This window comes from Cupressus sempervirens, chromosome 1 (assembly GCF_028749045.1).
Source record: "Cupressus sempervirens isolate cs-2001-9-10 chromosome 1, ASM2874904v1, whole genome shotgun sequence".
NCBI lineage: Eukaryota > Viridiplantae > Streptophyta > Pinopsida > Cupressales > Cupressaceae > Cupressus > Cupressus sempervirens.
In genome coordinates, this window is record NC_143118.1 from 358,447,602 (window position 1) to 358,519,690 (window position 72,089).

Below are 72,089 nucleotides of genomic sequence, written 5' to 3' on the forward strand. Positions count from 1 at the left end.
TATACAATCTTCCATTTTGCCGATTGCTAGGTCTGATCATTACCCAGTTAGATTTAAATTTTTGAAGCCACATAAACCTAATAGGAATCCATTTAAATTTGAAAAAATGTGGTTTCTAGACCCCATTTTTATAAATGATATCAAAGAATGGTGGGCGCAAGGTAATTTTGAAGGTTCTAAGATGTTTATTTTTGTTTCTAAAGTGAAGATGCTTAAGGAGCGGATTCTCAAATGGAATAAAGATCACTTCAATAACATTTTTAAAGAAAAAATAGATATAGAAGAGAGACTAAAGGATTTAAATTTAGAAGTAATTAAGAAAGGTATGAATAATGACAACTATTTGTTAGAAAAAAGTATTACTCACTAAACAGGAGGATATATTATCCAAAGAGGAAATTTTTTGGAGACAAAAATTGAGAGAGAGAGATGATTAGATGAGGGGGATCAAAATATGAAATTCTTCTACAATTCCACCTTATATAATAGAACTAAGAGTAAAATATCCAGTATTAAAAACCACTCGAGCATCTTAACTAACAGACCAAGTGAAATTGCAGAAACCTCTATGGATCATTTCTAGAAAATTTTAAACAATTATGAGGGGCTAAATAGAGAAGCTCAAGCTAAATTACTCAAATTAATCCCTAAAATTGTTACAACTAAATATAATAAGGTTTTAAATAAACCTATTACTTTGGAAGAGGTCAGATCGATAGTCTTTAATATGAACCCTGATAAATCCCCAAGTCTAGATGGTTTCTAGGCCTTCTTTTTCCAGAAATGTTGGGATATTATTGGTCTAGACCTTTGGAAAGCTATTGAAGCTCTATTATCATAAATCAACTATTCCTTTCTTACTTTGATTCCTAAAAAGGTGGAGCCTAAGACTCTAGGAGACTTCAGACCTATTGCTCTATGTAACACAGTTTACAATTTTTTTTCTAAGATTCTAGCAAACAGATTAAAGAGTATCCTTCCAAAAATAATATCTAAGGAACATACAGGATTTTTTCTGAGTAGATCCATTCTCGATGGCATTCTTACCATCCAAGAAACAATTCATTCTTCCTGCAAGTACAAAGAGGCGTGCATGTTCATGAAACTAGACATTCAAAAAGCCTATGACATGGTTGATTAGTGATTCCTTTGTGAGATTCTTGAAGCTTTTAGTTTCTCTCATCAATGGATTAACCTTATTTTTAAATTCATATCTTCTTCCAAAGTTTCAGTACTTATTAATGGGATGCCAGAAGGTTTTTTTGAAACGTCTAGAAGTATTAGACAAGGAGATCCACTATTTCCTTCCCTTTATATTATTATGGTTGAGGCCTTTGGGAGAGTTGTTACTGATGCTTATAACAATTAGAAGATTTTAGACATTACTATCACAAGGAACATGTCCAACATCACACATTAGCAATACGTAGATGATACTATTCTACCTGGAAAAAGAGTAGTAAAAGAGGTGCTTGGCCTAAAATCCATCATAGAATCATATATGAAAGCAACCAAACAACAATTAAATGATCCTAAATTTGAGATTTATTTTATCAATACAAAACCTGAAGGGAAAAATCAAATATGTAATATCATGGGATACAAAAAAGTTATGTTTCCCTATAAATATTTGGGCATTGCTTTAGAGAAAGGTGTGAAGTCCATTACAGTTCGGAACGACATCTTGGAGAAATTAAACGCTAGGTTAGGTAGTTGGAAAGATAAATGGCTTACAAAAGTTGGAAAGAGTATCAAGATTAGATTTATTTTGTCTTCCATTCCAACCTACCCTCTTACCTTTCTTCCTCTATACAAGTGTCTTCTCCTCAAATTTGAGGTCAAACTCAAGAATTTTCTTTTGAATGATTGCGAGGAAGATAAAAAAATTGGTTCTCATAAAATGGGAGAACATTTGTAAACCTAAGGATATGGAGGGGTTAGGAATTAAGAATTTACAATGACAAAATGAAGCTTTAAGTGCTAAATTAATATGGCGTCTCTTTAAGGAAAGAGAACATAAATGGGCTAAGATTTTGTATAATAAGTATCTTAATGTGGATGATCCTCTATCAATTTTTAGAATGAAGACCCTTCCTAGAGGGTTAGATAGTTGGAATTTTATGATTAACTATCATCACCTCATTAGTAAGTATCTAACCTGGGATGTTGGTAAGGCTGATGAGGCCCTATTCTAGGAGGATTCTTGGGATGGGCACCCTCCAATAGCTTCTAGTCTCATCCCTATGGATCTCAAAAAAAAATTAGTCAATCTTTGGGGAAGTAAAGTCAGTAACTACAAGATAAAGATTACTTTGGAAGGTATATCTAGATGGATTTGGAAACCTCTGGAGGGTATAGAAGTGGATCCAACTACTATAAAGTCCTATGAAGAGATAATGCTAGATAGGAAAGCTAAGCAACTCGAGATAAATGATGAACTTATCTAGGCAGCATCAAATGATGGGAAGTATAGCATGAAAAATGGTTTCAAAGCTTTGATACATTCAAAAAAATGGGATAAAGTGGAAATTCCACTTAAAATCTATAGGGACTCTATCTATCTACCAAATTAGGAATTTTTTATGGCTGGCATTCCAAAATAGGATCTTGATGGAAGACAAATTTCATAAACTAGGCTTTGAAGGTCCTTCTAGGTGTGTGTTATGTAAAAAGAATAGTGAGGATTCAGATCGTCTATTATATAGATATCCATTTTCCCAGGTATGTTGGGAATGAATTAGATATATGTTAGGGTGGTTTACACCTTTGCCAAAATCATTTATTGACCTCCTCAAAGGATGGCCCACCAACCTAGTTAAGGGCATTTATAATAAACTCTGGAACATATGTCCTTCCATCTTGGTGTGGCAAATTTGGAAAGAAAGGAATAGATGTATTTTTTGTGACTCAGAATTGAAGCCAGAAGAGTTAATATTAAAAATTAAAGCTAGCATAGTTGAAATAGCCAATTCTCATCTCAGAAACTCCAGGAAAGAAGAAGGCTCCTTCTCTATTTGGGATGGTCAAATGAAAAATAATTGGATAAACTTGATTAATCCTCCACTTGTCTATTTCAAGGAAAGCAAGGAGGCTAGGGAAAGATGTAAATGGTCTCCCCCTTTGAAAGGATGGGCTAAACTTAATTTTGACGGCGCAGCTAGAGGCAACCCAAGAATGATAGGTATTGGTTGTATCATTAATGATGACACATGAAAATGGATCACCAAAAAAGCCATGACTATTTAGCCAACTTCAAACAACCTAGCAAAGTTAGAAGCACTAGATAAAGGTCTTCCAATTTTCATAAGTTAGCTTTATCAAGAATCATCATTGAGGGTGATTTGTAGATTATTTTAAATGTGATTAGGAAATGTGCAACCACCAATTGGGTCCTTAAGCTAGAAGAAGTTCTTGGACTTCTAGATCAATTTGCAAAAACTCAGATATGTCACATTTTTTAAGAAGGTAACCCAAAGGAAGATTATTTAGAAAACAAGGGAGTTGATGGTGTTAACTCCTTGGTTATCAAAGATGTATTATAAATACTTCTACCATAGTTATTATTTAAATTCTTAGCTAATCCTTGTAGGTCTAACCCTTTTAAATATAATTTAGTTGTTATGAATAGTTTGGGGTAAATCTCTACCTAAAAAATAAAAAGAATGTATGCTTAGTATATTGTATATAATAAGTCCCTTATTGATGGTATATAAGCTAGACTAGTGGATATAGGTATAGATTATTTTCTTCAGAACATATCCTTTGGATATATTAATTATATTTTGGCATCTTTATGCATTTTATGCTAGGTTTTAATATGACCTGTCACATCATTAATAGGTGTTGTTTGGATGCCTCATTATGCCTACTCATAGGATTTTTCGAGGATAGTCTACAACATTATAGTCTATTAAGTGATGTTAAGCCCTAAGAAAGTGGAGGAAGGTTTATGGAGTTTCTAGAATCTTCATGAGTATTTGTTTCATCCCTTTTTGTAGAAGCATTGCCATGATTTTTCTCCTTACTTGAAATCTCTAAAATGGATACTTTCATCTATGTCTTTCACACCTCAAAGACTCGCACTATGGCCTTCCGAGGCAATATCAAACCTAAAAGGTGGAACAGGGTGTTGAGGTCAATTGCACAATGATGTGCATCACTATTAGCAGGGAAATAGGAGAAGGTGTCTTCAAATATGACTTTACCTAAAGGACAAATAGAAACATTATAGGTATTTTCATTGGTTTTATGGGAAGAGCCAAGATAAGTAAATGGGACATGATAAGATTGTGTTTGAATATCTTTGATTCCACCTAGTGTCAAGGCTTGGTTGAAGTGGTCATGAGCTTGGATGAGAACCTTAGAGTGTCCCTTCTAGAGATATATATGGAGCACCCTCCAAGGAGTCTAGCTGTTACAAACATTCTGAGGTGGCCTGTATTGGTGATAAGAGACCAAGTACATTTCAATAAGGTATCGTTGAAGATGGAATCATGCTTCCAATTTCTTCTTAGATGGTGTAAAATTAAGGAGGATTATGGAACTAGTTGGCTCTGCAATTATCTAGGTTTGTTCAATGCATATATTCATTCGAGGGTTGGATTTGGTAATCTGGAGGCACTTGACTTCTGCACTCCTAATTTTGAGAAGTCAAGTAGGGAGAAGTTTTCCTTTGAATTCCCCCCCACCTTTCAAGTTTGAAAACCCTAATGACATTGCAAAAGTAATCATGGTATTTTGGAAAAAATAAAGTGGTCTCGGTTAAAGTTCGACAGCTCTTTTTTTGCATTAGACTGTTGTATATTTTGGTTTATGGTGTCAGTTGTATTTGGGTCTTACAACACCATTTTTGGTAGGAAATCTCATTGGTATGTCACCTTTATTAGCTATTTTGGTCTCATACTTCTAGTATTATGTGGATAGTAGCCCTATACGTTAGACTAGACAAATCATGGCTTCTTGAGGGATTAGACGCAACAGGTTGGTCTATATTAGGCTCTTTGCAAAATGAGGATTTGAGTAATGGTCTTTTTCTATAAAGCAATTTTTTTTTATGTATTTACCCCAATTATGAATATATAAATGACAGTTATAGTTATTATGGCTATCTTGAGTTAACTATTATGTTGCATGGTCCTCTTTATGATGGTCTTAATTCGTCTTTGGTTTTAGTATTATTTTTAATTATTTCTGAACAATATTGCTATTACATCTTAAGAGCAACACTCAGTATCTTAGCAAAATAGTTTATTATGTTAAATTTATCTACATTCATGGCTAATCCCTCTCAGTTTACATAATCGATTTCAGCTAGGTAATTTGTTCTATTCCTGATTGACATGTGGTTCCCTTTGTTGAGATTATGCAAGTCAATTGATTCATATATGTAGAGTATAAAGGATGGTAATCATCATAGTGTGAATGTGGCAATTCTCAAATTAATCTTAGAGTTTGTAGACCTTTAAGATTATGTTTGAAAGTTCTACTCTGTTTCCCTGCTACTAAATCTTGTCATGGTATGCTCAGGCTAGTAGTTTGGTTCAGTTGTTTGCTAATTCATCTGAAGGTTTTATTGCCATCCTTTTGGTAGCTTGGATGATTTTGAGAATTTGATATTTTTTAATAATATAGTTAGGTTCAATTCTATCCTTGGCTGGCTATAGAGATCATTGCAACTTGAGGATTAATTAGTTGCTTTTGTGAGTCTAAAAGTTTAGAATAGTCTCATTATTGTATCTAAGTTATGCAAAGATATTATAGCAATTTTGAGTATCATTGGTGGTATCTAGGATTTAGTTTATTCTTTTTTTCTCTTTAGGAATTGTAATCTGCATTTAGTATTCATTATTGCCTATTATATTGGGTTAGAATCAGGACATCGCTTTCCCAATTGCAATTATAAATTTAATTCTCTGATAGGGATTAAATTCTAATAGTGATAGTAATAAGTCTTTTAATTATTAAAGAAGGGATTATAATTATATTGATGAATCATTAAGTGTAATGTTTATACAAAGGTATGAGTAACATGTTATTTGGTTTAAGGTAGCTTTTATGGTTTAAAGATTATTCGGTAGTATTATTAACCATTCAGATTGTCAAGATAGCTAGGTAGGGATGAGCATATCTTTCAGCAATGGAAGGATGCCAAGAGAAGTGGATGGAATGGTTTTCTATAGGTTTCAGCTATTTTTTTGAATTATTTGATCATATGTACTCATTTGAAATAAGATCCAGCTATTGTAACAATAACAATAATGATAATCTGACTAAGGTATGCCCCTTTTATGATGAAATAATAAAGGACTATGGTCACGGGCTAGACTGGAGGTTTTCTTCCCCGTTCTTTCCTACCAATGCCTATTTGAACGGTGATACACTATAGTAATTAAATTTTCTTAGTAATAAAATTAGAAAGGCCCTGGCCGGTTACCGATCAAGAAAAAAGAAGTTAATGATTGTTTTTTAATGATATAAAATGTTGAGAAACTATTTATTTAATTATTGATATAAAAGTAATATTAAATTTAGTATATAAAGTTTTTCAAATATTATTATAATTTGAGTTTTTAAATGTGAAGACATTATGAGAATTTAGTTTTTTTTTTTTCTATTTTATTCATTCAAGGATATTAGCTTATAATTATAATGAGATTTTTCTTGCAATTATAATATTTTACAATTTTGGATTAATACATATGTTTTTTATCCAAAAAAACATAAGTTCTAAGTTTTATATCTTGATATTATTTTATTTTGAGGATATCATTAAATTTTATTTTCTTTAAATGTTATCATTGCATTTATAAAATTTTATTTTATTCATTTAATAATATTATTATTTTTAGTTAATAAAATAGAAAATTTGTAATAATTATTTTATTTAATTAAAAAATAGTTTTTTTTTTGTGCTTATATCACTAAAAGAATAATTAAACTAAAAAACAAATAACCTCGCTAAACCATAATTTATCAAAAAAATATACATGTTTTTTACCTGAAAATATAATTTCTAGGTTTTATATAATTAATTTTATCAATTTTAGTATTGTTTTATACAATGTTATTATTTATTTTAATTTTCATATTGATTAAAATAAAAGATAATTAGTAATAATTATTTTACTCGTTAAAAATAGATAAGAAGAGTTCTTCCAAATAAAATAATATATATATATAATGGTCGATGACACTGTTTTTTTTATATGAACAAATTATGTGACCATCATAATATGGTTTTATGAGTTTCTAAAGATTGTTTTGTGGCTTTTAAAGAAGTTTTAAAGTGTGAGACATTTTACAAGAAAACATTACAAGGGCATTCCCACATTAAAAGCTCGTCAACTAATTAAATGATTATAATATAACAATAATAAATCTTTAATATTTTAATTATTTTTTAATCCAATTTCTTAACTTAGACTTCAAAATTACATCTTTTAAACTGAAGCACATGTATTTTATTTTTTTTGATTAATTAAGTATCATAATATTTGTATTTCTCTTTAACCAATTTTCCAAATTAAGTCTTTTAAATTAAAGCACATATTTAATTAGTTTTCAATTAATTAAATACTATCATATTTTAATAATTTTTCTTAATCAAATAATATTTAATAATTCTCAATTTTATATGATGAACCCAAATATTATAATTAAATTATTTACCAAATAAATCACATAGTCAAATCCACATAAAAGTAACATTAGCAAAACTAACCAAAACTTAAAATTAAACAACACATGCCAAGATAAACACATGGGTTTAAAAATGGTGGAAAATCATATACATGTCCTCCTTCTCAAGACAATTAATTAGGCTATGGATGAGATTGGACTTGAACATTATCTCCTCATTCTTTCTATTGAGTTATTGCGATATGACACACTCATCCTAGCAATTCAAGGAAGTTGATGCCTGATACTTCTAAATCTGTATAAAAGATGGACATGTAAATGTGCATATATATTTAAGTTAAACATACAATAACGAGCAATTAAAGCATCATCACTACAAGTAGGAAATTGTTACAACCTAACATAATCAATTACTCCACATATCAAAGTATTGCATTTCAAATATCAAATAAGGGCTAACACATCTATAGAAGAGTCATATAGAACTTTAAAGACTAAGTCCATAATGATAGCAAATGAGGGGTATTACACCAAGGACATATCCTACGATAGGGATTTGGAAGCAATATCCTAGTAGAGGTGGTTTGGAACAACACCCTCAAAGAAAAAAAGATGCTCACTATTTATTAAAGTGGTCAACTATTCTTTTGTCATATTATTTCCCTTTTATAAAATGTAAAAAATATTTGATAAATACGTGATTATGAAATGTGAAATAATTGGAGTGTAATTTTCTCTTTATTGGATAGTAAAAGAAAGTGGTAGTTGTTTTTACATGAATTAACTATTCAACATTGATGAAGTGCCTTAAATTTGTATTTTATTGTGTATTGTTATTTTACCTCTTTATTTTTTATTTGATTGCTTCAGCTTGTTTAAACCCCAATATTAAGAAAGTGGTAGTTGTTTTTACATGAATTAACTATTCAACATTGATGAAGTGCCTTAAATTTGTATTTTATTGTGTATTGTTATTTTACCTCTTTATTTTTTATTTGATTGCTTCAGCTTGTTTAAACCCCAATATTAAGTGTGATAAAATAAGGTTCAAAGAATTGAGCACAAGAGAGTAGAAAAGGTAGTAGAAACTTTTAACAAAACATAATTGGGAAGTGACAAAATGAATTCCATTATAGTTTGTTACTGTTGGAAGATTTAAAACCTTTAGATAAGATTGATAAAGAAATTTTTTGGGAGGCCATCTTGTAAATTGGAGAATAAAAAGGAAGGATGAACCAAGTGAGAGAAGAAAGGTTGATTTTTATATAAATAATTCAAAAATATATACTACATCCCTTCCTTCTTATATCACACTTGTCAATCTTCTATGAATTCACATTCTCTATTAAGCCTTTATAAACAACAAATCATTAATATTGATATATATATTTTTAATTCCCTTCTTTCTCAAGCTAGCTAAACCATTGGTTTGCATTTCTTGACCAATAATGTAGTTAAAATTAACTCTCTTCTCTTCATTTCAAAGAAATTTACTAATTGCACTTATTTCATCTTTTTGTTCCCTTTCTCTTAGCTAAACACTTGTTTAAAATCTATCTATTATCTCTAGTGACATTACTCGACATCTTGTTAGGTGTGTCAAATTTGCAATCAACACTATTTTGGAGAATAGGTTTGGATTTCTCTTTTTCTTGTATTCCATCATTTGGGGGCACATTCAACTTGTTTCTATTTATTTTCTCAGTAATGATTTTTTCTCATCAATTTTTGGTCTCCTCCTTTTCCTCATCTTTTTTCCTCTTTTCATCTCGCTATAACCTCGATATTTTTGTTTCTCATTCTTTTTAAATTAGATCAAGCCTTCTCTTCTTCTATTTCCGATAAATTGAAAAGTGAATATATATAATATAACTTGCTCACAGTCTTATTTTGTTTATAATTATGTATAATCATATAGAATCATGAGTCTTAAGTTGAAACGTCTATAGCTAAGACCTAAAGATTAAAGAATTTTATCTCAACTTCTTAAATAAATAGATAAAAATTAAATTAAGAAGTGTACTCATTGTACATTTATTAGAAACTATAGACTTTATAATTTATGATAATAAAATCTTCCACCAAATAAAATTTGATTATTACTAAATTCATCCAAATACTAGTACACCAAAAATCCAATCACAAAATTTTAACTATAATCATTTCAGTCCAATTATACATTATACTGATATAGAGAAATATAAAATGGTAGGATCCTTATAATTCTATTAAAGCTATGTCATAATTAAATAACATAAAGGAGAATGTTTAAATAATTCTTTAAAATTATGTTGACATTCAAACATTCTCATTTGACAAAGTTATTTTATGGGTGAGAATCTGAGATTGGGTTAAAATATTGGCAACTGATTCTTACACATAAATATGGTTATGACGTCAGTCAAATCCAAGCATTTCCCAACATTCTCTCTTGATATCAGTACAACTTGAATAAAGATATAAAAACAAACCAACAACAGGGTATTCAACTCTTTAAACCCACGTTTCTTACTGAAGTTTTTCCTATTTATCTCATGTTTCCAATTAACGATGACTTTTTCTTATGCTTAATTGCACTCCCTTGTTGTTTATGGTGCGTTCTTAATATAGGATCGATCTTAGTCCAAATGTACATTTGGATTTCTTTTCATTTCTTTTTTAAAGCGTTCAATAATATTTCTAAGTTCTTTATGTTCTAAATATCAGATTCTCATTAAATTAGAACATAGCCAGAGTATTTGTTAGAGGACATAGCTTACAATTTAAAAAAAAAAAAAATTCAAATTTATATGCATCCTCTTCTATTTCATTCATATATCGATTCATCTATCTTTAGTATATGATATTCATTTTTAAAGGTTTTACAGAGTGGTTATGACTATTTTATCACTTCTAATTTAATAAAATATTTGAATGAATTGAGTCTTTGTCTTAAGGTCATTTGAATTTTCTCCATTATATTTAATTGAGGTAATCATATGAATGATCTTTTTAAGAAGTGTAGAAAGGTATTTTCGTTGGAAATATTTTTATGTTATTTTCAAAGGGGTGTCATTATAAATGGCTTTAGTAGTAGAGCTCTTTTGATCACTTCATACAATGTTGGGGGGTCAAAAGTTCTAACAAGACTTTTGTGGCTACAAGTGTCCTTTAATGAAAAGAAATATTATTCTATTTTCATGCAATTTTATAGGAACAAATAATAGTCATCGTAGTAGCAAATAAAATGGTTGTAACAATACTGATGGAAACAATGAAATATATCTAATGATTGGCCTACAATAACTTGGCAATATGCTATATGCAACACAAAGGAAATCAATAGCAATGGAGTTACATTTTTATGTTTTAGGTAAAACTGCCTTTTGAAATCCTAGGGTTCCATCTCGAGTCTTGAACCAGAGGTTTTTCATTCAGCTCACTTTAAATCTAACTATTTGTCTAGCACTCTAAACAACACATTTTTTTATCAATAAAGATTTAGATTTTTAGTAATAGATTCATTTTTTCATACAACTTTGAGGAAACACCTTTTTTTTAATCAAAAAGGTTACCACCTAAATCAATGACTATGATATGTGATGGATAAGAGATTGTAGGTACGCAACTACTATGGAAAAGAAAAATGACACCACATTCCATTGCTCATATCATAATTAGGCATTAATCAACCAAATAGAATATGAGTAATATTTACGTAAGTGACAAAGTTCACATTTAATGAAGTGCCAAATGTAAAAATGTATTGATGGAATCTTAGATTTGTGCAAAAGGGCCCTAGGTGAGCAGAGTTGAGAAAAAACTAATAGGTTGGTATTTGGAAGTTATGGGTGTTGTATGATAGGACACCATCGGTAGGCTATGAGGATGTTAGAGTGATAGGGACATGCATGTCTATCATGAAAAGCCCAAATACTTGACAAAAGGATTTAGGCATATGAGATCAGACAAAATATTGACTACTTAAGAAGGTGCATATGAAGAGGGGGGAATCAAATAGTTTTTCCTTACACAAAAGAGAAAGGAGCAAGTCTTTGGTTTCACATAAACTCATCTAAGAAGGGGATATCTGATGTTTCCATGAGCTAGTAATATAGACCATGGGGTGGATTGGTTGTACTCCAGTCAACTTCCCTTTAAGAGAGGTAAGTTGATCTCTTGTGACTTGTGTTGACTTGTTGGGTTTGTCAAATTCTTGATCAACACCATGTTTGGTGGAATAACTAAGGTGTCCTCTCTTCAAGTTATATTCTATCACTTAGGGGCACAAGTTGTTTACCTTTCCTATAGAAATGGTCTTTCTCTCATCAAGTCTTCTCTTTCTCTTTCTTTTTTCCCCCTTTCCATCCCACCAAAAGTCTTGACCTTTTCCTATCTCCTTCCTCAAATTGATTGACTCTACTTTCCTTTTATTTCTAGTCAGATGAAAGAAAGATATATACAACTCACCCACACTCTTGTTTTATTTATTATTATCCATGATCTAAGCATGAGTCTTAGGTTGAAACCTCTTTAGATGCAAGTCAAGGGCTATATGGTATTCATTTAAAGAGAAAATAGTCAAGGAGCTATTCATTTTGTAGAAGTATTTGGGAGCAGAACCTTAGCCTCATCACTTATGGTGACATGATCTTACAATTGAAAATACTTTATTCTTAGTAAACTCATCCAAAACTATTATACAAATATTTCATTAATTCATTGACAAATGCTTAACTTTAACTCTTATCTAAAATTATTCTACTAAAAAAAATAATTCCAATTATACATTGTACTACCAAAAATAATACAAAACCACATGATCCTTATACTCCTAGCAAAAATGTTAGACATACAGAAGAATTCTAAGGAAACATGCAACAAAGAATATAACTATTTCCACATAACCCATAATAGATCTAAAATAAATATGGAATTAAAATCCAAATGTAAGAGAATAGACAACACCCACAAAAATGTGACACAAGATATGTACCCTAGGAAACCCTCATTGAAGGGAAAAACCTAGCCTCCAAAAGCATCCATCACCATGTATTATTCAGCAAAAATACCATTGCAATACAACCATGGAAGCCTTCAAAGCCATAGCCACCACCGAGCAATCTATGTGAACAAACATGAATCCACACATCCCATGCCATGCTTCCAACCTTCACAAATGCTCTCTTGGCTGGCCTATCAAGCTTTGTCCTACTCAACTCTTTCCTTTTGCCTTTTGTCTTCTCACACCAACAACTACCCTTATGGCTGCTTATACAGTAGCAAGTCCCACAAAACCACCAAGTGACCTATTACATAAACCATGTGCTAAAACCATGTGCTACCTAAATCCTTGACCCCACATTTAATATTGGAAATTTAATTCTTTTCCCCAATATTATATAGTTACATGAAATATTATCGCAATGAACTACAATACAACTCATCAAGCATATCCCATGGGAACCTTTACATGTTGCATGTCCATCTAGGTGGTCTTGGGTACAAAACTACATAATAAAATAAAATAAAATAATACAATATAACAATATTATACAATGTGTGCAACACCCATTATCTCAACAATCTTCCACTTGTTGTATACATTGCATAGGGTCAATCCGTAGCCACATAAATGAACAAGGGAACAATCCCTCCTAGCATATTGAGCATCATGGATCAAATTACACAAAGTGCTCCATCCTGGTACAAGTGGCAAAATCAAAGTATCCAGCTTCTCAAACATGAATGATCTCACCTCCTATTATGCCACTACCACCGAACATACATAGAAGTAATCCAAAGAGAAAGCCACCCAACCTGTCACATTAAAAGATCATAAAATCCTATACCAACTAAAATGTCAAGCACAAAAAATCTAATCCAAAAGTAATCACATGTATCCTTAGTTGTCAAAATATCCATAGCTAAAATAGCACCCATAGCAAGTGTCAAACCCATCCAACTACTATACCTCCAAATTTATACCAAGTGAATCTGACAACATCAACATATCCAATCTATAACCTACACTCACAAGCCTCAAGAGCAACACCTGCCATATATATACCAAGAAGCTCCCACTAAAAAATATAATGTCAAATCTATAACCAATCCACTCACAACATCTCAAAGAAGTGAATCCATGTAGTCTCAAGGAAATCCAAAATACATAAATCGATAACCTACAAGAACAATTATCTCATAATAAGTCTCTAATGCTCTACCAAGTTCTCCACAACCAATAGAGGAAAAAGATAAATAAATAACCATGTCACTCTCACATGATATATGTGAGGACAAACGAGTGATCACAATCTATAACCAATCTCAAATCCAATGTAATTGAAAACTAGACATCCAAGAAGATAACCAAGACTAGAGAGAAATCATGCAAATCATAACCTATATCATGTCCTTCTACACACACCTCTAGATGTAAACTATGCAAGTATGATCTCGTTCGTAAAACCCCAACCAAGAACCCTCAACAACACCCAAACCATACCATATAACTAATCATGGATGTAAGCCTCTCACAAGAAGATCAAACTCATAAACCATTCCTAAATCAAGGAATAACCATTCCTAATTGAAGGAATATGCCCAATATAAAACCATCTCCTGAACTCAACCAACATAACAACATATGCAAATGGAGATAATCAATGCTAAACCATCTCTCAAGTGAACCCTCCATAACTAACTCATGTACCGTAGCTCAAGATCCATATCCATGAAAGAAAAGCATAAACATAATGCACCTAAGAGAAACAATGGGTTATACCTCTCAAGTAGCAAACTGTCGAGTAGACCAAGAGTTAGGAATGAGAATGCTCATCAAATTATCCAAGTGTCCACCAAGACTCATCTAAGAATAATCTCTTCTCAATTCCATATCAAGTGAATGCCCCTTAGACTTCCTACTATAACCATCAACTGTCCCAACAAATATTTATATAATCCAAGAGAAATCAGCATTACCATTGTCTCTAAGTATCCATGAGCAAATGTAACCAATCAATCCATGCCAACTCCAAATGCAACATAGCAATATCTTTAAGAATCCAGCTTATGATCAATGTAGTCAATACCAAGAAACTAAACCAAGCTCATTGTCAAAGTTCCAACCATGGCCTTAGGAACATAAACATGACAACATGATCTTACCATCTCAACCAAAGAGACAACATGCTCCATATGAACATACTATAACATGTTAAAATTCTAAACGCATATCAAGAGCATATCATGACATAATAATAAAATAATCCTCACACCAAGGATAACATGTCAAATAAAAGCATTAACCACACCTTTACCAAGAACCCTATAAGTCCTCAAGATTCAACCATATCCACACACCATGAAGAAAACCATCTCCACATGCCATGAAGAACAATCTTCACACACCATGAAGATAAAAAAGAACTCTATGAGTCCTCAAGATCTAACCATCTTCACACACCTTGAATATAACCAAGTGCACCATGCAAATGTCAAAGACACTTTTGCAACAACATGATCTAAGACAAATGTCCAACATGTACACACACTCAATAAATATATCAATACCAAAAGCTCCCACTCAATTGTGGTACCAAGTCACCTATGGCATCATAAAATTCATCTCCTACATGAAGATCCTCTAGGTCTACACTCACACAACCAAAGTGTCAGTACCAAGTAAAACCAAGGTCTCCAAACCTGCAAGAAGATACAAACCAAACTAGGAACTAATCCTACATTGTCACCTCATCACTATCACAAGCTCCCACTAAACTATGTATCCAAGCTATCTATGACATCATGATGAAAAACTATCCTCTAACAATTAGACTCAACCAAGAAATCAAACCATCAAAGAACTCAAAATTCAAATCATGAGCTCCTCAAAAGAAACTAAATAAACATGATCCTCAACCAAGAAGATATATCAACATAATCAAATCAAAAATCCAAACTAATGAACATCAAATATGTACCTATATATCCAATCATGTCATGCCAAAATACATGGCACCATGATCACATCCATGAATTGAGCATCAAACTCTCTATGTGTCCAACTTGTCAACATAGAATAGTCAACCATAGTCCTCCACCATGGGTATACCTGGTAACATTATCTCATCGCTTCTACATGAAGGAAAAATTATCAAATCATGTGAATTAGGGAATAGACAACCCAAATCCAAGCCACCAATATGAATATGCATTAATAATAAAAGATCAATGGGCAAAGACAACCCATAACCAAGCCATAAATGCAACCTATAAGTATAGACCACTTACAACACTGCACGACTTGTAGACCCAACAAGTCATCATACATATCCAAACCAAACACTGATAACCATATCATCATAAGACCAATCTGAAATATGAACTGAGTATACAATGACACTAAATCTTAAATCTCCAAACATACAATGTCATAAACTCACAATGTTACCATAGTCAATATATGCCATAAACTATTCAGATTAATATATCACCAAATAAACCATGTCAAACTTGCACCAAATCTGAACCAATGTGTACAGGTCTCCAAGAGTTTTTCGTTGACTATTCAAAATCTAAAATTTGACTCTGTATGCCCAAGTTATGCCCTAATCTGTGCTCAAAATAAATAACTTCTAACTTTTAGGCTCTTAAAATCTAACAAAATTTCAAAATCATAGAACCAAACCTACACCATGTTGTAGTACTTTGAATTAGCTTTCTAACTCCTATAAGAAGTCTGAAATCTGATATCCTAAGAGAAAGTTATGGTCATTTCACTAAGACATTATTTTTACCATTTTCAATACATTTTTTTTTGTGACAAAAATTTTGATAGGATTAAATTTGATAGCCATCATAGGCTGAAACTAAAAAACCTTTGTATTTCCTCTAAAAATAGCCAAACTAGGGCAAATTATATATCAAAATTTATGAAAACATCAACCCAAATCCAATGGGAAGGTCTATTTTTATCCAAGAGATCATTACCACAAGCCACCCCCTAAAAACCTCATTTAAATGTAGCATCTGAACAACTCTTTTGTCCATAATTTCGCATGTCCAAAAATTACCAATATCTCATCATAACAACAAATCCAAAAACCCTCAGATCTGCAATAAATAACTCATATATCTTGCCCTTTCTTTTATCCTCTCATGCATTCCCATGGATTCAATCTAGGGTTATAATAATAAAACCATAGCTCTGATACCACTTGTAATGAAACTTGCGATAAAGAATATATCTGTTTCTACATAACCTATAATAGATATGAAATTAAAATCCACATGCAAGAGAATAGACAACATACCCACAAAAATGTGACACAAGATATACCCTAGGAAACCCTTATTGAAGGAAAAAACCTAGCCTCCAAAAGCATCCATCACCATGTATTATTCAGCAAAAAAAAATATTGAAATACAATCATGGAAGCCTTCAAAGTCATAGCCACCACCGAGCAATCTATGTGAACAATCATGAATCCACACATCCCATGCCATGCTTCCAACCTTCACAAATGCTCCCTTGGCTAACCTGTCAAGCCTTGTCCTGGTTAACTCTTTCTTTTTACCTTTTGTCTTCTCACACCAACAACTACCCTTGTGGCTGCTTGTATAGTAGCAAGTCTCACAAAACTAAATCATATTACATAAATCATGTGCTAAAACCATGTGCTACCTCAACCATTGACCCCACATTTAATATTGAAATTATTTTTTCCCAATATTAAATAATTACATGAAATATTATCACAATGAAGTACAATACAACTCATCAAATATATCCCATGGGAAGCTTTACATGTTACATGTCCATCTAGGTGATCATAGGTACAACATTACATAATTAAATAATATAATACAATATAACAATATTATGCAATGTGTGTAACACCCATTATCTCAACAAGAATGTTTAAATGATACATGAAAATTCTAAAATAGTAATAAAAGTAATATAAAATCACATTTGACATGCATCAGAATGTGTAAATGATATTTAGCCGATAGGCTTTACTTTTGGAGTTCACTTCTACTAGATTTTGTCTCACGCCATTCGGAATTTGTCACAAACTAACCAAAATTTGTTAGATTTTGAATCATGCCCACAGATTAAAAAAAATTGAGGCTTTATATTTGATTTTGGAAGCATATCTTTCAACATTTATAAAAGGCATATCTTTCAACAATCATAAAAGGGGGAGAAAATCTTTGAGAAATCTTATCTATAGATATGGGGGTATGATAAGATTGTCACCATTGACAGCCTATGCAACACACCATTTAACTCAACTCATGCATTATATCTTTCCTTGAATTCCATATTCAGTCATTGACAACCAATTTCAATCAATCGAATGGGCTAGTGTAGGTTGAGTGGAGAAAGTGTGTTCTCACATCATTTGAAGAAACATTTGAACGTGAGAGGTTGCAAGACAAAAGCTTGCTCATGCGCGTGATGCTATGGTGGATGTTGTGCCAAGATTTGTTTCTTGTGACTTGGTGATCGTCGAGAGATGTGGTGATCGAAACTCATAGAACTCAAAGCTTGATCCAAAAGTCAAGCTCTTACAATAGTCTGAGGTAGAAAATATTCACCTTGGCAATAACATGCCATTTTTCTTCCTCCTCCCATCAATATTTGTTTGCAGTAGTAGCATCCTCACCCTCCTCTTTCTCCATAACATTCTCCTTTTTCTCCTCCTCCTTTTCCCTCTCCTCCTTCTCCCTTAGCTCTTTCTTTGCACCATTTTTCCTTCACCACCCTATTCTAGCCAAGGCCCTGCAGCTACACCCTATCAATACGATTGTAGCCATTGCCAGATGTCGCTTAAAAGTCTTTTCTTCAATGGATTTTGCCTCAATCTCTGCTACATTCTACTCTTTGCTCAAGCTTTTCATACAAGATTTCTATGCACCTATCAAGGTTTGGTTCAAGTTCATTAGTGTTGCATTAGCTCCTATGGCGAACTCTCAAGAGACCTTTCATGGAGCCGTAGCTATCTATGCCCCACTCCTAGTCTACTTTTTTAAGAGCATAGGACAACATATTAAAACAAGTCGAGACAAGGGTGGAGAGGGAAGGAATATTTATCACGCCAGGAATTCCTCTACAGCTTGGGGCTCGTATTATATAAGATGTTGTATTACGAGGCACCCAGGGAGCACGCACATGGCTGGCCTCCATTGATGGGGTTTTGCAAGGGAAACAATCAATATTATATTTCTTTTATCATAAATTAGCAAAATATTTAATAGAATGTTATCTAACAACTTACAAAATTAATCACAATCAAACTAGAGTAGATTAAATTAGAAAAAAGACAATTAACACCACATGCCACTAGCTTAAAAAGCCCTCTTGCTGTAGGGAATATGAGCATTGTTATCATATATATAAGAAAGCCATGTTTCAGGCTTGCTCACACAACAATCTTGTTGAATTCTCAGTTGTTTAGGAATGGCAACTACTACATCAAGTACATTTCTAATGCTTATAATGTTGAAATTGTTAAAAGAGATGTTCTAATACCTGCTCTGCATTTAGAAGAATGCCTTCTTCCTTTATCTAATTTAGATCTCACAATTCCACCTCTATTTGTCCATGTATTTTTCTATTATAAAAAGCTCTCTGATTGGACTTTTGAGTCTATGATTTCTCTTTTGAGAAATTCCCTATCAAGTGCATTGGTTTATTATTATGTCTTTGCTAGAGAATTGATCACCAATAGTGTTGGGGAGCTAGAGCATTTTTGCAATAACAAAGGAGTTGAATTCACATAGGTTTATTTTGCAACTAATCTTGCTCAAGTGGGGTTCTATGATCCAGATAAAATAGTTGAAGGGAAGCTTGTTCCTTTAATTCCAAACTCCTTGCAAGGCAAAGGCAATCCAATATTTAGTGTTTAGGTATTAAAGTTGTACAAGTTAATACATTTCATTCCATCTGTGTTGTAGAATTCGAATGAAATGATTGTTCCTAGTATCCTACTTTCTTGGTAATATCATTCATATTGATGGGTGATCCCACAATAATGGGTTCCACTTTAGTGGGATGAACAAATTCAAAAAAGTTGCAAATTTTTTGCCATTTCAAACTTCATACATTCGCGCGAACCCTTTTGACGTGTTCGCGCGAACATGTACCCGACATGGGTTCGCGCGAATGTATGTTCACGCGAACCCATGGTGGATAGATTTCTGGTGCATAAAAACAATTTCTCATTTTTTTCAACTCACTTTTACGGTGACTACTATTCATTCAGAGCATTTGGGCAAACCTGTCAATTGTGCTACTTCCGTCACCATCATCCTGTCACTTTAATTTTGATTCTCATCATCGGGTATGTCAAAATGTTTTTTATTTATTATTTTTTAACGTTTTTAAAGTATTTTTAAATGTTATTAAAGTAGATTTTAATGTTTTTAAAGCATATTTGAATGTTATTTACATTTTTAATAGTTTTGAAAACATATATAAAGGTATGTGCAAGATCATGGTGTACCAAACTATGGCCTTAAGTGGCAGTGAAAAATCAGCAAATCGGGGTTATGTCAACTTGACACATAATTTTGAAGTGGCTATGGACTTTATATCAAAAATTTGTAAGAAAATAATTTGTAGAAAATTGAATGTAGCTTCTAAACTACTAGGCCTTATCAGGAGAAAAAAATAATTGATTGGTCAAAAGTTTGAATTTTAATGCAGTACTAAGAAAATTTCAGGGCGCAAATAAAAAGTAGGTGTATGTCTGACCACCTTAATCAAAATCAAATCATAATATTTTTTTAATATAATTATAGATATGAAAACTAGACTCATGCCCGGATGTGACGCATATTTTTTGATATTTTTATTCCAAACAAATAATTAAATATGAATTTTCTACCAAAAAATTTTTGGATTAAAAAAAGTCCCGTGTCTGACCATCCTAACTAATAGAAAATTTGATCAAATTTTTCTTTTTTTCTTTTTTTCTTATACTAGGTGAAGTATAGAATGTGACGCAACTTTTAGATTTAAAAAATGTTATACCGTTTGAAAGTTATAGCTATTTTTCCTTCAGTATGTCAATCAGCACTTTACAATAATCTTCATTGATAACTAACTAATAAATACTTATCAAACTCATAATTTGACAAAAATTATATTGATGGAATCTAGAGAGCGATATTAAAAAACCCATTTCGTTTCATTCAATTTCGATCAAAATAACATTGTCAGACGGCTACCCAAAGTCTGAGTATCACTAAAACTCTCTATAAACACGTCTTTGGGGTTGACCGGGCAGGCTTGGTAAATACCAAGCCTGATTGGATATTCGATTCAAAATCGGATATCCGATTTGGCTCTGTAGTCAAATTCCAAAAATCTTCAAATTTTGGAGGGAAATTCGATTTAAACGTTCTAGTTTTTTATTTTTAAATTATTTCACTTATATTAATATGTAAAGGCATATTTTAATATATTATATATATATATAATAACGTAATGTAAACATACAAGATATAATCTAGTAATATATAATAATATCTTATGTTAATCTTATTACAATCTATAAATATAATATATATTATAAATATTATTATATTAATATGTATGTTATTAATATATTAATATAATAACGTAATATTTTCATTAAATATAATAATGTAATATGTATATGTATATATATATATACATATATTATTATATTGATATGTATATTATTAATATATATGTATATTATTAATATGTATATTATTAATATATAAGAGTCAAAGGGGGTCATAGGGTGACCTATAACCCTCTTTGACCCATTAAATGACGATATATGTCTCTAGGAGTCCTAGGACCCCTAGGGACATATGTTGTCCTTTAATGGGTCAAAGGGGGTCCCTTTGACCCATTAAATGACGACATATGTCCCTAGGACCCCCAGGGACATAGCTGAATCGTTCATATCGGTCAAAGGGGGTCATAGGGTGACCTATGACCCCCTTTGACCCATTAAATGATGACATATTTCTCTAGGGGTCCTAGGACCCCTAGGGACATATTCGAATGGGTATTATAGGTCAAAGGGGCTCATAGGGTGACCTATGACCCTCTTTGACCCATTAAACGATGACATATGTCACTAGGGGTCCTAGGACCCCTAGGGACATAATTGAATCGTTCATATGGGTCAAAGGGGGTCATAGGGTGACCTATGACCCCCTTTGACCCATTAAATGACGACATATGTCCCTAAGGGTCCTAGGACCCCCAGGGACATAGTCGAATCCTTCATATGGGTCAAAGGGGGTCATAGGGTGACCTATGACCCCCTTTGACCCATTAAACGATGACATATGTCCCTAGGGGTCCTAGGACCTCTAGGAACATATTCGAATGGGTAATATGGGTCAAAGGGGGTCATAGGGTGACCTATGACCCTCTTTGACCCATTAAACGATGACATATGTTCCTAAGGGTCCTAGGACCCCTAGGTACATATTCCAATCGTTCATATGGGTCAAAGGGGGTCATAGGGTGACCTATGACCCTCTTTGACCCATTAAACGACGATATATGTCTCTAGGGGTCCTAGGACCCCTAGGGATATATTCGAATGGGTAATATGGGTCAAAGGGGGTCATAGGGTGACCTATGACCCTCTCTGACTCATTAAACGATGACATATTTCTCTAGGGGTCCTAGGACCCCTAGGGACATATTCGAATTGTTCATATGCGTCAAAGGGGGTCATAGGGTGACCTATGACCCCCTTTGACCCATTAAATGACGACATATGTCCCTAGGGGTCCTAAGACCCCTAGGGACATATTCGAATGGGTAATATGGGTCAAATGGGGTCATAGGGTAACCTATGACCCTCTTTGACCCATTAAACGATGACATATGTCCCTAGGGGTCCTCAGACCCCTAGGGACATATTTGAATTCTTTCATATGGGTGAATGAGGGTCATAGGGTGACCTATGACCCTCTTTGACCCATTAAATGACGACATATGTCCCTAGGGGTCCTCAGACCCCTAAGGACATATTCGAATCGTTCATATGGGTCAAAAAGGGTCATAGGGTGACCTATGACCCTCTTTGACCCATTAAACAACGACATATGTCCTTAGGGGTCCTCGGACCCCTAGGGACATATTTGAATCGTTCATATGGGTCAAAGGGGGTCATAGGGTGACCTACGACCCTCTTTGACCCATTAAACGACGACATATGTCCCTAGGGGTCCGAGGATTCCTAGGGACATATTCGAATGGGTAATATGGGTCAAAGGGGGTCATAGGGTGACCTATGACCCTCTTTGACCCATTAAACGATGACATATGTCCCTAGGGGTCCTTGGACCCCAAGAGAAATATTTGAATGGGTAATATGAGTCAAAAGGGGTCCTAGGGTGACCTATGACCCTCTTTGACCCATTAAACGACGACATATGTCCCTAGGGGTCCTAGGACCCTAAGGACATATTCGAATTGTTCATAGGGGTCAAAGGGGGTCATAGGGTGACCTATGACCCCCTTTGACCCATTAAACGACGACATATGTCCCTAAGGGTCCTAGGACCCCTAGAGACATATTTGAATGGGTAATATGGGTCAAATGGGGTCATAGGGTAACCTATGACCCTATTTGACCCATTAAATGACGACATATGTCTCTAGGCGTCCTAGGACCCCTAGGGACATATTCAAATCGTTCATATGGGTCAAAGGGGGTCATAGGATGACCTATGACCCTCTTGACCCATTAAACGATGATATATGTCTCTAGGGGTCCTAGGACACCTAGGGACATATTCGAATGGGTAATATGGGTCAAAAGGGGTCATAGGTCACCCTATGACCCTCTTTGACCCATTAAACGATGACATATGTCCCTAGGGGTCCTCGGACCCCAAGAGACATATTCGAATGGGTAATATGGGTCAAAGGGGCTCATAGGGTGACCTATGACCCTCTTTGACCCATTAAATGACGACATATGTCCCTAGGGGTCCCAGGACCCTAGGGACATATTCGAATCGTTCATATAGGTCAAAGGGGGTCATAGGGTGACCTATGACCCCCTTTGACTCATTAAACGATGACATATGTCCCTAGGAGTCCTAGGACCCCTAGGGACGTATTTGAATCGTTCATATAAGTCAAAGGGGGTCGTAGGGTGACCTATGACCCCCTTTGACCCATTAAACAACGACATATGTCCCTAGGGGTCCTAGGACCCCTAGGGACATATTCGAATGGGTAATATGGGTCAAATTTGACCCATTAAATGACGACATATGTCTTTAGGGGTCCTAGGACCCCTAGGGACATATTTGAATCGTTCATATGGGTCAAAGGGGGTCATAGGGTGACCTATGACCCTTTTGACCCATTAAACGATGATATATGTCTCTAGGGGTCCTAGGACCCCTAAGGACATATTCGAATGGGTAATATGGGTCAAAGGGAGTCATAGGGTGACCTATGACCCTCTTTGACCCATTAAACGACGACATATGTCCCTAGGGGTCCTAGGACCCCTAGGGACATATTCGAATGGGTAATATGGGTCAAAGGGGGTCATAGGGTGACCTATGACTCTCTTTGACCCATTAAACGAAGACATATGTCCCTAGGTGTCCTAGGACCCTAGGGACATATTCGAATGGTTCATATGGGTCAAAGGGGGTCATAGGGTGACCTATGACCCCCTTTGACCCATTAAACGACGACATATGTCCCTAAGGGTCCTAGGACCCCTAGGGACATATTTGAATCGTTCATATGAGTCAAAGTGGGTCATAGGTGACCCCCTTTGACCCATTAAACGACGACATATGTCCCTAGGGGTCCTAGGACCCCTAGGGACATATTTGAATGGGTAATATGGGTGAAATGGGGTCATAGGGTAACCTATGACCCTCTTTGACCCATTGAACGACGACATATGTCTCTAGGGGTCCTAAGACCCCTAGGGACATACTCGAATCGTTCATATGGGTCAAAGGGCGTCATAGGGTAACCTATGACCCCCTTTGACTCATTAAACGACGACATATGTCCCTAGGGGTCCTAGGACTCCTAGGAACATATTTGAATCATTCATATGGGTCAAAGGGGGTCGTAGGGTGACCTATGACCCCCTTTGACTCATTAAACAATGACATATGTCCTTAGGGGTCCTAGGACCCCTAGGGACATATTCGAATCGTTCATATGAGTCAAATGGGGTCGTAGGGTGACCTATGACCCCCTTTGACCCATTAAACGACGACATATGTCCCTAGGGGTCCTAGGACCCCTAAGGACATATTCGAATGGGTAATATGGGTCAAATGGGGTCATAGGGTAACCTATGACCCTCTTTGACCCATTAAATGACGACATATGTCTCTAGGGGTCCTAGGACCCCTAGGGACATATTCGAATCGTTCATATGGGTCAAAGGGGGTCATAGGGTAACCTATGACCCCCTTTGACTAATTAAACGACGACATATGTCCCTAGGGGTCCTAGGACCCCTAGGGACATATTCGAATCGTTCATATGGGTCAAAGGGGGTCGTAGGGTGACCTATGACCCCCTTTGACGCATTAAATGACGATATATGTCCCTAGGGGTCCTAGGACCCCTAGGGACATATTCGAATTGTTCATATGAGTCAAATGGGTTCGTAGGGTGACCTATGACCACCTTTGACCCATTAAACGACGACATATGTCCCTAGGGGTCCTAGGACCCCTAGGGACATATTCGAATGGGTTATATGGGTCAAATGGGAGACCCATTAAATGACGACATATGTCTCTAGGGGTCCTAGGACCCCTAGGGACATATTCGAATCGTTCATATGGGTCAAAGGGGGTCATAGGTCAACCTATGACCTTCTTGACCCATTAAACGATGATATATGTCTCTAGGGGTCCTCAGACCCCTAGGGACATATTCGAATGGGTAATATGGGTCAAAAGGGGTCATAGGGTGACCTATGACCCTCTTTGACCCATTAAACGATGACATATGTCCCTAGGGGTCCTCAGACCCCAATGGACATATTCGAATGGGTAATATGGGTCAAAGGGGGTCATAGGGTGACCTATGACCCTCTTTGACCCATTAAACGATGACATATGTCCCTAGGGGTCCTAAGACCCTAGGGACATATTTGAATCGTTCATATGGGTCAAAGGGGGTCATAGGGTGACCTATGACCCCCTTTGACTCATTAAACGATGACATATGTGCCTAGGGGTCTTAGGAGCCCTAGGGACATATTTGAATCATTCATATGAGTCAAAGGGGGTCGTAGGGTGACCTATGACCCCCTTTGACCCATTAAACGACGACATATGTCCCTAGGGGTCCTAAGACCCCTAGGGACATATTCGAATGGGTAATATGGGTCAAATGGGGTCATAGGTTACCCTATGACCCTAACCTATGACCCTCTTTGACCCATTAAATGACGACATATGTCTCTAGGGGTCCTAGGACCCCTAGGGACATATTCGAATCGTTCATATGGGTCAAAGGGGGTCATAGGGTGACCTATGACCCTCTTGACCCATTAAACGATGATATATGTCTCTAGGGGTCCTAGGACCCCTAGGGACATATTCGAATGGGTAATATGGGTCAAAGGGGGTCATAGAGTGACCTATGACCCCCTTTGACCCATTAAATGATGACATATATCCCTAGGGGTCCTAGGACCCCTAGGGACATATTTGAATGGGTAATATGGGTCAAAGGGGGTCATAGTGTGACCTATGACCCTCTTTGACCCATTAAACGAAGACATATGTCCCTAGGGGTCCTAGGACCCAAGAGACATATTCGAATGGGTAATATGGGTCAAAGGGGGTCATAGGTCCCCTTTGACCCATTAAATGATGACATATGTCCCTAGGGGTCCTAGGACCTTAGGGACATATTCGAATCGTTCATATGGGTCAAAGGGGGTCATAGGGTGACCTATGACCCCCTTTGACCCATTAAACAACGATATATTAACAAAAATATATGGTACAATATCAAATAGAAAAAAAAAATGCGAACACAACATAATGTACTATAGATGTTTCAAGACCAAATGAAATGGCCGAGGGTGTAGCATCATCTATCTGTCTGAGCTCCTCCTCGGTCATCAACTAAACATGAATGAAGATCACATACATGTAAAAGTCAGTATGGCTTAAAAATTAAAATTACTCTATTATAAAAATTAACTTTAAATCACATATGTCATAACAAAAAAATGTATACACGTACCGACACCGAAGGAGTCCATGCCTCTACATTCCCCTCCTCTCTCGCATCAGGGTCTGTAGCCTCTGCACGTGCGTCTGGTGTATCCTCGTCTAATAAAAAATGATACTCAGGAAGATCACCTATGGGACCCAGGCAAATATTCTTGCATGTAATGCAAGTGTGAGGCACACAAACGTGTGATGAGCTAGCCGATGATGAACTGGCACCAACATCATCAACACGAGGAGGCAAGACTGACCTAGCCTGAGATATCATTAGGCTACTCAGCCTATGAATGGCTCTGATGGTCTGAGAGCTAGCCTCTGCCATAATATCTGGATGCTGCACTCGAGGAGGGGGGGAGATATCAGGGGGGGGGACAAAAGTGCCAAGTTTCTTCCGCTGGGAAGAGGGTCTATCCTGAGGAGCTCCTAGTCCTAAGCCCATGTTGGGCTTCATGCTCCAATAGTTCACTTTAAGTTTCAACACAAATTCTGCATATAATTTTTTAAGGAAATAAAATGGTATGTCTAAATTGCCATGTGGAGGGATATCAAAGACCATCCACCAACGGTCCCAAAAATTTGCACGTATGGCATCATTTGTGCACCATTTAATCGATAGTTTGGTTTTTTTTGAGTTAACTGGTATACCCGTTTTTGGGTTAGCAAAAAGGCTTGCCAAATCATCTTTGGTTATGTTGAGGGCCGCGACCTCATCATAATCCAAACCATCATCAAACATCTGGTGCATTTCATCACGCCAACGAAGAGCGACATTTTGGTTGTTTGTAAGAGTTTCAATGTTATCCACTATGGTGTTTAACGTGGATAACATAGGAGCCAGTGCAAGTACATTATTGTATGTTCTATGCAAACCTCTCAACTCAGTGAGATTTTCATTTATCAAATCCTCGATTCGAGGAGGGTTTTGAGGAGGTAGAGGATCATTTGGTGGACGGTTTTGTGGGGATATTGGATCGTTTTGTGGTGGGTTGCGAGGAATATTATTCTCTGCCTCAGTGTCATCATTTTGATCAGCCATTCCTATTGAATTGCAAAACGTAATATATATTTAAAAAAAATCTTTTAACCATTTTTGTCAAAAAAACCCTAGATTCAACTAAAACAAACAAAATCTTGTTAAAATCTATTAAATTTAGGTTAAAAATGAGTCGAGGGGGGGGGAACATACCTGATATCTGATATCCGATTTGCTATCTGATATCCGATCTGACTGGCCCAAATTTGCGTGAAAATAAGGGCCGCGGGTCTGTGATTTTGTATTTAATCCATGCACAGGTATCGGATATCCGATATTATAATATATATAATATAACATATATATTACATTTTATATATTTTTATATTATATTTTAGATTTATTATATTAATTTACTATATATTATAATATAAAATATTATTATTATACTATATTATTATAATTTATAATATATTATACTTTTTTATTATATATTATATTATAAGATATTACTTTTTATTATTATATTATATTATATATATATATTATATTACATTACTATACATTATAATATAATATGTTATTATAATATTATTATTATAGTATAATATTATACAATTATAATATAATAATAATAATATTATTATATTATAGTATAATAATTATTATAATAATAATATTAAATAATATTATTATTATTATAATATAATAGTATGATATATTATTTAATATTATTATTATTTTATATCAATAATAATAATATTAAATAATATATCATACTATTATATGATTTTAATTATTAGTCGGATATTGGATTTAAAATCGGATATTCGATATGATATCGGATATCCGATATCATATCGGCTTAACCTTCCAGGTTTGGTTCCTGGATAGGTAAAAAAAAGTCAGAGCGGATTTTGAAGCGCTTTTAGGCATCTTCAAACTCTTTTTTTTTCACATCGCCACTTTTTGGCACACCATGATCTTGCACATACCCATAAATGTTAATTTAATATTTTTATTGTTTATTTATATTAAATTAGAAAACAGAAAAATATTATATAAAAAACATTAGAAAACATTAGAAAAATAATATAAAATTTAAGAAAAACATTAGAAAAAAAATTTAGAAAAAACATTAGAAAAACATTAGAGAATTTATTATTTAATATAAAATTTAGAAAACAAACTTAGAAAACAAATTTAGAGAAAAAAAAAAAAACATTAGAAAATTTAGAAAAAACATAACAAAAATATTAGAAAATTTAGAAAAAAACATTTTAAAAAATTAGAAAATTTATAATTTAATATAAAATTTAGAAAACAATTTATAAAAAAATATTTTAAAAAATTAGAAAATTTAGAAAAAAAAAAATTTTAAATTAGAAAATTTAGAAAAAAATATTACAAAAACGTTAGAAAATTTACAAAACAAATTTAGAAAAAAACATTACAAAAATATTAGAGAATTTATAATTTAATATAAAATTTTAAAAAAATATTTTTTAAAAATAAAAAAATATATTTAGAAAAATATTAGAAAAAATATTAGAAAATTTATAATTTAATATAAAATTTAGAAAACAATTTTTAAAAAAAGCATTGCAAAAACATTAGAAAATTTAGAATTTGATATAAAATTTAGAAAAAAATTACAAAAATATTAGAAAAATGTTAGAAATTTTATAATAATATAAATTTTAGGATTTTTTTTTTTTAAATAGAAAAATATTATAAAATTTATAATAATATAAAATTTAGAAAAACATTAGAAAAAATATTTTAAAAAATTAGAAAAACATTACAAAATTTATAATAAGATAAATTTTAGAAAAAAAATTTTAAAAAACATATATATATATATATATATATATATATATATATATGTACATGTACATGTATAATGTAGACATGTATGTTTTCGATATCAATGTTTATATATATATGTCAAATTCACTTTAATGTTTTAATTTTAGAAGTTTAATTAAATGACATGTCTTAAGGGTCTAGATCCTAAATTGTACATGCAAAAATATAGATTAAAACATGTATAATTTTTTATTTTGAACATAGATGTACATGTATATTTGTTCATGGTTAAAAGTACATGTATGTACATGTTTTTAATAAATTCACATTTTTATATGTATAATTTGTGTATATGTTAACTATTGATCTTAATTTCTCTTATAACTAAGTGTAATTAACTATATTTAATAACACATGTCTTAAGGAGAGATCTTAAATTATACATAAGAATGTCTAGATTAAAATGTATATTTTATTTCATAAATGTACATGTAAATATGTTCATGTGTTAGATATAGATGTGCATACATATGTTTTCAATATTCATGTTTAAATGTACACATGTTATTATTTTTAATGTCTTAATAATTAGAAGTATATAATTAACTATATAATTCAATGACATGTCTTAAGGGGAGATCCTAAATTATACATATATAAGAATGTAGATTAATTTGCATATCTAGGTATGAATATAACATACATGTACATCCAAACCCTAACCCTAGCCTAACCAAACCCTAACCCTAACCCTAACCTTGATCTTAAAATTTAATTTCTAAACTCAAGATTATAAATGATAATAAATACCTTAAATCATAATCTTGAACCAAATCATTAACTTCATATGCTAAGTTCCCTTATCCTAAATTCTTAACCATGGACCTTAATATTAACCCCTAAATTTAATGCTAGAAATTATGTAAGTTCATGTAAACCCTGACAATGTCATAAGGTCTTAAATCTTACCCTAAAATTGAGCCTAATTACACTAAAACCCTATTTCAAAATCTAATTGAAACCTAACTTACATAAAATTAAAACAAGTTGACCCTAATCCTAAATTGTTAAAAATTACATTTGAGATACATGCACATACATTCAAACACATGTACATACATGAAGTATGACCCTTGTTTTAAATGATCTATATGTGACCCAACTTGAAACCTAAACCTCAAAACATTATCATTTAAGAGTAATATAAATAATTTATTACCTTTTAATTGAATTCTCTAATAATAACCCCCAAAGTATAATAAAATCTTAAAACAACAAATTAACTCTAACCATAACCAAACTCTCAACTTTAAAGTTATCTTATACTTATATGCAAATTAATCTAGGTCTGGATGTGTTACAGATTATCTAGGTTCATGATGTGTGATGTATGTTTAATTACATGTGTATAATTTTTAATATTAAAAATAAAAAATTGTGTACAGCAGGTAGTTTAGCTCTTCATACATTTCTACAAATATGGCTTCACACGATATGCTTGATGCGCTTCTGGTGCGACACCTGATGTAGTTCCTGCTACGACTCCTACTGTGGCACAAGTTGATGCGGTACCTGTTACAGCACCTAATGCAATTCCTGATATGGCTCTTCGTGCAGCTTCTGGTGGGGCTCATTGTGCACCTTGACATAGGGCTCATCGTGTAGCTCATGTTCTAGCTCCTGGTGGTGTAGGTCCTATTGTGGCTCTTGATGCAGATCATGTTCCAAGTCAGGCTGCACCTACAGCTCCTGCTAGAGGTCCTACTACACCACCTCCACGCATCAATATCGATGCTTTATTTGCATTTTCAGAGTAGGAGGTCACTAGACTGCAACACTCTATATTGACCTCTGATGATGGTATTTATAGAGACATATGTACTACGATATGTAGGAGTTTACAAGATTTGATAGCTAGGTTTAGAGCTCACCATTCATTTACTCCTGCCATATTAGCTTCCATATCTAGGGAGCTTAGGGCTAAGGTTTCAGGAGATGCATCATTCAATGATGTCAAGAGGGTAGCCCCCAAAGACGTCATCCAAAGAGAGCTCTTTCTAGCTTATGAGGGGACACAGGGTAGGGTGAGAGTCACACGATGCAGAGACCCTATTATTGCTAGCATGATATACCCACAATTTTTAGCTGCATATGGTCGTTATCCTAATAACAACCAGATACCCCTTTATTTTGCACAACAGTTCTACGCTGAGTTCCATATAGGGCTCAACGTCAACTACTTAGATATTCCTGATTATTGCAGATAGGGGCATGGTCGGATCACACATCATGACCAGTACTGCAGTGTAGATCGTCTGCCACCTATAGATCTTAGATAGTTTGTTGGACCAAGGATGCCTCCTATGATTCCTACACATGCACCTATTGCAGATAGAGTCGTCATTGCTTCCTAGAGGGAAGCAATTGACACTATTGGGCACATTGCATCTGTGGCAGCTAGTATCACATCAGATTCTATTGGTCGTTATCTTCATAGTCGACGTCCTTGTCCACTTGGTCGACCATCTTCATAGGAATCTAGTAGCACTTCAGGTGCCTCCTCTGATGATGCATATAGAGCTGCTAGGCTACCATTGCCAGGTGATATTTGTGGTCTTTTAGGACAGCAAACACATATGGATATGTCACTGTATTTTTTGGAGGATATGTTGCACTTTATTAGCTATATTTCTGATACACAGAGGATTCCAGTACATGCAGTGATGGATGTTGTTAGATAGCATCAGAGCCCCGACACAGTTCCACAGACATAGGCTGCCACACCAGTGACAGATGATACACCTGTCCATAGCTCATAGCATTTGGCACCAGACTTACGACACTCTATAGAGGACTCGATCATACGAGTTGGAGATGTCCACATCATAGCTAAGGGCCTTGATGATTTTGGTGAGAAGCTACGAGGCTTGTTTGAGATTGATACTAGTTCAAGGCCTAGGTATTTCATCATACATGGACCTGTTGTTTAGACCTGACAGCACTGATTCTACACCAAATGTACCCAGCCAATTACACAATCCACTTCACTCAGATTTACTAGCAGTTGGACATGGAGTTTTAGGCTCAGGTGCATCAGTAGATGATACAATGGAGTCTGCTAATCATCCTCCACCTCCGAAGACCTAGGTACATATATAATTTATTTTTTATTTTTTATATATATGAAATTAAAAAATATGTTCATTTATTGAAAAATTTAGTTCAGATATATATGTAGATATTTAATTTAATCTTTAACTCGTAATAAATCATGTAGGCATAGGTCGCTGAGCACATGGTTACACATACTGTTAGTTCAGAGCATCATGTACATGAGAGAGATGATTCTATTGAGGCACCTAGTAGTGCTCAGGTACTTGAGTTTTAAATAATTTGTTTAAAGTTATTTAAATATTTTGAAAACTATATATATATATATATGTGCAAATTTGTATTTAATTTGAATGTACATGTACATGATGCACGTATGTATATTTATGTTTTAAAGATAGAACTCTAACACATGTATGTATATATGTATATATATTTGCAGGACTTAGTTGATGCACTTCGGCGAGAGGATGTACAGGAGACTCAATCAGAGGGTTGTTCTGTTCGTATGCATCTTGAGGGGTCCCTCTAGTAGTAGATCAGATTTATATATTTTTTGATGCATATATATTGGAGGTCTAGTTTACATGTACACATGTGTATTTCAGTTCCTTGATGACATGCATGTACTTTCACTATTTATTTGATTATTGAGTATTTCAGTAGTTAGATACCATCACATGTACATATATATGACTTTTTATATTTTTTTATGTACGTATATTTATTCGAGATTTACAGTTTGCATTTCAGATACATAGAGATATATTAGATCTATAAATGTTTATTCTTGTGACGTGTATATGTGTACATATTTGTATTTTTTTGTGTTATAGCTATAGAACATGATCTTAAGACACCTATGTACATGTATATCAATTATCAATTAGTAGGAAGTTAGAAAGATACATATTTCTTAAATTATCAATTACTAACCCGCTAAAGATAAATATTAGTTTTATGTGGATAAAAATATGTTAATTAGGTAAGCCAATACATTATTTTAGAGAAATTTTACAAAATATAATATTAAAAAAATATATTAACTTAAAATTTAAGAGTACATGACCGTAGATGTAATAAAGTAACATTAAAATATATAATTTTTTAATAAACTAACCTAATTGATAATTATGAACTTATAATCTTACAATTTTAAAAACACATACTTTAATTTTCACTTATGAAATTCAATCTAGTTTGAAAATAAGTTGATAAATGAATTTAAATTATTAAATTCATCCATAGTACAATTAATTTAAATTATTAAATTATATATTTTTTAATAAACTAAATTTGATAATTAAGAACTTATGATTGCACAATTAAAAACACATTTAATTCAAGATGAAATTCAATAGTTTGAAAAAAAAGTTGATATTTAAGAATTCTAACATTGATAATGAAATTGTGTAAGTTTGAAATTGTAATATAGATAATGAAAGTGTTGAAGTATGAAAAATACATAGAGGGTATGCAAGACAAGCAAGCAATGTTTGAAGTATGTGATGTAGTCCCTAATTTGTGTCCCAGGGAACTAATTAGTTTTGGAATTCCTGGGAAACCTATTGGCCAGCGTTCAAAGAAAATCAATGCGTTCATGCAAGGGCCACCTTTTTTCTACTATGAGAATGATGCTTTTGCATCGAAAGATATTTGGAAGACAATATCCGAACAATTTAATAGTGTTGAACTAGAGTTGGTGGACTCATGTTCTTTTCAGCTTTCAGAAGAGCAAGAGGGTATGTGCATAACCTTCCAATAGAAGAGAAATTTCAAGCATAACCTCTCCCCCATGACTATTCAGGAAGCACTTCTGCAAATAAAAAAGTATTGGCCTTCATGGGATTAGACGACAAAATTGAATTCCATAGACTCAAGACGATGTGGCACTGTCCCTATTGATCAACTAAGAGTTATGATTTAGAATTCACGAGGGCAACTGCAAGATAGTGCACAGAAATATATACTTCAAAAGTGTGAAGAGTGAAATTTGGTACAGGGTGGGGCCAGGTGACCTTGTCCCTCTAGAGCTCCATGAGATAGAGCCTATATTAGGATTTGATATAGATCACACTCATGGAGCTTCTTGTCCGAATGATTTCTTGTGTTGTTTGGGTAATTCATTCCAAACATATACAATTCCATATCATTTATCAGTCTTGAAAACATTATATCCTGATGGCGTCAGAGTAATTTCTCTATTTTCTGGTATTGGTGGAGCAGAATTTACTCTTCATCAATTTGGGATACATTTAAGTTGTGTTGTATCTGTTTTAAATTATGAGTTTCCTTGCATTGTGATGGAAGTGAGAGAAATAATGCACTCAAAAGCTTCAGCTAATAATTTTTCCTGATCAATGTGTAGGCTCATTTTTTTTGTAAATAACTCAATGTTAATAGACTACTTGAAAAATGAAAAATGATTTTAACTAGAACAAAATGTTCTCTACTTATTTTAAATTGTCAAATTAAAGGATTACATACCCTAACTAAGAATAGTAATTTTTTTCATTTTCAAATTAATTTTATAAAGGTCTACAATCAGAAAACACTTTTTATTTTATTTTAATGAGAGTTCAATTTTTAGTCGTCCAACGAATTTCTTTGAACTGAATTCAAGATGGAATTCAATAGTTTGAAAAGAAGTTGATATTTAAGAATTGTAACATAGATAATGAAATTGTGTAAGTTTGAACTAACTTCTAGCTTATTTATATCAAGTTGTTAAATTATTAAATTCATCCATAGTACAATTAATATTATAGTTTTTAAATAAACTAATGATAACTGAAACTCATATATTCAGATTAAAAACACAATTTCACCAAAGTTGATATTCAGATTATTACAAAATAAATCTCAAATGTCTAATCAACCATGATGTACACTTATAACATGCAATATTTTTTCATTATCTTCACTGTCTAGTCTCCACTTGTGATGTACATGCTTAAGTTTGACTGGATGCAGACAAAGCCCCTATAGCAATGACCAGGTGGTTGTATTGTAAAACTTTGTTGTCAGGTTGATAATCAACAAAGTGTATTCCATGTTGGACTATTTTTTCTTGCTTCAAATATGTTCCCTCTATCACAATAGAACTTGTACCACAAATTTAAGTGTTTTAAAATTTGACAGATATGAAGTTACCTAGATATATATATTTATTTAAATATATATGTGCATGTACATATATATGTATAATTTACCTATGGGGAACAACATTCCATCTCTTTCTTCAGGGTCATATAACTTTGTCCTCTCTGTAGTACATCGCAATAAATAATAACTGACACCTTCATGATTTCCAGGCTTAGCAATTACTACAAAGACATCTCCTGCATAACAAGTATACATGAATGCATGTGTACAATATATATAAGACAGTTGAAATTGATAATTAAATAAAAAGTTGAGATTAATTTTTATGATACTCACCCACTTTTACCAATCCAGAGATATGATTATAATCATCATAAATCAATGGAATATCATCAAAATTTTCGTCTTCTTTATCAAATGTATCGATAACATCAAGTGGTACCGAAATCCATGCACCTGTATATCCATGTGTCTGATTGATGCATTCTTCATAGTTTTCATCAATGCAACTGTCACAAAAACATGAGTATTCTATTGTCTTCAATGTCTAATTGCAATTATCTGTATTCATGACTGAATGTAAGGAACGTGTCTTTTATATCTCTTGCAACCATGCATGTTTTTTCTATTGACACCTAAAAGTTTGTTAAATTGAAAATATAGAAAAATTAAATTTAAACTTCAACGAATTCAAAAATAAAACTTAACAATAATATTTTATAATTTAATTGCATAAAACTTAAATAGACATACACATTGATACCTGTTATCTCCCAGAAGACTCTATATGGTGTCTGTCGACTCATTGTTGATGATGTCCTGACCTCATCTAATGCAAAATGAGTTTTACACCATTCAACAACATCATGTGCATCATTTACACAAACTCCTTGATAATTCATTTGATAGTTTCGCAAAGCGTGTTTGATGCAAGCTCCAGCACCATCATGTTCACCTTTTCCATGGCCACTCTCAAAGAAATTCCATATGTGTTTTATATTCTCATTGCGATGATATCTACACAATGCATAAAATGGTCTAGATGATTTAAACTATGCAGCACATCCATTAGACCAAACATAATGTTTATCAACATTTATGTTTCTTTCTTTCAAATAAGAAAAGAACGTATTGAAGCAATGTTCTACATAGTGAATGTCATGTTCTTTATCATCACTTATATAAAAATGATATTCCTTTATAATTACTTGTGCTTGAATTATACTCTGAACACCATCCAAATCTAACTGTGCATGTCTATAAAAAAATATGTACCATAATAGTGACCTGCTTATTAAAGTAATAATCTGATTGAATTGCTTTCTGATGAACAAATGAATAGTTCTTTGCAAAATCAACAACTGATACAATTGTTCCAAGTGGAAAATTATCTCTCAGAGTTTGAAATTGTTGTGCTTGCCACTTTGCAAAAAATGCATGATAAATATAAGGTTGAATCAATTTCTTAAATCTATCCATAAATGTTAGAACAGGCAACTCCTCTTCAACATATTCCAACCTCTTTGTTTCATTCTTGACATACTTGTAACTTTTCCAATTCAATATTTTTGTTACATCAATATTTTTAGTTTTCAAAGGAAATAGAGCCAATTCACCACATGTTTCACATAATCCTTTGATGCAATTTATTTTACCAGTTGGATCATCTATGTTGTCACACAAAATGGATGATATAAACTCACTTCTCCTACTAGGAGGAGCAGCATGAAAACCATATGTGTCTTCTATAAACTTTCAAAATACCTGATAGTGGAGATCAAACTCAATATGATGATGATAACAACAAGTTTCAAACACTTTGTTTGACCTCACAAAGTATGGCTTCAATTTTTCAAACAATGTTTGCCCAACTTTTACATTAGGATGTTCATTACAAAATGACACATATAACTCATGATGTGTTGTGTCCAACCAATGTTTTGTATGATGTTCATATTGATTGGGTGCAATCTTATGCCTAATAACATCTCTACTATTTGATGAAGGATGAGTGTTATCAATCCAAAATGATATGACTAAATTTTTTAATAACTCTTCAATTCTATTAGAATGAGGTGCTCTACACATGATTGCCCAGTTGCCCTCCATAGTACTGTCATCCACAATTAATCTTCTCTTAACATATTGTCTCATTATTTTCCTACTAAAACCCATTTCAGACGAAATTGAAGATATTTGTCTATTTTGAAACATATTTTTACTTACAACAGACATCAACATCACTTTTCTTGCCACAGACTTATCTTTAGTTTTAGAGTGTTTTCCTATGTTTTTCAAACCTTGTTTAACATTTTCAATCAAATTAGTTTGCATGCTAGAAAATCTTCTCTTCTTTGATGTTGTGTTTACACCTAACAATTTCAATGCCTCTTGCAACTTTTTTTGTGTAAGCAAAAGTGAAAGCAACTGAGCTTGTTCAAGTGTTTCAATGTTATCAAATTGAGTCATAATTTCTCTTATCTTCTTCTTCATTGGCCTTCTCTTAGAAAAACTTAATGATTGAACACTAGCTGCAAGTTTTCTCAATTTATCTACATCCATTTTAAGTAAATGATCTAAATTCTTATGAGAAATACCATGTTTTACAAATTGGACAATATTTAAGAGTTCATCCATACTAGTTCCTGCACCTGATCTCAAGCCTTCTCTGATTTTTTTTATTGAAATTTCTACAAGGACCGATCTTGAGCCTTCTCCAACATCCATTATTTGAGATTCAACAGGAAAATATTCTGACCCTTCTCTGACTTCTGTTATTTGAACCTCTGTAGGGATTGATCTTGAACCTTCTTCAACATTCATTGTTTGAGAATCTGTAGGAAGTGTTCCTAACCTCTCTCCCATATGCACTACTTTTACTTCTGTTGAGCCTTCTTCAACATTTCCTTCACCTTGTTTAATTCGATGATAACGTGTCGCAGTCTTCTGAATATTTCTTTGTTCTGCTTCACCAGATCTTTTCCTTGCATATTTGTTTTGCCTTCCTTTCTTGTTTCCCATTATAAAACAATAATAATAATAATAATTTATCCCTTGCCTCAAGATAAATTTCGTGCAATAACCAGATAAAAAAATCATTGTACAGATTTGTCTGTCGTTGTTGGTACTTTTAAATTGTTTGATAGAAATCAATAGAATGCAGTCATCTGCAAAAAAGCATAAATATTTTTCATTATATGACTAAAATCTGTGAGTCACATTCTTTACAAGTGGCAAAGCACCAAATCCTTATTAAGCCATCATTGAATCACAAACAAATAACATGGTATCAATACTAGAATGTTTCTCCTAAAAAATAAATTGCTTTTCATTTTATGAAAAAATATCAGTCTGTTTTTTCAAGAATAAATTGTTGCATAAAAGTCAATGACATCGACTATCAAAAGAAGCAAACATAATGTTAGAAATCCTCTCTTTCATTTATAGCTCGTATATCCTTCTTTCTTCTCCAAATGATGTAGCTCCAAATGATATGAGTCCTAAAATCAAGTCTTAACATCCTTTTGGGATATTTAGGAATTGGTGGTATCTCGTCAAATAAGGGATTAACAATGATGTGTTCAAATGTACCTTGGAGGATTTTGATGGTTGATTCTTGATGAGATCTTATAGGTGCCATTATTGCATTTGACAACTCCAAAGGTTGTGTCCTAATGAGTGCTGGCATGATACCTCAAAATGCAGATGCAGTGGAGAGAAACTTAAATGAACTTTATGCCTTCCAAGTGCGCACCTAGACTACCAACTACGCACTTGAAGTGTGCAGTTGGTAAAAAAGGGTTGCAGTTGGTAAAATAGAGTTGCAGGGTGCCTAAAATGTAAATTTTGAGTTTTTTGAGTGATTTAGTATTTTCTAAGGTCTTGAGATGCAATGCAAGGTGTGGAAGTACAGATTAGGGTTCTGGAACCTAGAATGAAACACCTAATTACCAAGTGCACCCTGAAACTACCAATTGCACCCATGAAGTGTGCAATTGGTAAAACAGAGTTGCAATTGGTAAAAAAGGTCAAAACTTTATAATTAAGATGTGGGTATGCAAGATATGAGTGTTTTTAAGATTTTTAAGTGTTTAGGGATGTTATGCAATGTGAGGAAATGCTAAATGATATAGGGTTTTGATATGCAAAGTGCAAATGTCCTAGGGATCTTATGCAAGTGCAAATGCAAGATGTCATTTTGAAGGTATGCAAGATGAAGATTATAATATGAAAAATGAAAGTTAGGGTTATGTTTTGGACTTGGTAAGGATGCTAAAGGTAGGTGTATGCAAAGTGGACTATGCAAGGGATGGTTTGCTAGGGTTTGATAATGATATTTAGGCTATGCAAAATGAGGATAGGTGGTCAAGAAGACAAGTTGGTTAATGGAAAATTTGATAGGGTTTGATAGTGAAAATGATGCTAGGGTTTGAACAATTTGATATGAGGGGGATATACTACTAAGATAAGTCAAAAATGAAATTTAAGAATATGATTATGCTAATGATAGAGGTATACGTGAGGTTTTTTGAACTTAGGTGAAATCTTGACAAGATTTTGACAAGGTTTTGCAAGTTTCCAAAGTGTAAATTTGAATGTTGGCTTTTATCTTGATTATTTTTTACACACATGCAAGACACATTAAGACAAGAATAGCTATTGTTAAAAGTGAACAATCACACCACAACCTAGGCTTTAGGACTGTATCCACTGAATTCCTACTTGAACCAAAGTTCAAACACGCTTATCCAAAGTGGACAACTTAGGACCTTGGCACCACAAGCTCCCCCTTACAGCGCACTCACTTCTCGGGGCTACCAAGATATGTATCTCAAGGGGCATGACTTCCCAAGGGACTATTGTCTCTACTAAGGACCGCGAGAATGTAGGATGTCTTCACGGGCATGGGTGACCCCTTGAGGCAGTGGATAGAAAGGATTTTGGCCACTAAAACATGGTTTTTAGTAAGGGCATTCCATTCAACAAGTGAGTGATAAACTTCCTCAGAAGGTCTCCTAGCCCTGAGAACCGGGGTTTGACGCACCATAAGGGTACTAGAGGAGAGCTATCACTCAGCAATACCACCGACATGACTTTCATCATAATCAAGTTTTATATAGCGGCTAGAACGTTGACTTGGCTTTTGGCTTGTTACCGCTCTGAGGTCATCCCTTGGCATACTCAATATTGAGTATCTTGGTCCAAGGCAGGCCTCCTATAGAAGTTACATGGATTTCTCTTACGCCCAAGATCCACGAATGATGAGGGGAGAGGATATGTCCAATGCAACTCTTAAGGATTTAAACACTATAGACAAACTAGACAGAAAATAAAAAATTCATTTTAAGCACCAAGCAAAGTGTTATTTAATCTAATAAATACACACATGATTTTGACAAACACACAATGGTCTTCGACAATGTCCTGCAAAGCAAGCATTAGTAGTTTGTTATGATCATGTCTTCATCCCACGATTGCCATATGCTGCAAGGAGACCATTAGTAACACAATAAAAATATACATTTCTTAACACCATTAATGCGTTACTAATTTTTAATTTAACTTCAATGCATTCATTAAACAACTTCACTAATTAGAGAAATAAATAAATAATTTAGATGTAAATTTTTTTACCAAATTGACGCCTTCGATTTTGTGAATGAAATTCATGAGAAAGATGGATAATGCACTACTCAACGTTAGGTTGATGGCAAATAGTGTTACAAATGACAAATAACTTTACAAATGGCAACATTTTTGGATTTTTTAACATGTTCGCACAAACACGTTAACATTGCACATGTTCGAGCGAAGATGTGCCTATTTTTTTTCCAATGGCTAGAATATTTGGAGGCATGTTCGCCCGAACACACGTTCGCGCAAACATGGCAAGCATGTTTGCGTGAATGTCATGTTTGGGCGAACATGCAAAATTCAATTTTTTTTTCCTTTCTTTTTCTTTTTTTTTTTCCGTCTTTTGACTTCCATAATTGCAGGAGAATGATCTCCTACTATAAAATAAAAAATGTCAAAATGTGCTGCTCGGAGCAAGCTTTCCAATGAATATAGTTTTAATACATATTTTAATCGTTAAGACTTTCAAATATGAGTTTAACTCATTATAGGTTCATTATCGATTCATTACTGATTGAACATCAACCGACTTTGACACCTCAGGAAAATTAGTAAATTAGGTCAAAATATTTTTGAAAAATATGGAGGAACTGGCTTATTGAGATACCTTTATATTCAAAAGAAAAAAAAATTGGTTTATGATAAATTGACTTCAAATTATCTGTGTCAAACGGAACGTATGTCTCAATTATGGTTCATGTCACTTCAAAACTTCATAAACTATACAATATTCAACCAAAATAAATCAAACCAAATGCATCCTCTGGATATTGATGTTACAAATCTAACGTCGAAAGAATTACTTCATTATCATTTTTAGAAAAAAAGTTGTGTGTCAAACGGACTGTCACTTTTTGAAATATTGATTTTTATTATGTACCACTATTTGGAGGAGATTAAAAAATTGACATAAATAAATTTTTTTTTAAGATTAAAAAATATAGTTACAAAGTAGGAATAAAGTACTCAAAATCACTAGTTTATGTCATCTTGAAATTATTTATAGTTTTGGAGATATAGTCACTCGAACGTGACATTTGTTGCAAAAATATTGATTTCAGTGTCAAAATTGGTCAAAAAGTGGAACCCATTATTGTGGGATCACCCTGATACAACTCTCTCTCTTAAATTTTAGCTTGCTTGAATAAAATTTGAAACTTAGCCAATCTTCAACTCTTTGATAATTTAGGTGATGATTTTGAAATTCAATATGTACATCAACCAGGATGTATATTTAAATTGTAAAAAAAATTCAATAATTTTCAAGCATTTATTTTGAAAAAGAAACAAAACTCAAATGATTTTGTTAATTGAAGAAAAATCTAAGATATTGTGTACAATGGCATGCATATTTAAATCTACTCCAATAGCCAATGATGCCCATACAAGTAATGATCACTCCATGTATAGACTGGAAACCCTATCCTACATTATTTTAAATTCAGATGTTTTTTTATGTGTAGGTGATAGAGTTTAGCTATGGAGGTATAGTAGTTGGTTGTACATTTGATCACAAGATAGAAGATGCATTTTCTAGCAACATGTTCTTCACTTGTTGGTCTAAGCTTTCTAAATATGAGTCCACTGATTCTGTGATTCCAAGTTTTATGAAATCTATACTACACCCTCATGATTCCCCTATTTTCAATGACAAATTCTATGTGCACCAAACTCTAGGAGGGAAGAGCCCACAAAATGAATATCCAAGTTTAACAAGTAGTGTTTTTCCCTAATAGACTTAAGATAGGCATCGAATCTTTTGAATTGGGATTTTGATTTCCATTCCCCTTCCTAATTGTCACATAAATCTTTTAAGAATAATAGATCTCTGGTTTAGAGACAAATGTAAACTAATATTTATTTCTTGTGCATGTTGCTAGGATCACTGTGCAATTTTTATGTAACCTAAAAAAATGTGGGCGGGGGGGGGGGGGGGCGCTGGCTATTCTCTTAATGCAGATTCTATTGACTAGCATTCGTGTTGAACCCCATAAGAAAAATCCAATGTAGTTATACTGCTAGAAGCCTATTCAAATTCATTACTGAAGAAATGTGGAATTTATTGTGCTCAACATTTTAGCCACAATTTAACAATTAATATAATTGTATTTTTTTTTAGCATCACCATTTATGATCACACTCTATGATTCAATTTTATTTTTCTTTACTATACTTCACTTTCATTCTGATGATGGATAATGGAATGTGATCTGAAACATTGATGCTAAAAAAATACACACAATCAAATCCAAATAAAAAATAATATTAGAAATAGATTGTAGAAATGTAGAGAATTCTTCTCTAAAGATCAGAACAATGGTTTATGCAGATGGGTCTCACATGAGAGGGGCTAAATTTGAAGAGTGAACAACTAATGCACTAAAGAAATAGTAGCACATTGAAAAGAAAAAGAGGAAGAAAAATAGGGGGTCTAAATTCTCTAGAAGTGGATCTTGAAGTGGTGATATGACTCCAAGCCATGGATCATCCCCAATACACATGCTCCACAAATATAGATCAATGGGAGACATTGAAAGCAGAGATGTTTCTCATTAATTTTACCATTCAAATTAGCATCAAAATATGAGATTGAAGAGCCTTCTCCTCATCATCCTTTTTCTTCCCATCATGCTCAACCAAACCTAGCTTCTGAGAAAGAGAAGACAACAAGACAAGACTCTGCTACAAAAACAACCAATGATATCACTGATTTCTCCTTTGCAGTGGATTCTACTGAAATAATTGCATCATAATACCATTTGCTAATATTATTCATCGAAGATAAAGACAAATAAATTCCAAGAATGGTAAAACCATCTCCCACCCCATGGAAAATCATGTTACCAGTCACAATTATTGCAGTTACATTCTACTATTTGTTGTTCATTCCAACCATCCAATTACAAACTCTTTCTTCTCCTTGCGAGTTCTACATACCAAATTTCTAAATGATTAATATGTATGTGTTGTAACCCAGGCATTTTTTGGGCACACTGACAATTTCAAACTCACTACAATTACCATCACTGATGCAATTATTGGAGGCCTTGCAATGGGAATCATCGTACAGTTGTCATTAACTGGGTCAATAGTCAAGTTGAAAAAATGTTGAAGCCAAGAAGATTTGGGCAGCCATTGTTGAAGTTGTTGCATCTATTGTTTCTTATGTGTTTTCCTTTCCCCTTGTAGATGGAAATGAGTAATGCATTGGAGACATTATGCAGGTAGGCTTTTGGCATAGGGGATATTCATATGTTGAGTCTGTATATGCAAAGATCTTGGATTATTTTCATAACCACAACAATTGCACTTAGTACTCTTTACATATTTGTTGGGCCAATACTCAAGTCATTTGGACAATCTAGAAAGATTTCTCAAGTTACCCAAAAAATTTGCATTTGGATGCTTCCACAACTCCTTGCATTTGCAATTTATTTCCTAGTCCAGAAGTCTCTTTAGGCCCAGAGCAAAGTGATGACCATGGCATGGATCTTTCTAATTGGCTTGATCTTCCACATTTTTCTCTGTTGGAGATGCATAGTAAAATTGAGATGGGCATTAGCACAAGCAACAATGGGACTAAACATATCATGATGGATAATAACATTAGAGTAGTTGATATATGTAGCATGTGGCCCATGCTCAGATTCTTAGAGACAATTGTCCATTTCAACTTTCAGAGATTTGCAGGCTTTTGTTAAACTTTCCATGGTTTCTACACTCATGCTATGGTATACAATAGATAGAATGTAGAAAATTTTAAAAACATATTGTGAGATCAAAGTCTCATCTTTCATACATAGTCTACTATCAATAAGGTTAGAAATACACCAAAAATTTTGACAAGCTTTTCTCCACCATTGAAGCAAACCATTTTTCATAGAGAATAAACTTGTGGTTGTAGAGAAAAATATTGTAAGAAAGATAAAATATTATGATATCATAGTGTACTTACACATAGATGACTTACTAAATAGTACACAAGTCTTTTCAATCATACTAAACTCATGCTTCTCCTTCCCACTCCCTACATTTCTAGTGGTTTGAGCTTCCATGATTAACTAATAAAAAGATAGAAATAAAAACCTAAAATCATTGATTGAATGTAATTTAATCACTAGGAGGTAATACTTGCATTATTGCAATAAAGAAAGAATGCAATAGTATTGTCATTAATTTTTAAAATGATAAGGAAAATATATGATACAACTTGGGTGAGGAGATTTCTCCATGATGTGGCAAATAACCTCAATGAAATGCCCTTGTACAATATTGAAATAAAATTGGAAACAAGTGCCACGTAATGACTTACTACTTCCCTTGATGAATTTAAATATAATTTTATATTGATAAAATAACATATAATTCTATAATATTGTGTGAAAATGTTAATATTTATCAATGCATAACTAATATATAATATAAATAAAATAAAATATATAATATCTAATAATATATTTATAATTTTTTATCTGTATTATAATATTCTTTTAAATATATATTACAAATAAAAATGAGTTCATGTATTACTTTTTAAAATATAATTAATATAAAAAATTTAATCAGACATAAAAATGTTTTTTTTTTTAATTTCCAAAAGATTCAAATATTGACATATTAATGATGTATACTCCATTCTAAAATCTCTAGAAGCACAAAAACTATACAATATTAATCAATTATTTATTTATTAATGATTATTTGTATAATATCAATTTTATATATATATATATATATATATATATATATATATATATATATATATATATATATATATATATATATATATATATATATATATATATATATATATATATATATATATATATATATATATATATCAAAACTCTATCGGCTACCCTTGCACCTCCTTTTTGATACAAGTGCTAGTTTAAAATTAATATAAACCCATGATCCTTATGCTTCGAGTAAAACTGAGCGATAATTTGACATGCATGCAGAAGAATGTTTAAGCTATATTTTATAGCTCTAAAAGCCTTAAAAAAACATGTAGTGCCGTGTAAAACGTTCCCATTCGAACAAAGCTTTCCAATGTGTGAAAATCTGAGATTGGGATAAAAACTTTATGTAGTTGGAACCTGCCAGCTACGTTCGATGAGGCTTCCTTTGAGAGGCTCACTCTTATTCATAAATATACTCATGACGTCCCCTCAAATCTAAGTCATAACATTTCTCGACTCTTCAAACCCACATTGTTTGGTGCAATTTATTCTATTCAACTCGTGTTTCCAAATCCCTATGGCATTTTCTGATGACAAGAAGAAGAGGGTATGTTTCAAAAAACATTCTTGCAGTATTACTCAGATAGATTGATCAACATGTTTTTATCTCTACCACTGTGTAGATAATGAAATTGTTTAAACAGCATTTTGTTGGTGTTTGATGTTTGTGCAGCATTCATGGCCGATGTTGGTAGTCAGAAAATGGTTGAATATAAAGTCAAAACCAGAGGAATTTCACGCTGATGAAACTATTGAAGGTAATCTGATATCCAGTATGAAGAACATGCAGCTGAATTGCTATAATTGTGGTTCCCTCTGTATTTGGCGGTCCTCCATTGAATGGAGAGCTGTTTATCTGTTCCTACATTTTTTGCAATTTCCACGGTAGACAATTAAAATTTTCTTTAGGGAGATATCAATGCAATTGCTCTTAATGAATATTAGTTTTTTTCTGTGTTGAGGACTTTATAGCATTTATGCTAAAAGTGGGCGTTTTGAAAGAAACTTAAAGTTAGGGCTGAAATGTTATGAATCATTCAAAATGTTTACAAATTACATGCCATTTCTGTCGGTCTTTGTGTAGCTGCCTCGTATTACCAACTTCTCATTGCTTTTGTCAAACATGGCAGAAAATATGCTGGCCAAAACTTCATGTAGCACACTGGGAAGACAGCGGCCAGATTTATCCTACAATACGAAGATGCAAGATCTCAGGTATGCAATTGAACTCATTTTGAATTCAGCTGAAATTAATAAGCCATATTTCCTATGTCAAAGCTCAAAAACCTATAGAAACCATATTTCTGAAACTCGCAGATCTTTGTAGGAACATGAAATGTAGGAGGTTACCATTATCTTTTTGCTACATGATAAAACAGAGGTAATTTTTTTGAGTTGTTTTGGGTTGCAGGGTATTTGTGGGAACATGGAATGTAGGAGGTGAAACACCCCACGGTGGCCTCAATTTGGATGAATGGGTAAAGGCATCAGCAGCTCCAGCGGATATCTACGTTTTTGGGTACAAACCAAATTTATTTATTGCATTCTATACAGTTTTGCTAGAAATATGGGAATAGGAATTGTTATTTTGGAATAGAAAAAAGGGGTACATATTTCAATTTTCTGTTTGGCAGTCAGAATTTGATGGGGAGTTCATGGACCCAAAAATTTATTTTTTCTAAAATAAATAAAACTTGAATAGGAATACGTATTCTAATTCGAGTTATTTAGGTGGAATTGCAAATGCTCCAGAATTAGAATACGTATTCCTATTATATTCCTATAATTCCACACCTAAACTGAATTTAAGAATTTTAAGAATTTACAATATGCCTATTCCACTCTTATTCCAGCTGCTTCGACTCTAACCCAGTTGGTCAATCCCTTCTGTTATGACTAGGCCATACTCACAACAGCAAAAGTATTATCCACGGGTTTTAGATATTTGGAAAAAGGGCAAAATGCCTTCTTTTGTTCTGATAGGAAAAATAAAATGTTACCAATTTGATTGAGGTGTGTGAATCTGCTAGTATGATGTGCTTTTTACATTCCGTCTCGTTTAATTCCATTTCAATAACACGCACAGAACATATTCAAACATTTTCCTTTTAATAAGAGAGTAGTAGATTATTTGGATTTGACATGAGAATTTAGATGTTAATAATTGTCATTAGGGTTTCCAATGCTGTAAGCATAACGTGGTTTTGCACATGATTTGTTTTTCCAGGTTTCAGGAAATTGTGCCATTGAATGCTGGGAACATACTGGGTATAGAAGACAATGGTCCTGCTGCAAAATGGTTAGCCCTTATTCGCCATACACTGAACAAAACCAGAAATAAAAGAAGCAGTTTTACATCTTGTTGCACAGATGGAGCAACAGCTTCAGAGGATCAACTTTCCAGTTATGATTCTGATTATGAAGGTTCTCAAGGGCATAAGAATTCTGCTTCGTTTGGCTCAGTTTCATCAGAGGATGAAAATACATTCGGTGGGAGAGAATCACCTTTGTGTAGCCCAATATCGTATAGCTCATCATCAAACACATCCTCATCCAACTCAAGTGAGATGGATTACAATTTCAATTCAAGTAAGGAGTCAAATTATTGTTTGGTGGCTAGCAAGCAAATGGTTGGCATATTTTTAAGTGTGTGGGTGCGAAGTGATCTGAGACAGCATGTCAGAGATTTAAAAGTCTCATGTGTTGGTCGAGGGCTAATGGGCTACCTTGGAAACAAGGTAAGAAGAGAAAAATGACTTCAATGTTACCATAACAATCTGCTAAAAGCTCATATGACAAACAGGACATCTTCTAGTGTAAAAAAAGTTATTCATATCTTGGTTTGTCTAGTACACATCACATAATTACTTACTGAACAGATAATGTACATGGTTGCAGGGTTCTGTTTCGATCAGCATGTTATTCAATCAGACAAGCTTCTGCTTTGTTTGTACTCATTTGACATCAGGGGAGAAAGAAGGTGATGAGATATTGAGGAATTCTGATGTGAGGGAGATCATAAAGAAGACACACTTTCCCCAAACATACAAGATTCTATCAGAGGAAACCCCAGAAAGAATTTTGGAGCATGAGTAGGTTTCAACAATGTATTCTGATACTTTCTATTAGATTAATAGGTCATAGTACAGTTTGTTTGTAGATTTGATTCTGTGTGTTTTTTTAACATCAATGTTTCGGATCACACTCTCTGATTCATCATCAGAATGAGAGAGTGAATAATTCTGATATTGAATTACAGAATATACTAAAAATATATACTTAATCAAATCCAGAAACCAAACCAACTGTATTTAAAAAAAAATAGATTGTAGAAATCATATGAAATTAGGTATAAAAAAAAAAATTGAGGAAGCTTCAGACATGTCTTCTTGTTTTTCTCTATAATGCACTGCATTGGCTTTGTATAATATGCTGTCTATCTAAATCTGACTTTTTGATTTTACTTTGCAGTCGAGTTATTTGGCTTGGAGATTTGAATTATCGTCTTGCACTTCAGCATGCTGATTGTAAAGATCTCATGGAAAAAAATAAGTGGGAGACTCTGTTGGAGAAAGATCAGGTAGTTACAAATTTTCTATATCATGGAATGATTTATGAAGATCTAAATATTCAGTTTTAAGTCAATTTCATGCTTTATAGTTTCATAGTACTTAGTGTAACTTGATTTTTCCTCAAAACTTTATGTTTGTCAACTTAATCAAGTCTGGGATTTTCCATGACAGCTTCAAATCCACAAAAAAACAGGACACATATTTGAAGGATGGAATGAAGGGAAAATATCTTTCCATCCTACTTACAAGTATTGCAGAAATTCAGACCAATATGCTGGAGCAAGTCCTAGATCAAGGAACAAATGGCGCAAACCAGCATGGTAAGTGTAACTTGACATACTTTTATGGTTTTGGTCTCAAGAAGAATTAGGGTTAGAAATTCAATTTAATAATCATGAAATCTGAACAAAGAAATGAGTTTCGAAAGAGTAGGATTTGAAAATGAGCCTTAAGTTTATTGTTTTTCTTTTTACCATCTATTCTTTATACATCTGCAAGCATTCTTACTGTAAAGAAGATGCATAATTCAAAAACAAGTTTCTGCTCTGTGTATCTTGAAATGGAAAGATATGTGATCTAAAGGTTGTATTAGATAGCTCTAAAAATTGTGACAGTTAACATACATTAGTTATAAATATTAATATATGTATTTTGTATTGCAGGTGTGATCGTATACTTTGGTGTGGTGAAGGTATAAAACAACTTTCTTATATGCGTGGAGAATCAAAATTCTCAGATCATCGGCCTGTTTATTCAACGTTTATGGTAGAAGTGGAAAAGCTCAATAAAAGCAAACCAAAAACTACTTTGAAGAGCTTAGATGTGAGATTCAAATTAGAAGAGCTCCTTCTCAACACTAAAATTCTTTGATTACTTCAATCTAAAAATCAATTAACTCTCCATTCAAAATTTTGACCATTGAATTATGAGGATAACAAAGCTTGAAGGCTATTATACTAATATCTCTTTGATAGACATCATATGCAAAATATCTAACTTACAAACTATTTTGTAGTTTTTCAATAAGAAATTATTTTAAACTTTAGATGTTGTGTCTACATTTTTATAAACTATAGATAACTCACACTTTCAAGCAAAGATATATTCTACATCTCATTTTAAATTCATGAAATAATAATAATTGTCTCTTCTTAAATAAAACAATTTAGGTACTACATTATTATGTAAGTTATTTTATGGGAATTGCTTAATTAACTACTATAATGTTAGAGATATAGTGTGTTACACGAGCTACTAAACATTTAAATGTTGAACTTTTTTGTAAAATATTTGAAGTTGAATAACTCTTTTACAATTTTCTCATTGTCATTAATCGTTATATGAATTAACATTGTAAATGTTTATCTTCCCCATGGTGATTCTATGGGTCATATCCCAAAAATAATAAGTGGTTCTCTTGAAATGTCAAATAAGTAAAACAACCTTTCTATATTTGCTTTTGCATAGTAAAAGTAAGTGGACATCTAACCCCTATTAGATGAACCACATTAAATATGTGCATTATTGTTAATTATTAATTTTTCATTTTATTGCTCTAATTTGCTTAAACCCTAATAATAAGTTGATGAGAAAAAGAAAGAACAGAGCACAAGAAAGAAGAAGAGGCACTAGATAATCTTGAATGTAGACATAATTATCATATGATTAAGGTGTATTCCACCATAGTTTTCAATAGCCATCATTTTTGTGTTGAATCTTACTATAGGAGGATTCAAAACATTTTGGATAAGTGATAAAGAAAATGTGTTTAAGGTTGGATGCAAAGTAGAGGAAAAAGAAAGGATTGACCACATGAGAGAAGGATGGTTGAAAGAATATACATGTGGTCACATGGATTGCACAAATTTTACGATATGGAAAATATTGATTTGTTGAAAAGGATTTAAAATCTTTGAAGTGAAAATGGTTGGTAGGCAATACAAAGCTAGATTTCAAATTTGTTGTCCATGTTGTCCACACCTATGCCACCATAAGATCTATGAAGATAAATAACAAAGGAGGGTCATGATACAAAGGGAATGATGGAAAAATTAGGGACAATTGTGCTATGACAAAAGATGATTTATTGCAAAGAAGAAAAATAAAGGTTTGAATCCTAATGAACTTCAAGAAAATACATTGGATGTGTGAAAAGATGAACTCCACATCTATTACCAACATCCTATGATGTGATAGATGTTAATCCTTATTCCCACACACACATAAATCACAATAATCTTATGACAAGCTATGCTCACATTTACACATTTACACAATTCACAATTTAAGTATTTTCTTGGCCTTCCACTCTCTTTACATTGTGAAACCATGATTGTCAAATTGTAATGTCTTGGGGTTATTTCTCACTCCCCCTTTTAATCCTCACTCTTCAATAAATCAATTTTGTGCATATCACATATTCATTATAATCCATGGAAATTTTGGGGCATCATGTCCAATAATTTACATATGCATCCATAAATCTATACTTATCAAACTAGTAACAACTACAACATTTGGGAAAACATTAAAAATTAATGGACATCTAATCCTTTTTCCAAAACTACTAGAGGACCAAGGTTATATATAAGAAGAGAGATACAAATTTTAAAAAATCCAAAACAACTAAAATTTGATAAGATAATTATAAAATACTTTTGGATGGTGTTGATCATTAATTTTCCTAGGTGCTCCTGCACTAGACACATTAGGTATAAATTTTGTGAGATAGGATCTGATTGTGGAGTCAAGTAGCGGGACTACCCTTTCAAGATGCTAGCAACTTGCAACAAACTCCATCAATTTGTTGAGAAGGTGGAATCTCTTCATTTTCCTTCTTTTCTAGCATATTGTCAAAATAATCATCACCCTCTTCTTGTAGCTCTACTCGTCACTCTTCTCTCCTTTTGTGGATTCACATCCTCCATATGTCATCCCCCTCTACCATAGCCTTTTCCTTCTCTTCTCTTTCACAAATTCAACCCACAAACTCTCCTTTGTGTCAAATAACCTATCTTGTAATACCCCTCTTATCTTAACAAGTATTGAGTGGGATTTAGAAGACAATATAAGTACACTTGGAATGGGTTGGGAGATAAGATTACTTTTGGTACTCCTTGATTTCATAATTTTACAAATTTATACATAGGTAATACTATAAGATAACATCTCACATTCTTAACACAAAAGAATGGTACCTATTTACTCTACAAATGATAACAAACTAGGCTCTTATGCTATAATATGTTTATACTTATGATACACATCATTTCTTTCTTATGATGTTAGATATTGATTTGCATTAAACAATTCATCATTTTCTATATAATATCTTTAGGAGATTAAGTATATGGTTAAATTGTATGATGTTTTATATGTTGATCTAAATTTATTATTTATGCTTTCAATACCTTTATTATAATGTTTTGATTATTATTTGTTCTTAAGCTAACCCAACTAACCCATGATGCCTTATATATGTGAGTGTTTACTCTTCTTGGTGTGTCTTTTGGATGAGGGGAGGTAGTCATAGTCATTTCTTTGGGAGATCTACATAATGTTACACTCCCCCTTCCTTGTCTGCCACTATATATATATATATATATATATATATATATATATATATATATATATATATATATATATATATATATATATATATATATATATATATATATATATATATATATAATCTTGTTTGGTTGGTGATGTAGGTGTGTGTAGGTTCTAGGCATCGACTCCACCTAGCTATATAGGTTTGAGCATGCCTCAAAATTCTTGAACCAGTTGTTGTTAAAAAGAGATGGAACCATGATCCATATAGGCATCCTTATATCCTTAGAAACCTAATAGGAAGTCAGTCACCTAGTCTAGAGATTTTATTTTTATCATTTCTTTTTATTGTTTGATTGGTGGATTCTAGTGTTTAGAATTATGTGAACTCATGATCTACATATTTTTATTTTCATATAAATTCTCTATGAAATTTGTTTAGTATATTTATATATGGGTGTACACTTATATACCTATATAAATATACAATGTTATATAGTTAATGCAATTAAGTAATTGTGCATGTTATAAATTATTGTGGGAGAATTATTTATACACATAGATATAAAGAGAAATATATTATGGTGTTGATCTCAAGAAGAATTGGGGACAAAATTTCATTTCAATAATCATGAAGTTTGAATGAAGAAAAGAGTTTCAAAAAAGTAGGATTTGAAAATGAGTTTAGAGTATTTTATTGTTTCTTGTTAGCATAGATATTCTTTATACATCTACAAGAATTCTTACTATAAAGAAGATATATATAATTCGAAAACAAATTGTTGCTCTGTGCATCTTGAAGTTGAAAGATATTTGATCTAAAGATTTTATTAGATAGTTTTGAAAATTGTGATAGTTTACATACATTACTTATATAGAAACTTATAAATATTTAGAGATTTTAAATATTAATAAATGAATTGTGTATTGCAGGTGTGATCATATACTTTGGTATGGTGAAGGTATAAGACAACTTTCTTATTAGAGTAATTAGATATTTCCTAATTAACTCTAGTTGCTTAAGCTAAACTTTAGACATCTATTAATTAATTATTTTATTAATTATTTTGTTGCAACCTAGGTTAGACCTTTTTGGGGTTTGAACAATCTCTTTTATAAGTATGATCTCTCATTGTAAACATTAATTTGTAATTGAGAATTGAGATTAATCATTGTTGATTATAACAATCTACATTTTTTCTCATCAAGAATGTCTCATCTATGGATCTGGCAATTCCTACCTCCATAACTTTTTTTCTTCTCTTTCTATGATAAGTGTTTGCATGCAAGTGATTCTTGGGAGCTGTGGGGTTGATCTTTCATCAACTTCAACATGGTATCAGAGCTCCAGATCTTCATGTCCCAATTATATTCGTAAGAGATTTGGCATTAGGTTTCAGGTATGAGTTTTCAAAAGATTTTTTATTGGATCTGGGGGGTGACTGATTTTCGAGAAACTTTGACCAAAAACAAACATCATCTTTGAGCTCAAAGCACTCGAAAACCCCCATTTCCATATTAAATTTGTCTAGTGTGGATGCTATTGAAATTTGAGGCAAAAATTTTTTGTACCTAGGCCATATTGACTTGGGGACACAAACTGAGACATCAATATTTTGATTTTATTTATCAAAATATTTGTGAGGTTTCAAAATAGCATGTAAGAGGTTAGGTTTTTTGAATGAGGTCTCTATGCTCACGCTTGGGCTCTCCACTACACATATTGGTCCATTCAGACTTTGTGCATGCCAAGTCTAACTTATCTTACGTGTTTGGCTTTGGCTTCTATAAAGGCTTCTACATGTTTTTTATTGGGCATGACCCCTGAAGCAGATTTGTTTTGGTACATTGCTTCTTCACTAAGCTTTTTCTAAACCTATCTCCAAGGTCCACCTTTGATTTTAAGTGTTTTCTTCAAGGTTATGCAACATTTTTTTTTTTTTGGAGGATGCTTGCTTGGGACTCCTACGTCTTTGATCTCTATTGTGAATCACCCTTCCAGTGAACTCTTTTCCGTACACTCCTATTTTTTTTGTTTTGGCACTAAGTCTTGGAGGCAGCACAATCTTAGGCATGCAAAGGCCTTTAATTGGCGATCACCCATGTCATATGACTTGGCGTAATTTTTTTGGTGAGATCAATTTTCATGGTGGAATTTGTCTTTTTGAATTTTGCCCTTTTTGGAGATTATGCACCCCTTCCCTCACACCTAGCATTGGACTTGGCATTGATTGGGACATTGTTGGTGAAATTGCTAAAATTAATGGCACTTTTTTTTTTTTTTCTTTTGGCACCTTCAAGCACTCACCGTCAGCAATCGATGTTCCCATTTTTGGGTGGAGCAACCTTTTATTTTGAAGTCTGAGCATGATTTGTTTTATGTGGCAGAGAGGCCTTTTATTTTGTTGTGTCTTATTGCTTCTTTGGAGTGTTGCAAACTCCACACCTCCACCTTGGGCACTAGCACATCTGGTACGTTGGCAATTTCTGTGTTTTCTTTGGAGCCTGTGGTCATTATGGGGTGGAATGTAGCCATTTTTTATCACACAACCTTTGTGCATGGACCTTTATTATGGGAGCATGGGTATTTCTTTAGCGGCATGGTTATTAACAACAAAGGTAGTTTCAGTTTTAGAGGGTGGATTTTATGGAGATATGGTGTTGGTGACATTGTTGTAGGAGGTGTTTTTTATTTGTTATGGGAGGTGTTGATTTTTTGTTGGTCTCCTCTCCTTTTCGGTCGTACTTGCACCAGTTGGTGATCTCTTTGCTATAATTAGTGATCAACTTTCCAAGCCTATACAAGGGAATCTCAGACAGGGCATTCTTTTTTATGAAAAAGATGTTATAGAGAAGGCATCTAATTTGTGCCCTTGTGCCATTGTCCTTCCTTTATGCATTAGGGACCCATGTTCTTTGTGCCATTTGCTCTTGTGCCTTATTTTGGCATTGTTGATGGATGTATGCCTATATTTGCTCTCCCGTGTGCATGTTTCAAAGGTAGACATGGGATTCACACATGAAAATTGAAGCCATATGGTATAGTCAACAGCAAATGGTTTGGAAAATTGCACTATTATTTTTTGATACACTTACATATATTTTGGAGCAGTGATCTCCTCCCTTTCTTGGCCAGCAGTTTTTAATCCAGCACTAGCCCTTTGTTCGGCTCTTGTTTCTAACAGTTGAACTTTTTTTCCAACAAGGGTCATTTTCACGCATTTTTACCATCAAGTGATCCTTTGCAACAAAATATTGTACCTTTATATGAACCCATTCAACTAATTCTATCTTATCAAGGTCCTTTATTAAGTTCAACATCCCAAGGGTTAATCCAACAAGAAACTCTTAAACAAGTTTTATCCTTATAAGGAACTCCTCAATAAGGTTATTCCCAAGAAACTATTAGAAATATTTATAGTAACTAAGAGGGGGGAGGAGGGGGGTGAATCAACTTTACTCAAGTTTCTTAAGTAATATTTGAAAAATTAAATAATTAAACTCTTATTGTTTTGATTATCCTAATGTTACTTAGTCTCTGTAGTCTTTACTGTAAACAAAATATACTATTCCAAATATAACATGCTTTACTAAATATAAAATGTGAAACATATAAAACATTCAAAATAGCTTTGACCCTAGGATTTTTTTGTGGAGACCCAATTTGAGAAAAACCACCACCAACATGTCACCTATTTTCACTCTTTTGAAATGAGCTCTGTTAGGAGCCAAGCTTGTTAAAGGTTACAATACACACTATTAAATGTGACTTAGAGAATTTAATCATCCTATTAGGAGTGGCCTTGTCAAAGGACTCTAATTATTCCATTTAGACTATTACCTTGTGAAAGGATTTACATAGACTATTAAATCTTTCAAATGATTTTTAGGTCAACCTTTGTTAAAAGGATTTCAATACAAACTATTTACAATGGTTAGAAAGAACACGGTAGGGTTGAAATCAATGTGATTGCAACTCACTTTGCAAGTTCAAATCTCTACTTAGTTTAGGTGTTGATTCACCAATAAGTTATCTAGTGTCATCATTGTTCTTGATTCGCTCGACAACCTTTCAAGCAATCAATCTTCCCCCTTTAACAAAACTTAAGATTTCTTTCTCAAATTCCACTTATCACTACCAACAACATCTCTACAAGCTTTCTCCTTTAGCTTTAAATTCACTCTCACACTTGTGTATCTCTAATCCACATCTATCTTTATGTGTGTCTTGCATATACTTAGAATACTCGATAAATTTTTGGCTTTGTACCTCTTTAAATAGTAAATTATTGCTTTATTGTTTTCCATGATCACCATAGATCTTAGGGTTTATGATTAGGTTCAACACAATTCTCAGTATCTATCCATCTTCTTGATCTTTTTCTAGAAACTTCTCTAGAATCCATCTATTTGGTCTTTACCTAATCCTTGCCTTGAGATTAATGATCAAACTCATCAATCTTATCTTCAACATAGTTTACATATCCTAAGAAATTAATTAAGTCAGTTGGGAATCATGATTTCCTAAAAGTCATCTTCAGTAGAATAACTTGGTAATCACTAAGTTTTGACACTCGATCATCTCTAAACACTTGGGTACTATAAAATGTTTTTAGCTCGGCGTCGACTAGCTTTCTCAGTCAATACTAATACTTGGTCAAAATTAGATTTTCTCAGCACTAACTTTGGTTCAATTGACACTAGCATCACTCGACATTCCTTTTCCATTTACTCTATTGATTGGCTTGGCTAAACTTTGTTGACATAAATAATCACTTTTCTTTATCAAAGTCTATTTAATCAAATTTTTATTGTAGCTTCCTTTTCTTAGCTCAACCTTTCCTCTAGGTGCTATTATTATTAGAAATTTCTCAAACCCTCTTCATCAAGAAGATAGATATGACATTTAGATTAGGTAGCAACATGACTCATCAATAGATTTGACGTCAATAACAAAACAACAATTTTTTCAATTGTAAGTTTCCAACAATCTCCCTCTTTGGCATTGATGGCAACATCTCTATATTTTGACAATCTCTATGTATCTCACTTGGTTAACATACAATCCAAAAAGATTTCTCCCTCTTTGATACAACTCTCTTCTTTGTCTATCTCTCTTTCTTTTAGTTATGTCTCCCTCTTTTGTCTGTCAATATCCTTAGTTTCATTCTAATTCTTTGATTCACTTTATTGATTCTTTCCCTCTAAAATAATAGATCTCCCTCTTTGTATATTGTTGCTTTTGTATATTCTTCCTCTTTGGTGTATCTCTCTCTCTTTGAAAACACTACCAAAGACACTAAGATTTCTTAGCTTCAACCTCTTCGTACATTTGAGTTATGTAGATTTTGCATGTTTGGCTGATTTCTATCATTTGCCTATGATTGATCTATTATGTTGTACTTGAATATCTACCTTAGGCATGTCCCTACGTAGAATTGTATTGCATCAATGTGTAAGATATGTTGATTAGCACATTTGATGTAATGCACCTTGCCTTCTTAAGAAGCTTTGGTTATGGGAATCACCCCTAATTTACCTCTAAGATATTCATGAGCATCTTTAGGTAAGGGTTTTGAGTATATGTCAGAAATCTATTGTTTAGCGTTCACATATTCTAGCTTTGCCTTTTTATATTGTACTAGTTCCCTCAAGTAATGATACTTGATAGAAATGTTATTTGTCTTAGTGCGCATCACTAGATTCTTTGAAATGTTAATAACACTTGTGTTATGAAAATAATAACCACTGGATATGTAATTTCTTCTTTCATATAACCTTTCAGTAATTGCTTGATGCACATAATGTTTGAATAATTCATAGAAGCTGCCACATACTTGGCTTTAGTTATTGATTAGAAAATACAATTATTTTTTCTTTCTTGTCCATGACACCAATCTCTTTCCTAGAAAGAATGCACCTCCACTAGTGCTTTTTCTATCATCAACATTTCCTACCCAATTTGAGTTAGTGAATACCTTCAGTTCAAATTTATCACTTCTCTTGTAATACAATATGTCGTCTTATGTACCTTTCAGATATCTCAATATCCTTTTTAGAGCCATCATGTGATTCTCTTTAAGATTTTCTAAAAATATAGGAACTAACCCAACTACTAAAGCAATATCTAGTCTACTATGAACAACATATTACAATTTTCCAATCATGGTTATGTATAAGGTCTAGTTCACATCAACATATTCATCATTCTTAGATAGCTTATGTCTAGTTGACATAGTTGTGCTCATTGGACTTGAATCTTCCATTCCAAAAGTATTTAGTATTTCCTTGATCTATTTGAATTGTGTAATGAAAATACCAAACTTCATTTGACATACTTGTAATGTAACAAAGAATTTGATCTCACCAAACATAGATATTTCAAATTCCTTCTTCATTTCACCAGCAAATGATTTGCATAATGCTTCTGTTCCTCCAAATATAATGTCATCAAAAAATGTTTTGGATAATAGTACTTCATCATTCTTACCATTCTTCAAATATAGATTGATGTTATCATTTTTCTTTTCAAACACTACTACATTTGGGCTTGAATTGCGACAACAAGCCATCAAAATTATGATGGTAAACCATCACCCAACCCAGAATTGGCTCCCATCAGATAGGCATTGGACTTTTGTTTTTGCAAGTTGCAATAGAAAGGGTTACCATTGTAATTGCGATGGCCAAAGATGTCATCAATTGGGCTACAATTTTGGCAAACTATTCATTTTCACCATAACATTTGTGATCAAAATTTGTCAATGACACCATCGCAATTACGACATCTATGTTACAAAAATGCTATGAACCCCACAACAAGCCATCAGAACCATCCATCGCAATGGGGATGGGCATATGGCAAGAATGCTACAGGATCAATGGCCATCTATCACAGTTGTGAGGACATGCTATATTAATAAAAAAAATTGTTGGCAAATGTTGAATGGCTATGATGCATTCATAGTTTAATATTGAGCTTTACTTGGTTTCAAAAAAAATTTAATATCCTTTACTAATCAAGGCCAACCACGTGAAGCTGGAAGCTCATTTTCCCCCCTTCCCTTGAACATCTATATTTCCCATCAACATTTAACATATTTAAGAAAGGATCAATCTTTAAAGTACAAAAAAAGGTTCTAGACCTACAAAAGTGACATCAATTTCTCATCTTCTATTGCATGTCATTTTTCCATTACATCCAAAATAAGATTGTGCCACTCTAAATTGAGAATGCACATGCAGCTGCATTCAAATGCATCTAAAATAGGTGGAGCTAATAAAACATAGCACAATTACATTTATTTAATATGTCTATTATGTTTTTAAAATTATAGACCATTATCATGAACAATGTTTGTGATGGTCTATAACTTAAAATACCTAATTAAAGACCTCTAACAAAAATGCAAACTTGTTGTATTTTTCAACTCTGCCTAATGTTGTGTGCTTATGAATTGACATTGCATATTGAACTATGGTGTCCTTCTACATTTCCTAAAACCAAGAGATTCACACAATTAATTGTCATACAATCATAAGTTATTGTTGAGCTTTACTTGGTTTCAAGAATAGTTTAATATTCTTTACTCAACATCTAAAATCTTAAGAAAGAATCAATCTTTAAAGTACCTGGAATGTCCTCATCACCTCTTACTACTCTCAGAGGAAGTCCATCTTCATTGCTCACAAGTAATTCATCATGTGAGTCCATCCAAGAATGTCCTCATCATAAAATGAATCCAATATTAGGAAATGTCCCCTAAGAAATAATAGTTCAAGTGAAATAAACACATGAACAATGAGAGAGAAAAAGAGGAATCTACTTACCAATAGGCATTGTCATCACATCTGTGGTCATGCTACCTATTGAGTGAATTGTATTGTTTTTCTATTGTGCCAATATATCTATGTTTATATACATATATATACACATATAGACACATATTTATATGTATATATATGTATAAACATACATACATACATATACAAAGATCACAAGTGCACGACAACGAGATGCAGAGATCACAAGGGCACATTAACAAAATATAGTGATCACAATGACACATACATACATATATATACATGCATACATATGTATACATACATACGTACATACATGTAAGTATGTGTGTGTGTGTGTATATACACAGAGAGATCTTTTTTAAGGTGCTAAGTGACTTACCTCAAGATCCTTCACAAAAATAATGTAGACTTGGAAAAATGGGCAATGTTCACAAGAAATTTTACAAAAACATATCATAGTAGATATTTTTAGAAAGAAACAAGCCATAACTTGGTTAAATGGGTCTAGTTGTTGATTAGTTGGGTTAATATTTATGCATATTTAGCTAGGTTATGGCTTCTGCAAGGGAATGTGCCTTGTGATTATGACATTTACGTAGAAGCAGAATTTGCTTCTTCAACTCCTTACACTCAAATCTTCACTGAAGTTATTCTTCCAATGGTGAGGATAGCTACTAGAACTGCTTGGGAGTAAAGGGACTCTGAACCTATGCTACATTTTATGGAGACATGGGAGAAGTTACTACCAGCTTCAATACTTCATAACATTCTGGATCATTTAGTGATGCCTAAATTAATAGCAATAGTAGATACATAGGATGCAAAGATCATAAGGGCACGACAAAAAAATCATATAGAACTGTCATCATATTAGGTATAATAAAAAATGAGATGCAAAGATTAGAAGGGCACAACAACAAGATGTAGAGATCACAAGGGCATGACAATGAAATGCAGCAACCACAAGGGCATGACAATAAAACCCTAGATCTCTGCATCATATATACGTACATAAATGCATACATATATACATACCTATACATACGTACATACTTACATACATACATATATACATACATACATATACATATATGTATGTATGTATTTATATAGAGAGAACTTTTTAAGGTGCTTATTACATCTTAGCACAACAAAAAAATTGATCTAGTTGCATACATATTCTAGAACCCAAATAATAAAACAATAAAACTCGCTCAACACATGCTAAGTGACTTAGCTCAAGATCCTACATAAAAATAATGTTGATTGTTCCTTTTATTGTACCTAATCTGATGACAATCTATAGGAATTTGTAATAAACCCTAGTAATCAACAACTAGACCCATTTAATTGGGTTATGGCTTGTATATATATGTATATTTAATTGGGTTATAGATTTTGCATGGGAATAAACCTTGTGATTATATCATTTACATATACAAAAGCATAACTTGCTTCTTCAACTCCTTGCATTCAACTCTTAATTGAAGTTATTCTTCTATGTTCAATGAGAATAGTTGCTACAAATTCCTAGGAGCCAAGGGACCCTAAACCTATGCTACATTTTCTAGAGACATGGGAGAAGTTACTACTGGCTTCAGTAATTCATTACATTCTAGATCATATAGTGATGCCCAAATTAACAACAATAGTAGATACTTGGGATCCTTATAGGGAGTGTGTGCCAATACATGCATGGTTACATCCTTGAATTCCATTGTTGGGCTAGTGTATGGAGCCTTTATACCCAACAATTCGTTATAAATTGGAGAATGTGCTTCATGCCTGGCATTCAAGTGATGCATCTGCATATGCAATTTTATTACCTTGGAAAACTGTATTTGATCCTGCTAGCTGGGAACAGCTAATTGTTCATTTTATTATACCTAATCTGATGACAATTATATAGGCATTTATAATCAACCCATCTAATTAGCAACTAGACCAAATTAATAGCAATAATAGATAATTGGGACCCTCACAACATACTTATATCAAATATTGTTATGAATATATCAATTACAATCATAGAATCATAACCTAGTGTGCAAATACTTAACTTGAGACTATCAAGTAAATATTTAAATTTTATCTCAAAAAGGAAAATGTATAAGAAATGACCTTTTCTAAACCGATTTAGCCTAGACTAAAATTATAGAACCCACACTTATTCATTATTATATGTAACAACTTACATTCAATTCATGCAATATTTTGTTAATTATAGACTTTAGTATACAATTTCTTTACACTATTAAAATATCAATCAAAATGTTGAGAGTGAGAAGAAGATACAAAGAAAACAAGATAATTGGCTAATGTACTTCTTTGGAACCCAATTTGAATCCCTAGGTTCATTACATGAACCTTCTTCACATTTTTTACCACATCCATGACATATTGGACCATCAAATATTGCAATCACTATTGTGAAGCAAAGCATTTGAGCATAGAAAATGAAAAGACGAAACAATTCATTTTGATCCTATTTTTTGTCCAAATTGTAGCTAATTTCTCAACCGTTTATTTAATACTTCTAACCCTCTTCTCATTTGAAATAAAGATTATTGTAACTAATTTATTAACCGTTGATCCCATCCTTTCAACCTCCTTTTCTCATTTGAGATGAGGGAAGTTCAACTGAAAAAAAGTGGAGGTTCTCTTTATCATTCTGAAAACTGTATCGCACATTTAAAATTGACATCAGTGATATAATTTCAGTTGACTACTTCGCTTTAACGTTCTAAAAGCTGGAGTGCACTCATACAAGTATTGGACAAAGATGATATATCACCTCAAATAATAGAGAAAAGTGGAAAGATAGGTGCGTAACAACTTTTAGCATATAAATAAGTCTTCTTAAACTTTATGCCCTCTTGTCATACATCACACAAATTCAACGAAGTTGACCCTTTATCTTGGCACTTCTACTAACAAATCAATGGAGACATATTTTTGAGTTGAGAGATTGTGTTGTTAACTTGGAGATAGAAATTGATAAATCAAGATTTCTATAAGAGCTCTAGTTGATTCTAATAATTTAATAATAATAATAATCATAACAATAATAATAATATGATCTTTGATCTATCAAATTATGTTTCTATTGGAGGAAGTGTTGGTGTTGGAGTTTCAAAGTTGTTTATTTGCTCTTTAGATTTGGGATAGTTTGGTATGAAGAGTCAATTGTAAGAGCATCATGATGACTCGGGACCAAATCATGGATAAGCATTTATAATTAATATTCATTTATTAGCATTCTATAGTTTGGTTTTGTTAATAGCATATTGGAGAATAAAATCTTATGAATGGTCATTGCTCCATGCAAACTATTTCAAAATAAATAAAAATCAGCACAACTGCTTATTATTTAATATGATTTATTATTATTTTTATGGTTGCTTCGAATCTTCGCTTCAAATCAAATTTTAACATGGTGGTTCAATATGTTAACATGGAGATTGGTCAAAAAATGTAATCCATCTTAATGAAGGGTGAAGGTTTGGCTTTAACTTCATTGACTATTAGGTTATGTAAACATAATTGAGGAGTTGAGGAATTGGTTGAGGGTTACGTGAACTTATTATGGCAGTGCTATAAAATTATTAAAGTTGATTAATATCTCTATCACCATAAGAGTTATTTATATCATTTGAAATTCATGACACCTTTCTAATTTTCCGTGGCTGTGATATCCAAGATATAGCTACTGACAAGATATATATTTTAGATTGTGTGTCTTCTCCATGGTGAGTAATTGAATGGGTATAATGGGCAATAATAATAAAAGCTATAAAAGGATCAAGCTAATATAGGCACACTTCATTAGTTCATAAGGAATATTAGGGGTGTTGTACAATGTACACCATTTTTTCTTATATTTACTTTCATGTTCAATATTTTAGATATAGCATTCCTTAAGTTGTGATGTTGATTCTAATGATAATTTTTCCCTATGGTTTATGATATTATTTTTTGGTATTTACATATGACTTTTGGCAGGTATTTGTTGGACTAGGAAAAAAACTTTTGTTTGTTAGAAATTATCATGTATACAATAGTTTTATGAAATATTTTTATATTTGAGGACCTATAGAGGGATTAGAAATCCAAGAGTGTTTGATCTAACCACCTTCAACTAATATCTTATAAATATAGTCCCTCAAGGCTTAAATTAATATATTTTCTAAAATATATATGATTTCAAGGAAAAATGTAGTTTTTTCAAAAGTGGGACATACTATGTGCTAATATGATTATTTATCTTGTCACAGCTAATTATTAGACTACAACATATTTTTTAAATTGTTATTTATAATATATTCAATGATGTCATGAAATATTTTTATATCAAAGGTCGGAGGACCGTACAACCCCTACTATTGCATATAAATCAATCATTCAAAGAATTTTTGCACTAGATATTGGATTAACACTTCAATTTCAAGAAATTCTAGAAAGATTTTGTCTATAGTAAAATATGTGTTGTCATAAAATTCACTCAATGTAAAATAACAACATTTGACTTTTAGAAAAAGAAATAAAAAATAATACATGTAATTATTTGAATACTAATACTATATATAAAATGCATACATAAAATTTAACATAAATTATTATTTTATATCATCTTTAAATCCTTGGAGTTTATTATATAATTGATTACATGTTTTGAAAATAATTGTTAAAACTTTGGATGTCTAACAAGGCTAAAATTGGGGAACCATATTCTTTTTATTTCACATATATTCATGGAGAATTTGAATGCATATCATGTGTATTTACACAATTAATTAAAATATTAGTTATTTATCTAAGTGTACCATGTTAAATTGAAAGCACTCCAATTTAATGAAGGTTTAACTTATATTTAATGTGATTCCATCATTTATTTGCATTTTTCTTATATTATTTCCTCTTATTTAAATAATTCATTTCATCTCATTTAACCTATTATTAATTTTACATTATACAAATGACTTGGACCTTTATTTCTATTAAAAAATTTGTCCTCATTTATTAATTAATTTGAATTAATATTTAAAATTGGTCCTATTAAAAAAAGAAGATGAGGTGAATATTAGATGCAAAATCATTCTGCTAGGGTTTTGCATGTTGTACGACATTTTTCCTGAAATTATTTCTAGTTTTACACCTACATACCACATTAATTGTGGGTTCCATAGGGTTTTGCATTTGGCTCTAGCCAGCTTTGGTCCAATAGTTTCTAATGGTGCTAGAGTTGCTGCGACAGATGTTCATGGTGCCTCATTTGAACAAATGATTCAGAAAGTTTTTTCTGAAAGTGTTTCATGAAGTGAGCCCTCCTCCCCTAATATTGTTCTTAGTATTGAAGAGTTTGAGGATGCATGTAACTGGTTAGAGCATCATACCTTGATTTTGCATTTTGTGGGTCATACTCCTAAAATCATGCTCAAAGAATGGGTTACCAAAAGTTTGACTTTGCATGGAGCCTGGCGTGACGACATTCAGAGCCTTACAAAGGGCTTCTTTTTATTCCTCTTTGCAAACCCCTCCTAGGATGATGCAGTTTTTAACTACATGTCGTGGTCAGTTAGGTCCTCATTTCTAGTTTTTCAGGGGTGGTCTCACAACTTCTCCATCTTGGATAACAAAAAGTTTAAAGTCCCTATCTAGGTTGACTTTTTGGGCCTTCTAGTTCCCTGCTAGAAGGATGGTACATGTTATTGCGCAAGCCCTCAAAAGGATGGTACATGTTAAGCCAGAGAAATTTTTCAATACAGATCCTCAAAGGAGGGTTTGCATTGAGGTAGAACTCTCTTGTGACCTTAAATAATCTATAGATATTCAAGTTGGAGCACATACCTTCTCTTAGAAGGTTCTCTACCTAAGCATGTTGAACACCTGTTACAAGTGTTAGTCAACTCATCACAAGATCAAGGTTTGTCCTCTAGTCATGCCTTGCAAGCTAGCATTTACTAAGGAGACATAGGAAAAGCCTGTTGATAACACCAAAAAGGATGAGTGGACTACCCTAATGCTCAAGGGTAAGACATCCTTTCCACCTAAGCAATAGGTGTCTTCTTCCAAGCCTTTGGTGGGGATTGTTCCTATTAGTATCTCAGCTGCACCTATCACTTCAGTGGTCCAGCCACCCATTTCAAACCCTAGTTCCCAGGGGATGGTTTTGACTATGATTGCTTCTCAACTCACTTTGGTCCACACTCCACAGATGGCTTCCACAATTGTCCCTCATGGGTCTCAACCCTTACACCACTCGTGGAGTCCTGAAGGTCATGGCGAAGACTGAAATGGTGGTTTGGAGAAGAAGAGGTTCATTTCGGTGGGAGTCGCCAATCCTGTAGTCACCTCTAGCTCATTCTTGCACAACATTTTCTCCTCTCTTAGATGAGGATGATGTGCAAGATTTGTTTCCATGAATGTTCTCTCATGGAACGTTTGAGGTCTCACAAACCTCTCTCACAAGTATTATGTGTGCAAGATATTAGACACAGGGTTGGTATCTTGGATATCCTTTCTCTCTAGGAAGTTAAGATCTCAGATTTCATGTTAAGCACTACTTGTCATGTTATTTGGCCAAATAGAGTTGTTTTTTCTTCTCAGCATGAATTTTGTCAAGGTGGTGTTGTTTCTCTTCTCTCACCTTGTTTAATTTCTTTTTTGATTACTCATGCTTCTGTCCCGATGCACAAGATTTTTTAGATTTTTTGTCCTTCCAAAATTATTCTTCTAGGATTGTTAATGTTTATGCTCCAAATGATGTTGTTGAATCTTGCCAACTTTGGCATTGGATGATGGATTATTTTCCACCTACCACTTGGGTTGTCTATGAGGACTTTAATATAGTTGAGACAACTACTGATAAGGAAGCTATTCTACCATTTCATTGGATAGCTAGAGAATGGGAGTCCTGGTACTACATGTGCAATAAATTAGGCATTTTTAATCTCAATGATCTATGCCACTAGCCTGGTGGGATTTTGTGCACTTCGTCTAATTTTAGAGTTGGCTCTAATAGGATTTTTAAAAGACTTGATCATGTGATTTATGTACAATCTTTATTTTCTTTTTCTGAAGGAGCTTTACTTATCATTCCCCTATTAGATGTGACCTTGTTAGATCACTTCCCCATTCTCTTTACTATCACCTCGAAAGTGGCTTAGAGGCATCCTTCTAAGACTCATTTTTTTCTAACACATCATTGCTGAGTCATGAGCCCACTATGGCTCATATTTTGCATGTTTAGGATCTAGAGCCTTGGTCACTCACACAATTTGTGTAGATACACTAGTGGAATGATACCATCACCCATAAAACCAAATTTCTCCATATCTATGGTAGCCATCTTGCTCTATACCATAGGAGTTTGTGTTAGAGTAATTAGATATTTCCTAATTAACTCTAGTTTCTTAAGCTAAAATTTAGGCATCTAATAATCAATTCTTTTATTAATTATTTTGATGCAACCTAGGTTAGACCTTTTTAGGGTTTTGATCTCCTTTATAAGGATAATCTCTCATTGTAAACATTAACTAAGAACCAAGATTAATTCATTGTTGATTATAGTAATCTGCTTCTTTGCTCATCAAGAATGTCTTGTCTATCGATCTAGTAATTCCTGCCTCCATAGCTTTTTGCTTCTCTCTTTTGTGATAGGTGTTTTTGTGTAGGGGATTCTTGGGAACTGTAGGGTTGATCTTTCATCAACTTCAACATGGTATCAAAGTTCTAGATCTTCATGTCCCTATTCTATTCTTGAGAGACTTGCCATCAGTTTTCAGATCTGAGCTTTCAACATTTTTTTATTAAATTTGGGGGTCACTAATATTCAAGGCACTTTGAGCAAAAATTGACATCACCTTTGAGTTTAGAGTGCTTCAAAACCCATATTTCCATATAAAATATGTCCAATTTGGATGTTGTTGAAATTAGAGGCAAAAATTTTATGTACCTAGGTCATATTGACCTAGGCATGCAAAACAAGGTGATAAATTTAATATTTTTTCATAAAATAATTTTTTTTTGGCTTTATTAAATTTTCCTTGTGTTTTGGCATTGAAAAATGCATGAAGTGTTGTTTTTAATTGGAAAACGTGCCTGTTATTTTAAAAAGTGCTTGCATTGGAGGAGGTGGTATTTTTTGGATTTGGATGGACATTTTTTTCTGGGAAACCTAAGTTCTATCTCTCTTGAAATTAGTGTTGCTCATCCCTATTGGTTCCATCAATTCATGTGCTCAGTCTTTGCACCCAAGTCTACACACAACCCAACTTTTCTCATTGTAGATGCACTCTCTTTTTTGGTCATTTCTAGTGCCAAGCATATTGGTTAGTTTCAATGCTTGGTAGTTTCTCCAAGTCTCTATGATTTACCCATCTATGATCCACACCTCTATTCATGTGTTTAGTTTCATTTGGGACTCACACCTCTCAAATTGCACTAATAGCAACATGAGTGGTTTATCTTAGGGTCCTAGCACATGCAGTGTTTTGGCATACATGAGTTTATCGATTGATTGGGGGTTGATCACCTTCTTTTTGGCCAATGTGTGATTTGTTCAATTGGCACTAGTTTTTTCCTTTTGTGGAGATGATTTCATATTTTTTGGATATCACAAGACTGGCCACATCAACATGTTTGTGGGACAAGCCATTTTTCTGGTAGAGATTTCCTTAGAAGTGACACTTGGAATTTGTAATTGGTGCAGGCTTCTTAGGAATTATATTCATCCTTTTAACTTGTGATCTCAGTGCTTGAACTTTTTTTTGGATCTAAGATTGTGGTTTTTCCATGAGTCATGGCCCCTAATCAATGCTATCAGTGTCACTATGTACCCATTTTTTTGGTCACATCAACTTTTTTTGGCATGCATGTTTTTGGAGGGGGAAACCTTAATAGTGGACACCACATTGTTATTGACCTATGTTTTTGGGGATCTCCACTAGTCACTACATTCCCTATGCACTCACAAAGGTAAAGAAGTTGTATTATTTGCCTTATTAGCATGGTATCTGCATAATATTTTGGCAGGATTTTTTTGAAGTTACATAGGCAAAGCATTTTTAAAGGCACATTTTGGGCCCATGAAAATTTTTATACCACCTATGTTTGATGGTGTACACTCGAAAGTGTCCCACTCTAAACCCTTCTATCCAAACAATTCCATGAGTTTGGAATGCTTGGATGCCGGCTTAGAGCTCCCTATCCATGGAGTGCAAGAGAGTGTATTTCAAGTTCAAGGGCTCTCAACTGAGCCTTAGGAATACTCTTCTTGCTAGTAAACCATGCAATGGGAGATTCCAAAGACAAGATGTAAGAATGCAAATGTCTGAAGGAGTTCCTCAAGAATGCAATGCAAACTAAGCTAAGATGATAATGCAAAATGCAGCTATGCTAAGCATGTATGAGAGTGTTACAATATCATTATTAAGCTATGTGAGAGTAAGCTACATGTAAAAATGAAAGCTAAGCTAAGCTAGAATGCCATGATGCCATGGATGAGAGAATGTAGACAAGAAACAGAAGTTCTCCACAAAGCTCCAAAGAAACCTGTTAGAAAACCTGTAGCATAACAATATTCAAAATGAGGATGGATTTGAGGGGGAAAGCTCTCTCCCTTTTAAAGTCGTATGGATGGTAGAGATCAAGATGAATATGGTGGATGATCAACGGTGGAATTTGAAAAGTGGAGTGATCCATGTGCACACACAAGTCAACCAATAGAATATAAGTTGACTTGTCATATAAGACAAAAGTCACAAAGCCTTTTCTTTTAATTACAAAATAGAAAAAGGACTTTATGTGTGCACTTTAAGTGGGTTAGAAGAATGGGGTGTTTTATTTAATTAAAAGGGGAAATGTTCTTTTAATCAAATAATGAACTTAGGATAGCATAGTCAAACTATAGGTTATAATCAAATAAATTGATTATTAGCAATTTGGTCTAAATAAATGATTAAATTAATTTAGCCAAAATGCTGAGAAGGGGGCTAATTGTCTAGATGACCATTTTTAGGCGATGACAGATGGTATTAGAATTTTCATAATGCTTTCAAAGTTCTTTAGCTATTCTTTTTATCAGCTATGGTTTATGAGATCAGCAACTTTTTTGTACTTCATTCATGGAATTTTTTGCCGCCAGCTTTGTCTCTAGCACTGGCAAGTTTATTCCTAGGAAAGGACAATATTCTGGCATGTTTGACTTTTTACCCACATGTCTCTCGGCCACCATTTTTTAATCCAACACTAGTCCTTTTCTCGACTCTATTTTTTCAGCGATTGGATATTTCTTTCTAATAGGGGTTATTTTCAAGCATTTTTTTACCTCGATGACCATTTGACCATCAAATTTGGGCTCATCACTTACTAACATGAGTGCCACATCAGCATTGAATCACCACATATTATCACCACCTTGATCTCTATTTGGACCTACCTTTGCATTTTTGCTCATATCTCAAGCATACAAACTCCATTTTCCAAAAATGAGATATCATCGAAAAGCTGATTTTGAGTCTATCATAGTATTACAATTAGTTTTTAGTTTTGATACATTTTTATAAAATTTTTTGCTATTAAAGTTAGGGGTATAATTTTTCACTCAAGAGACATATCTTGAGCATTTGACCTCTAATTTGGGAATTCTTTATATCGTTAGAAAGGTCTTTCCAAGATCTTTCTAGTGATGTTTTTTATTTTTCCAAATTCTACTCCAACCACAATCTATTGATTCTTCTATATTTATGCATTTTGGTGAATATTTCGGTTGTTTTAGGTCCATGGATTGATTTCATTGCTTTAGATGATTCATCATGACTTTTACTATCTAATGTATTAGTCTTATGTCTCTTCTAGTCTATTTAGACATCACTTGTATGCATTCTTACAAATGCACTGAGATAAAGTATCATC

At 33.1% G+C, this 72,089-nt stretch overlaps 1 protein-coding gene and 1 pseudogene across 1 annotated transcript; both read left to right on the plus strand.

Moving 5' to 3' along the window:
• Nucleotides 1-19,034: 19,034 nt before the first annotated feature.
• Nucleotides 19,035-43,236, plus strand: LOC149577735 (coniferyl alcohol acyltransferase-like; annotated as a pseudogene).
• Nucleotides 43,237-46,654: 3,418 nt separating this feature from the next.
• LOC149577736 (type I inositol polyphosphate 5-phosphatase 4-like) lies at nt 46,655-50,732 on the plus strand. Its single transcript, XM_089790918.1, has 9 exons — nt 46,655-46,792; nt 46,919-47,003; nt 47,376-47,460; nt 47,657-47,764; nt 48,473-48,983; nt 49,144-49,337; nt 49,717-49,825; nt 49,989-50,137; nt 50,480-50,732. The coding sequence occupies exons 1-9, from the start codon at nt 46,763-46,765 to the stop codon at nt 50,685-50,687; spliced, it is 1,479 nt and encodes a 492-aa protein (XP_089647044.1). The 5' UTR covers nt 46,655-46,762; the 3' UTR covers nt 50,688-50,732.
• The last annotated feature ends 21,357 nt before the right edge of the window (nt 50,733-72,089 follow it).

Coding starts and splice junctions, on each gene's coding strand:
- LOC149577736 (XM_089790918.1), top strand. CDS start 46,763: ATGGCATTTTCTGATGACAAGAAGAAGAGG. Junction 47,004..47,375: donor CGCTGATGAAACTATTGAAG/GTAATCTGATAT, acceptor CAAACATGGCAG/AAAATATGCTGGCCAAAACT. Junction 47,765..48,472: donor GCGGATATCTACGTTTTTGG/GTACAAACCAAA, acceptor TTGTTTTTCCAG/GTTTCAGGAAATTGTGCCAT.